Raw genomic sequence first — 72089 nt, 5'->3', positions numbered from 1 at the left:
CCTTCGCCAATAATCCGGATCCTGTGCCCTAGGCACCACTTGGTCTCCATCTTCTTGAATCGGGACCCCTTGCATATAATCCGGATCCTGCCGACTACGCCACATGTAACAGGGTGCCAGGGGTGCCTCGGGGCTTGTAGTCGTGGCCCCCTTTTCTCTCAGGCCAACCCCCGGCTCCGCCGTCACTACTGGGACAGGGGATTGTTCTGTGGGGCAGAGTGTGGTGGAAAAGAGCATACTTTCAGCCGCAGGAAGACTCTTCAGGCAGGGATCAGATAAACCAGACAACATCTTTATTGCACAGAGTTTCACAGACAGCTCAATGCACGGATTTTGTAGCGCACGGTCACAATTCCTGTCCGGGGAAATCTTTCCTTGTTGTCTCCTCTAGTGGGGATGTGCCCGGCTACTCCACTTCACCTAGGCTCCCACTCCGGCTAACACAGACTGGACCCACACCAATTCTGCTTCACCCTTGAGGACACTTCTTCTCTTCTTCCCTTCTTTCTTTCTTTCTTTCTTTCTGCCCACTCAGCTCCACACTCTGCCCCTGGCTGTTCCTTCTCCCCCGTCCCGGAATCAACTGCCTTTCCACACACACACTCTCTCTTCCCCTAAGCTGCCGGCTCCTCCTCCCTCCTGCACAGTTTCTATGGGGACAGCCGTCCCACCCGGGCTCTAGGGGAAACCCACTAAAACAGTGCAATTGCAATAAAACATCAACATAAAACATCAACAGCTTTGTCTACCCCAGCGGGGGTATCTTCAGGGGGAAACACTGCACCTCTTTGTAAGGGGTCTGCCCACCCCTTACACTGTCCCTGGCACTAGTGTCTCTGGTGCTGCTGCTTCCAGGTCCTCTGTGCAGTGCATATTCATTGAGTATAATGAGCGGGGATCAAAAGCAAGTGACAGCAGGGCTGGAGACAAGTGAGTATAAGAAATCATTTTATATCAGAGACATGTATTTTCTCCAGTACGTGTCATACGGATCACATCAGTGTGACACCCATGCTGACGGAGAAAAAATGGACATGTCTGCGTGCAGGGAAACATGGGGCCACATGGTCCATGTGAAAACACGCATGTGTGAGGAACACCATAGAATAACATGAGTACGTGTGGCATCCATGTTAAAAACGGATGTCACACATACCTGAAACATGTATAAAAATTCCCCGTTTTCCCAATCAGTGCAGGTCCCAGTGATCGGACACTGATGAGCAGGTTATCACCTGTCATATGGATAGGTGATAACTTGTTTTCACTAAACAAACCCTTTAAGGCCCGTAAACAATCCCTACAATCATTTGATCGACAGCTCTCTCTTGACTATCACATACAGGAGTGCTCGGCCAAATGTTCTGTGTTCTCTATCTGAGAACAGATGTTGCCTTCTCTGGTGGTGGATTATCTTTTAAGAGAACAAAAGGATCAACAAGTGAAATTCCAATAAGCCGGTTCCTTCCCTCCCTTGATATCCATTCTCGAGGTAAGTCGGGAAGCCCCCATACACATCAGATTGTTGTCTGATCCTGGCGACTTTAGCCCGGTGTATGGGAGCCTTCATGTAATCTGTATAAGGGCTTATTCAAACATCTATGCACTTCTGTACAATCTCGGAACACAATGCATGGACTGGCTGAGGCCGTCCTTATAGACAGTACTGTGAGCTCAGAAATCATTAGCCTTAGTGCAGCAACTCTGCTCTAGTCACCTCTATAGTGAGACAGCTAGAAAGGAGCTGCTGCAGGGAGGACGTCCTTATAGACATTACCCAGAAATCATGGACCTAGGTGCAACAACTCCGATCTAGTCATCTCTGTACTGAAACATCTATAATGGAGTTGATGTACATGTGACGCCCCCACGCCCGTAGCAGCCGGACTGCTCGGATCCAGACCCGCTGAGAGGCTCGAGGGATCCTTCGGACCCGGGGGTCACGCGGACACGCCGAATGAAAAAGGGGGGAACGTAGTGGTACGGGCTTGGCCGTACTCGGTTCGTGACGCCACCTACAGTGTGTGGTGACGAGGGACACTACCGCTGCTGTTGTGGGGGCACCTGGGAGAGATGCGGTGGCAGCTCGATGTTAACCCCTCCGTGGATAGGGATGATTGTGTGGCGCCCTGGACAAGCCAGGACGTCACAGGTACTACAACAACACACCCCACACCCCGGCTAGGCACATCAAAGTCAAACACAAATCCTTGTTGCCTCCCTCCAGGGGCTGATGTCCACACCAGGGGGTGGGCCAGGCAGTTGGCCCCGCCCAACGAGGAGTTCACAGTCCTGGAGGCGGGAAAAGGAGTCAGATTAGTTTGGAGTTTTGGAAAGTGAAGTGGAGTAGAGGAGACTGACCGTGTACGGGTGCGTGGCCCGGGCACATACAGCAAGGTTGGCAGACGGTGGTGACTGTCTGCAGGAGAGGCTGATTGGAGTGAACCGTAAGGACCGGGGACGGGCGGTGGCCCGACGGTACCGGATCGAGGAACAAAGAGAAGCCAGCACCATTTGGCAGGGCTTACGGACCCCGACCAGGCTAGGAGTCACCGTAAAACCGGTCAAATCCGTTAGCGAAGGGAACCTCCGGGGTTTCCCAGCAGTCAAGACCCGATTGAAGGCAACAGCTCACACCGTGAAGGGGAAACACAGTCACCACCAAGGCTACAGTTCCTAGGGCCAGAGCCTGCGGGCAAAAGAGGCTCCCTCAGCATCCATCCAAGCTGGGGAGCGGGTTACCAGTGGGAAGCCATTGGAACCGTGAACACAACACAGGTGCAGGGAAAGGCAGTCACCACCAACCTACCGGGAGAGCTACCGCAGCTGTCTGTGGGACCCGTCCATCCAGCCATTTGTTTTACCGGAGACTTTGCATTCATTATTGGCTGAGTGAGTACCACCGTGCCGTGCGGCACAGCGCTGCCCCCGCAACCCTGCACCTCACCAGGCCCCGTAACCCGCCTGCCATCCCAAACCCTCACCGGGCCCCGGGACAACCAACCCCCCTACCCACGGAGGGGAGAAACAACATCCAAGCTGCTCCCTGTCATCGCTCCTGGGATCCCCGTCCAGAGCAGCGGTGGTGTCACAACCTCACCACAACCGTGGGTGGCGTCACGGACAATATCCCTAAACCAAACCACCCCCTTTCACTCACGGGCGAGGAGCGCCGCTCGAGTCCCCGGGATCCGGCCCACCGCTCGAGCCACCACCGAGCAGCAGCAGCCGACAACTTCACGTCACGAACAGGATCTTACCGCTCTGCCATCTGGTAGAGGTGCGCCTTGTGACCGCCGGAGGTGTCCGGCCGAAAATTTTGAGAAACCGCCATTTTGGGCGCAAAAAGTCCCCACTCGAGCGTCTCCTCGAGCAGTGGAGGCGCGAAACCCGAAACCCCGCCCCTGTAGAGGAGGAGCCGGAAAAAGACTAAGGGGGCTTTATGTGTTGGGACCACCAGTTTGAAAGTTGTGAATGATAAAAGTAATTAACCGAAGATGTCACCTGATTGGAACTTTGATTGAACCGGCCGTTGCCGGCAACCAGTCCCCGTAGGGACTTCCTGCAACCGTTGCGTAAGGGACTTCTTATGGACAAGCCCGAGAACTGGCAGGGCAACCACAAACTAGTGGGATGTAAATAAAAATGTTTGGCTTGATACCGTTACTGCCTCCGGAGAGGCTGATTTGGGAGGATGGGCCTGGAGGAAAGGGGTGGCCCAGGCCCGCCACTACCGTAACCGGTAGCTGTTCCCCCCAATTTTCATACCAGCCAGGGTAAAGCCATACGGCATGAGGCTGGTATTCTCAGGATGGGGAGCCCCACGTTACGGGGAGTCGCCCCCACCGTAACAATATCAGCCAGCAGCCGCCCGGAATTGCCGTATTCATTAGATGCGACAGACCCAGCTCATCCCGAATTGCCCTGGTGCGGTGGCAATCGAGGTAATAAGGAGTTAATGGCAGCAGCCCATAGCTGCCACTAAGTCCTAGGTTAATCATGACAGACGTCATCCCGAGATACCTTCCATGATTAACCTGTAAGATAAAGAAAATAAAGACATACACCAAAAAAATCCTTTATTTGATATAAATGACAAAAAAACACCCTCTTTCATCACTTTATTAATCCCCCAAATACCCATCCAGGTCCGACGAAATCCACAGAGGTCCCACGATGCTTTCAGCTCTGCTACATCAGAAGCTGACAGAGAGCGGTCACAGACCACGACCGCTCTCTGTGAGCTCCCCGCAGCGACTGAAGTGAGTCGCGCTATCAGCTGTGCTGTCACTCAGGTTACCCGCGGCCACAGATCTCAGCGGGTGGACTGCTGCTGTGGCCGCGGGTAATCTCACTGACGGTGTTGCGGGCGGAGGGGACGACGCTGCGCTCGCTAATACTTGGGTCCGGTGCTGCTGCTGCTCGGTGGCTCGAGCGGTGGGCCGGATCCGGGGACTCGAGCGGCGCTCCTCGCCCATGAGTGAAAAGGGTGGTCGGTTTAGAGGATTTAGTCCGTGACGCCACCCACGGGTTGTGGTGAAGATAGGCACCACCGCTGCTGGTAACGGGGATCCCGGGAGCAATGGTAGGGAGCAGCTGGGATGTTGTTTTCCCCCTCCGTAGGTAGGGGGTCGGTGGTCCCGGGGCCCGGTGGTGTGACGGGGAGGCAGGGTTGCAGGGACAGCGCGGCGCGGTGCCGGATGGCACGGGTGTACTCACTCAGCAAGAGATGCACAAAGTCCTCGGTAAACCAATCGGCTGGATGGACGGGTCCCACAGCCGGCTGCAGTGTCTCTCCCCGGACAGGTGATGGCGGCTGTCTTTCCCTGCACCTTTGTGTACTTGTTTGACTACAGTGGATCCCCAACGGTAGTCCGCTCCCCGGTGTATAGATGCCGGAGGAGCCTGTTTGCCCGCAGGCGCTGGCCCTTGGGTCTTGTAATACTACTGTATGTTCTGAGGATTTCGATTGCGTTAGGGCAATGACAACAGAGACGAGTTCTTGGTACAAGATGTTATATAATATGTCACCACGGTAGATACACAACGGGAATAAACACAGTAAAACAACACACAAAACGGAGCGAAGGGGATTCCCGGGGCCACGCACCGGACTCCCCCAGGGAGACCACCAGAGCGAACCCCTGTACAGGGACTGTCCGGCAATCAACCCTGGAAGGCCTAAATGTGCGGCAGCCGGTACACAAGGGGCAAGTGGTATAGTCCAGGAGTGTCCGTACGGGATGATTGTCCAGAGTGGTTACGAACCGGGCAGAGTGCTGATCAAAGACGGCAGACGGAGTCCGGGCACAGCTTGAAGAAAACCGGGTATGGTCCAGAGTCGGTCGGTAGAGTTTCAGGAGAATCCAAGGCAATCAGGAAGTAGAAACAGCAAAGCAGGAGCACACAGCAAGCAGTATACTCAGGCACTGGACTGGGCTGAGAGGCGGCCTTTTAAGCAGCTGGACAGGAAGTAGGGCAACAGAACCTTAAACTCCATGTTAACTGAGGGCAAGCTCATTCAAAAGAGAACTGGAAAACCTGGAAACCTGACATTACTCCCCCCCCCCAGAGACGGCCTCAGGACGGATCAGGGCCCGGCTTGTCCGGGAACCGTCGATGAAACTGAGCGATCTTCCGGGGTGCCCGAATGTTACCCACCGGTTCCCAGGAATCGTCCTCGGGGGCGTACCCCTGCCAACGTACCAGATATTGAAGCCGACGACGATGGAGCCGGGAGTCAATAATGTCCTCAACCACGAACTGCTCCTCGCCGTCGACCATCACAGGCGGAGGAGGAGGCACAACACGACCACGAAACGTATTAGGGGAGACAGGTTTGAGGAGAGACACATGAAAGACCGGGTGTACCTTTAGATGGTGCGGCAACCGTAGCCGACAGGCCACAGGGCTCACGATCCCGGTGATCTTAAACGGACCGATGAATTTTTGTCCCAGCTTCTGCGAAGGAACACCCAATCTCAGGTTTTTGGTGGATAACCATACAGAGTCCCCTACCTTGTACATGGGTGCCGGTTTCCGGTGAGTGTCTGCCGACCTCTTGTAACGCTCCTGGGCCGTAGCCACAGTGTCCTTTAGAACCTCCAGATTCTGTCGAAGCTCTGTCAATCTGTCCTCCACCGCCGGCACCGAAACCGCAACCGGTGACCTAGGCAAAACATTCGGATGATAACCCAAGTTAGCAAAAAAGGGCGTTACCTTAGTGGAGCTGCTCTGAGTGTTGTTATAGGAGAACTCCGCCAACGGAAGCATCTTCAACCAATCATCTTGGAGATGGCTGACATAACATCGAAGGTATTGTTCCAGGGTTTGATTCGTCCGTTCGGTTTGCCCATTTGTCTGAGGATGGTATGCAGAAGACAAACAGACATCAATCTGGAGTGCCGTACAAAAGCCCTTCCAGAACCTAGACGTGAACTGCACGCCCCGGTCAGAGATGATCTCGTCTGGTACCCCATGCAATCGGAATACGTTCTGGATAACCAAATCCACTGTCTCTGCGGCTGAGGGAAGACCGGTACACGGAATGAAGTGAGCAGCTTTAGTCAATCGATCCACCACCACTAAGATGGTATTGTGCCCGCCTGAGACTGGCAACTCCACAATAAAATCCATGGAGATAGACCCCCAAGGGCGAGATGGCACGGGTAACGGTTGGAGGAGTCCCGTAGGAGCCACACGAGGGACCTTGCACCGGGCACAAACCATGCATGAGTGGACATAGTCCTTTACATCCTTTAGACAGGTAGGCCACCAGAAAAAACGGCTCAGAAATTCCTGCGTCTTCTGTACCCCCCTATGACCAGCCAACACGGAGTCATGGACCAACTTGAGAACCCGAAGTCTTACGGCCTCCGGGACATAAATGCGTCGCTCTCTCAACCACACACCATTCCGAAGAACAAGAGTTACATCATTCGGGGGGGCAGCAAGAAATACGTCACCATCATAGGCCAGCTTGATGTCCTTCCACAAGTCCTGGTCCTGGATTACTCCAACGAAATTGGCATCCGATAACACGGTCTGAGACGGGGTTCCAGGCACGGAGTCCACGGCGTGGATTCGGGACAAGGCATCGGCTTTCCCATTACGTGAACCTGGACGGTATGTAACGACAAAATTGAATTGGTTAAGAAATAGGCTCCAACGGGCTTGCCGTGGAGACAGGCACCTGGCAGACTTAAGAAATTCCAGATTACGATGATCTGTGAGTACTATCACTTGCTGCGCGGCTCCCTGTAAGTGGTGTCTCCATTCCTTGAAAGCGGAAATAATCGCTAACAATTCCTTGTCCGCAATGTCATAGTTCCTTTCTGCAGGGGACAACCGGCGGGAAAAGAAAGCACACGGATGTAAGAGACTCTTGTCCCCAGTCCTTTGAGAAAGGATGGCCCCTAATGCGTAGTCGGAAGCGTCGACTTCCACGATAAAGGGAAGTGCGGGATTCGGATGTACCAATATAGGCGCTGAGGTAAAACAAACCTTGAGACGATGGAAGGCTTCCTGGGCCTGGGCGGACCACACAAACTTCTGTCCTTTCTTGGTTAACAGAGTGATGGGACGAACGATCTCTGAAAAATTACGGATAAAACGTCGGTAAAAGTTGGCAAAACCGACAAAGCGTTGTACCTCTTTGACGTTACCCGGTTCCGGCCAGTCCAGAATTGCTTGTATCTTGCCAGACTCCATGTTCAGTCCCTGAGGAGAGATGACATACCCTAAGAATTGTATCTGTGAGCAATGGAATTCGCATTTCTCCAGTTTAATGTACAGGTGATTTTCCCTCAGCCGGGTAAGTACGGTCTTGACGTGCTCCTGATGTTCCTGTAAGGAATCAGAAAAGATTAGGATATCGTCCAGATAAATCACCATGAATTGGTCCATGATATCCCTAAAAATATCGTTAACTAGATGTTGGAAAGCCGCGGGAGCGTTACAAAGTCCAAAAGGCATCACTAGGTACTCAAAATGTCCATACCGACATCGGAACGCGGTCTTCCACTCGTCTCCGGGACGTATGCGAAGTAGATTATATGCCCCACGGAGATCCAATTTGGTGAATATTTTTGCCTGTTGGACCCTCTCCAATAGCTCAGGAATCAACGGTAACGGATACCGGTTCCGGATGGTTATTTTATTCAGTTCCCGGTAGTCAATACAGGGTCTCAGAGTCCCCTCTTTCTTTTTCACGAAAAAGATGGGTGCCCCTGCTGGTGAGGTAGACGGGCGAATAAATCCCTTGGCTAGGCTCTCATCAATGTATTCTTTTAGTGCTTCTAGCTCAGGTGCCGCCAACGGGTAGACATGGCCAAACGGAATCTCCGCCCCTGGAAGTAAGTCTATGGGGCAATCATACGGTCTATGCGGGGGAAGCCGATCGGCTTTTCTTTTGTCGCATATGTCAGCAAAGTCATCATAAACCGGGGGTAGAACAGGTACCTGTACAGTGCCCTCCACATTCGGTGTTACTGGAACCGGAACAGTTGGACTAATGGTCGGACCACTCTGCGGTGGGAAGGTTATTTCCTTAGTTTCCCAATCGATGACCGGATTCGTAGACCGTAGCCACGGAATACCTAAAATAATCGGAAAATGAGGAGAAGAAATTATCATGAAAACAAGGGTCTCCTGCTGACCTGGCTTCATCACGCATTCTAGCGGTACTGTTTCCTGATCCACTGGTCCAGAGCTTAACGGAGATCCGTCTACCGTCTCCATGGTAACCGGTGAGGATCTTTGCTGAGTCCGGATACCGTGTTTCCTGGCAAAAGAGGAGTCCATGAAATTTCCCCCTGCCCCAGAATCTATCATTGCAGAGGTAGGTATTAGATGCCCCTCCCACCGGATCTGAATGGGGAGCGAGCAATGGGTATATTTCCCTTCTGAGTCCTTCGGTGAGGTTGACATTACAGTCAAGGGAAATACCGCATCCAAGTGCCCACTTGCCTCAGAGATATCGGACTCTGTGTCCGTGTTGTCACACTCTGCCATGGCTGCCAATACCTTATTTGGGCGATTCGGACGTTTCGGGCAGTCGATCAAGAAATGATCCGATTGACCGCAATAGAAACACAAACGCTCACGGAGCCGGTGTTCGCGACGTTCGTTGGTCTCTCGCTTTTGCAGAGAGTCCACTTGCATAGGAACGTCCTCGGCCTCCCGTGGTGTCCTGAGAGCGGGTTCTCTAGAAGGAAACGCAAAGTTGTTTACACGGTTTACAGCTGCCCATTTTTCCTGTCTACGCTCCGTCAAGCGGGTATCAATACGCACACAGTGCTGGAGAAACAGTTCAAAATCCCCTGGAGATTCGGAACGAGCTAACTCGTCCTTGATGGTACTGGACAAACCTTTTCTGAATACAGACAATAATGCATTGTTTCCCCAGTCGGTGTCTACCACTAACCTCTTGAACTCAGTGGCGTATTCAACGACAGAACGCTTTCCCTGACGTAAGGAAAGGAGAGCCGATTCAGCGGTAGCACGGCGATTCGGATCATCAAACATTTGCGCCATTGCGTTCAGAAAGTCATCCAGGTGATTTAAACGGATGTCCCGATTCTCTATCATAGGATTAGCCCAAGCCAGTGCTCGTGAGGTTAATAACATGATTATACATAACACTTTGGACCGGTCAGAACGGTAATAATCAGCATGTACATCAAAAAACAGTATACATTGGTTCACAAATCCACGAAACTGACTACGATCACCATTGAAACGGAATGGGGGTAACCTAGGCATACCGGCAGCTGATACGGACGTAGTGGGGACGGCTTCCTGAGCCTCCACTCTGACTTGCAAATCCTGAATAGCCGGACCCAGTACCTGGTGATCATGGCCCAGCTGTGCCTCCACATCTCTGAGTTTAGTTTGCACCGCCTCCATCTCCTGCTGCAAGGAGTTGATCATGGAAAAGAGCTGATCTACTCGTGTCTCAGTCATTGCCCCAGCGAAATCCTCTTATGGCCTGAGTATAATGTAATACTACTGTATGTTCTGAGGATTTCGATTGCGTTAGGGCAATGACAACAGAGACGAGTTCTTGGTACAAGATGTTATATAATATGTCACCACGGTAGATACACAACGGGAATAAACACAGTAAAACAACACACAAAACGGAGCGAAGGGGATTCCCGGGGCCACGCACCGGACTCCCCCAGGGAGACCACCAGAGCGAACCCCTGTACAGGGACTGTCCGGCAATCAACCCTGGAAGGCCTAAATGTGCGGCAGCCGGTACACAAGGGGCAAGTGGTATAGTCCAGGAGTGTCCGTACGGGATGATTGTCCAGAGTGGTTACGAACCGGGCAGAGTGCTGATCAAAGACGGCAGACGGAGTCCGGGCACAGCTTGAAGAAAACCGGGTATGGTCCAGAGTCGGTCGGTAGAGTTTCAGGAGAATCCAAGGCAATCAGGAAGTAGAAACAGCAAAGCAGGAGCACACAGCAAGCAGTATACTCAGGCACTGGACTGGGCTGAGAGGCGGCCTTTTAAGCAGCTGGACAGGAAGTAGGGCAACAGAACCTTAAACTCCATGTTAACTGAGGGCAAGCTCATTCAAAAGAGAACTGGAAAACCTGGAAACCTGACAGGTCTCTAGCCTTAGGCGGTAGCTGTATACCCTCACGGTGTAAGCGGTTGCCTTCTAACGGGTCTTTGGCTGTTAGGAAACCCCTGGGGCCACAAACCCAGACACTCTTCACTTCACTCCTCTCACTTCAACCTCCTCCACTGTTGTGTCACTTTTTCCCGCCTCCAGGCCTGTGAACTCCTCGGTGGGTGGGGCCAATCGCTTGGCTCCGCCCCACCTGGTGTAGACATCAGACCCTGGAGGGAGGCAACAAGGATTTTATGTTTGGCTAATGTTACTGTCTAGTGGGGGTGGGGGTGTATGTATGTTACCTGTGACGACCTGGCTAGTCCAGGGCGCCACAACGGCACCGCTGATAGCGCAGATCACTTAAGTCACTCAGGGGATTTGCCATGATCAGGCCATGAAAATCAGGCCATGACACACAGACAGAGCCGTGGGATGACAATGAAGTCGGGTGAAGTTCATCCGACTTCATTCTGATCCCGCGGCTCTGTGTCTGCTGTCAGCGACCATTCAGCTTTGCTACATAGCTCTGTCTGGGTCTGCTGTCAGCGGTCACCCTGTTGTCAAACAGTATGTTTTGTCCCAAATGAGTATCGCAGCGAGGAAAAGCCACAATATTGGGGATGTTTTAATATCCAGTCATTATGTTCCAACACCCATCAGACCCTTTTCATCGCTACCAGGACCAAGATGGGGCTGTAAACCCTGTGGCAAATGTGTGGCTTGTCCTAATGTGGAAACTGCCACAGACTTTACTAACTCTACAGGCACAAAGAGGTATAAAATTACCCATAATATTACCTGTACAACTAGAGCCGTAACCTATTATGCCACATGTCCATGCCCTCTTATCTACGGTGGTCTTACAACTAGGGAGCTGAAAGTCAGAGTACGAGAGCATGTTCGTGACATCAGTGCAGCCAAGACAGCCTCGGATCCCAGTGTATTGAAGACAATACCTCGACATTTTTTGGAATTCCACCATGGAGACTCCTCATTACTTAAAGTAAGGGGTATCGACCACATTATTATTGGAATACTAGGTGGCAATGTTATGAGGAGACTTGCTCAGCAAGAATGCCGATGGATATGGCTATTCGATACTTTATACCCCAAGGGTCTCAATGAGACAATTAGTTTTGGACCATTTTTGCATTCCAACCAATAGGAGGTTTTAATATCATGATTCTGTTCTGTGGTGTTAGACTTATTATCCTGATCACTATTTTAATGTGTTTTCATATGTGTTTTTATATCATCTTTTTATCATGCTTTTAACATTTTTTATCATTTTTTCATTAAACATGTACTTTAGGACAATCTTGGTATGTTGGTAATCATGATTAAGGGTGAGTGCTTTCACCTGAAACGCGTTGTGCTGGTCATGTCATTCTTTGTGTCTGCATGATAAAATAAAGACGTGATTTTTTTGCCTGAAGAGCTGGACATCCTCATCTTTTGCACTATTTGTGCACTTTATTTCTATTCTATAGCTGGTTTATGCACTTTATATCTGTATTTTTGCACATTTATTTATGGCGATGTTCTTTGCATGCATCCATGTGTTTTGGTCCTTTACTGCCATCTGCTGGCCTTGAAATAGAATTACTATTTATTTACGGTATTTATTGTTAGGATTGATATTTATTGTACTGTCATTTGGCCCCCTCCTGTCACTATTCCCTTGATTGTCTTTCATCATGTTATTAATAAAGAATTATATATTTTACCGTTTTTTGGCTGTTTTTCTATGTATGGGTTCTATATTTATATAACAGCCTATTTATTGATTACTGGGGAGTATTTGTGACTCCCTGGCAAAGCCAGGTTGTCACAGAAAGAGTTTATCCTCCTTGGTAACCTGATCCCACACCGATGCAGCAGGACAAACCACATCCGCCAGGGTAAGAGAAAAGCAGAGCAGAGGGGAGGGGCTGGAGCAGAGTGTTTGGAGAGACAGACAGAAGAGGAGTCTGGAGTTGTAGCTCCCAGGCTGATAGTGAAGCGTGCTCCGAAAGGGCCGGGACAGGCTGCAGTGAGGAAGGGGCCAGACGTAGCCAGGCAGGGTAGTGGCCCCCCGGTACCTGGGTGACCCGGATCACTGCAGGGGAGTGGACTCCCCGTTCCCGGCTGAGGAGAAGGAGGAAGAGAGTGGAGAGAAAGGCACCTGGCTGCAGGGAAAGAACAGGAGCTGCTGCACCGTGTGTAGGACACTAACACCCCCGTACCGAAGGCTGCGGACACCGGCAATTCCTAGTTTACCAGTGACTCTGTGTGAAATACTTGTGAGTACGCCCGTGCCCTCGGGCACCGCACCGCAGCACTGCGCCCTGCTCCCTGCTTACCCCATCACCGGGCCCCGGGACAACCAACCCCCTACCCACGGAGGGGAGAAATAACAACCAAGCTGCTCCCTGTCACCGCTCCCGGGATCCCCATAAAGAGCAGCGGTGGTGTCCACACAATCACCACAACCGTGGGTGGCGTCACGGACAATCTCCCTTACCAAATCCCCTTTTACTGTGGAGCCTGGGATCACAGACCGGGTCACGCCACCGTGATACCCACAGAAGTGACCCTGTGGCCCGGATCTGAGTACCCCCTGGTCGCCGGGCGACACATATTTACTATATTTATATATGGTGATAGTTTCATAACACACTATATTATTTATACTCCTTTAGTTTGGCTTTAATCGGTTTTGCTTGTCAGCGGTCATGTAGCAGAGCTGAATGGCAGATGACATAGCTACTGAGAATAAAAACGGATCCCATAAGGATCACACACGGATTGCACATGGACTACAATCATGAGAAAAATCACAGAATCGCATTGCACACTGATCAACACTTGAACAGAGCTCATGCTACTTTCTAGCATGAGAATCGGTCCGATTTTACACTCGCAAGTGGGATTCCAGCCTAAAAGGTACATTTTTAGTGCATTTCTGCAGCAGAAACACATGTAATTGTGAAGCCCCACAGGTGTTGTGTCGGTGCATTACCTTCAGGGACTCCACTCGGCTGGATCTGGTCACAGGTAGGAGATCTTCTTCTTGTCGTGACGCCACTCTCAGTATTGCGGCCAGTAGGGACCGCCACTGCAGGTTGAGGGACGCCTGGGGCTGATGGTGAGTGCAGTTAGTTGGAATAGCCTCCTGAGAGTGAGGCAAGCCCCAGGGCCCTGTGTAGGTGCGTAGAACCACAAGGCGCAGAATAACTCCACACACGCAGAATGTCTTTCAGGGTTTTTACTCACTTCAGGTGGCAGGGTGAGTAACCCGGGCGTAGCTGGGATGGACCAAGTGGGAACCAGGTATCCTTCAGGCTGACTTGTGAGGGTGACTACTAACTCGCCTTCCTTAGCCCTTGGTGGTTTGGGGTAACCCCGACTTTGAGTCCCTATGGGGGTCACCCAGGGAAGATGCTGAAGCCTCTCTCCCCTTCGTTTGCCGTGTGCTTGTCGCCTGGGCCAGGCCACTCCAGCTGCTTGCCTCCTGTGACCTATGGGCCCTAACTGTGGCTACGTGGCTGCGGCTTTTGTGGTGTTGTGGCGTGGGCTTTGAGAGCCCCACACCGGCAGGTTTAGCAAGGAAAGTTGGATCTATCCCCGCTTCGGGATCTGCCGCCCGTTTGGGCCTGGTACTCTCCAGCAGTCTCCTTACTTCCCACTCCGTGCTCTTCTCTCTAGCTGAGATGGGTTTCGGGTAGCACTCCTAGTTGACCGTTCTCCCCCGTCGGTAGCCACTGCGCGGGCGCTGTCAGACTACAGCAGCCCAGGGGAAGGGGTCAGCTCCTCGGAGCTCCCTGGACTCTGCTCTGAACCGGCTCACATCTGGGACCTTCACTGCTGCTCCTGTCAGAGCTTCACTTTCCTGCTCCTCACTCCTCCACACTCTGCTGCAGACTCTAGACTGTTTTCTCCTCCTTCTCTTTTCCCTTTTTGTGCCTGCCTACGCCACCTAGCAACCAGATTCTCTTACCACACCCCTTGAGAGGAGATGGAGGCTTTTGGCTCCCTCCACTATTCCAGTGAAGGTGAAGGCTTTTCCCCCTCCTGGGATCCCCAGGGGTCCTCTCATGGGTACATGTGTGAGACCTGATCACTATGCGCCTGTGTTCCACACCCCAGTCAGCCTTCTGGATTACCTGTATTGTACTGTCCCCAGCATGGGTGCAGTACTCAGTGGTGCCTGACCAGGTCAGGGGCGCCACATTCCCCCTTAGTTATCACCAGCACGTCCTCGGGCTGCAAGACAACATTTTAAAATGCATAAAACATTAAAACATATAAAACATTTTTAAAAGCACCAGGTACCATACATCACCACCCTCCACCCACAAGTCCGTTAACCCACCCAAAACCCTCTCACGTTGGCCGCGGCTTCAGCCACTTCTGGCAGGATGTAGAGGCGGCTTACATGGGCTGGTGGTTTCAGGGTATACCTGGCCTGATGGATCCACGCCTTCAGCCTCTTCTGGCAGGATGTAGAGGCGGCCTCCACAGTTGGTGCTGACCAGGTACCCTCTTTGTGGTGGAGAGCCAGGCCCCATAAACAGGCATGCTCTCTGGTCGCAGGTGAGCCAAGGCCCTATATACGGACGGGCTCCTCCTGGTTGCAGACGAGCCAAGCCCCTAAACAGGCTGACTCTGGTGGCGGTGGTGCCCTCTGGTGTAACTATTTACACTGCGAGAGTTTGTGGCTATAGCCAGTTCATAGCCTTAAGGTTTATTTCTCACAATAGTTTTTGTGGGCACATTCTTGAACTTTAAAACGTTGCAAAACAAACTTTCCAACTGGTCAAAACTTGCTGTACTTTACTTGAACTTATGCAGATTCCTCTTCACCAGGGCTTGGGCCTGTAGGGCTGCGGCACCTGTTGCTTTCTTGACCTTTTTCTTCATCTGTGGTTATCTCTTCATTAGGTCTTTGGTCTTTTCTTTCTTTATTACTGTCTTTCCTTTCTTCTTTGGGACATGGCACTACATCTAGCGCGTACCAGCCTCTTTCGCCTTGATGCAGGGTAAACTGTACGGAATCTCCCATTATTAAGTGTCTGCCAGGGTGTCCTCTGGGCAGATGAGCTCTCACATCTCTTCTATTGACGAAGATACCTTCTTTGATACCAGGTGCAACAATGAACCCGTATCCTGACTTTAGGCTGAAGTCCTCCACTACTCCTCTACAAAGGGGTCCTCTGACCTGGGCTTTGGACCTTCTCAGGAACCGTTTTTCTTGTAGGTCTCTGGCCGTGACTTCTCTCTGCTCTGGGGATGGCGGTGCAGGGAAAGACTGGGTTCTACTGCGGCGCTGTATCTTGCGGGTTGGATTCTGCGAGGTGCAGCTTACAAGCTCCCAGGTGAGGCTTTGGGGCAGGTCTTCTTCGTCAGCAGGAGGTGTCAGGTCTTCCTCGTCCCAACGGGAATATGGCAGCATCTCCGGCTCTGGGACTAGCACTGCTGCTGGCTCCGGGGGCAACTCCTCAGCTTCTTGCCCTCCTCTCCCCCTTAGTTCTTCGCTGCACTCTGGTCGTGGCAGCGCTGGGGATGAGTGTTCCTCAGCTGGCCCAGGCGGTGGACTCTTCAGCGTGGTTGCTGCAGGGGTTGCCTTAGGGGTGTTCGGAGGGAGCATGTATCGGTCCACCATCTCCTGTGGGAACTTGGCCTCCAGGTCAGCCTTCAGCTGCCAGTATGCGGAGTCTTCACCTATCAGGGATTTCCTAGTAGGGACTTCCTTAGGCTGGGGAGCGGTGTCCGCTCTGGCCTTGCAGGCCGGGGAAAATGGTGATGCAATCTCTTGGCGGGCCGCGCCCTGTATGGCGGCGGCCTGGTCTTGGCGGGCCGCGCCTGGCATGGCGGCGGCCTGGTCTGTGCGGGCCGAGCCTGGCGTGGCGGCGGCCTGGATCTGCGTCGCTGTTGCGGCCAGTTCTTGGCGGGCCGGACTGGGCGTTGCTGCAGGGACCGGGTCTTGGTGGGCCGAGCAGGGCATCGCTGCGGCGGCCGGGGCTTGGCGGGCCGAGCAGGGCATCGCTGCGGCGGCCGGGGCTTGGCGGGCCGAGCAGGGCATCGCTGCGGCGGCCGGGGCTTGGCGGGCCGCACCTGGCATGGCTGCGGCCTGGCTTAGCGTCGCCGCGCCGGGCGCCTCTTCTGGGACCGCGGTCGTAGCAGCAGGGGTCGGAGCACTTGCGCTGGCCGGGGCAACTCTGGACTCACCCATCAGTGGCACCATCGGGATCTGAGTCGTCGCCGCTCGATCTGGCAGGCGTCGCGCGGCTCCCTCCTCGTAGGTCCGAACCGCCGCAGCCATCTCCAGAAGCTCCGTGCGTCCCTCACTGAGCTGTCGCATAATCCTGGCCTCCAGCTGATCGCAGAAGATAGCAAGCTCCCGGCACCACCAGGCAGCAGAGCCTGGTTCTGGGTATCCACGTCCGGACTCCATCTCTTCTCTCTGCAGCAGCAGGCTTGTGGTTCTCTGTCCTTCCCGCCGTCTCTGGACGCTTCCGCTTTCTTCACCAGCGAGGTCAGAACTCTGCAGGGGATCTCTGGGTAGCCACACCTCTTCGTGGGCGGTAACTTCTTCCAGCGCGGGCTGCTGTTGTTTTTCAGCGCGCTTTTCATGGTGGCAATATGGCGGCGCTTCCAATTTTTCAAGCGGACCGCCCAGGCACATGGTCACCTGTCTGAACAGGTCTAGTCCTTATCCTGTTCGTGACGCCAGATGTGAAGCCCCACAGGTGTTGTGTCGGTGCATTACCTTCAGGGACTCCACTCGGCTGGATCTGGTCACAGGTAGGAGATCTTCTTCTTGTCGTGACGCCACTCTCAGTATTGCGGCCAGTAGGGACCGCCACTGCAGGTTGAGGGACGCCTGGGGCTGATGGTGAGTGCAGTTAGTTGGAATAGCCTCCTGAGAGTGAGGCAAGCCCCAGGGCCCTGTGTAGGTGCGTAGAACCACAAGGCGCAGAATAACTCCACACACGCAGAATGTCTTTCAGGGTTTTTACTCACTTCAGGTGGCAGGGTGAGTAACCCGGGCGTAGCTGGGATGGACCAAGTGGGAACCAGGTATCCTTCAGGCTGACTTGTGAGGGTGACTACTAACTCGCCTTCCTTAGCCCTTGGTGGTTTGGGGTAACCCCGACTTTGAGTCCCTATGGGGGTCACCCAGGGAAGATGCTGAAGCCTCTCTCCCCTTCGTTTGCCGTGTGCTTGTCGCCTGGGCCAGGCCACTCCAGCTGCTTGCCTCCTGTGACCTATGGGCCCTAACTGTGGCTACGTGGCTGCGGCTTTTGTGGTGTTGTGGCGTGGGCTTTGAGAGCCCCACACCGGCAGGTTTAGCAAGGAAAGTTGGATCTATCCCCACTTCGGGATCTGCCGCCCGTTTGGGCCTGGTACTCTCCAGCAGTCTCCTTACTTCCCACTCCGTGCTCTTCTCTCTAGCTGAGATGGGTTTCGGGTAGCACTCCTAGTTGACCGTTCTCCCCCGTCGGTAGCCACTGCGCGGGCGCTGTCAGACTACAGCAGCCCAGGGGAAGGGGTCAGCTCCTCGGAGCTCCCTGGACTCTGCTCTGAACCGGCTCACATCTGGGACCTTCACTGCTGCTCCTGTCAGAGCTTCACTTTCCTGCTCCTCACTCCTCCACACTCTGCTGCAGACTCTAGACTGTTTTCTCCTCCTTCTCTTTTCCCTTTTTGTGCCTGCCTACGCCACCTAGCAACCAGATTCTCTTACCACACCCCTTGAGAGGAGATGGAGGCTTTTGGCTCCCTCCACTATTCCAGTGAAGGTGAAGGCTTTTCCCCCTCCTGGGATCCCCAGGGGTCCTCTCATGGGTACATGTGTGAGACCTGATCACTATGCGCCTGTGTTCCACACCCCAGTCAGCCTTCTGGATTACCTGTATTGTACTGTCCCCAGCATGGGTGCAGTACTCAGTGGTGCCTGACCAGGTCAGGGGCGCCACATAATCAGCACATGACTTTATCAATAAAATGTTTATCATAGTTGGGTAACTCCGCAAACATTACTTTCCAAGATAGTCATTTTAAAACATGAAATATCAAAAAGAGACAAAAACCAAAATGAAAAGATGTGATAAAAACGAAAAAAAAAAAAAAAAAAAAGACCTAATAAAACAAACAAGTAGCCTAAATTAGCTGGTATGTGCAGAAAATCGTCATCATCAAAAACAGCAAATACTCTCCATGTGAACTGAGCCTAAGATATAAGGCAATGGAATCAGCTGAAGATTGGTGTTGAAGGGTACATGGCGTCAGGGATCGCCGGCGGCCATTTCCCTGAGCCGGTTTTGATATCGCCTTTGCCGCCATTCTAATAATTAAACAGACATGTCACTTCCTAACCAGTTCAGGGTTTCTGAAGCGGCTTTAGAACATGTGTACAGCAACGTTGTTTTGACATTGCTGTGCAGTGTTCATTTTTTGGGGGGGCTTTTTCATTCAGATTCAGGCACCCTAAAACACAAAGCCATGGAATCATCTGGAGAGAACTGGAATTTGTAATTCAGATTGTGCTTCACAAAAAATACATTAATGTATAAAGAACAAAATAATTATGTTATATATTCAAAGCCTCATGGTGACATAACTATTGTTGTACGCTATCAGCAATAGTAGTAAATAAATTAAATATATTTAACTTGTTTTATGGTATCATCACAAAAAAGTTCACCACCATGCAGCTGTACGGAGTCATTCAGAGACCAGGAGGCGCCTTGCAGATCGTGGGTGGGATTGACAAGGGAATTAAGGAGTTGAGCTGATTCTGAGGTTGGGGAGATCTTCGTTCTGGTATTATTTTTAAACTGTGAGATGTGAATACAGGAGTAATGGTGGAGACGTCTAGAGGTGTCTAATATAGAGGATCATTTTGGTGGGTGCAGTCACAGGAACACAATGCTCAGACGTGGTCAATAAGAAACTTCTAAATAGATCAGTTTCTATAGAACAGAGGTAAGTACAAAGTAATCATGTGTAAAACAAGTAACCGCTTTCATTAATTTAATTGTATGATCTAAAGTATACATGTACAAGGATGGGTTCTGGGCTGCAGACATGGCACCGTGTAGCTTACATTTTGTACTGATTTATGTTGAATTAAGCATGGAAATATCTAAGCACATTACACCCTGAAGGTATCATCTAGTTCTGAGGCCGGCAAAATAAGTGTACTTTTGTTACATACATATACAGTCCTAATATTATATATATGTAATGTCATATCCTCAAATTTGATGGTTCCAGTGCCACTACATATGGTAGTAAGGTGTGGCCTACTCAAAACCTGCTAATATTGCTCTCATTTGTTCATAGCTTCGGGCTATGTTCACATATTTGTGGTCAGTGTGCACAATGAACTGCACCCCAACCCATGTGCTACACCTGAAATGGTCTGGAAAGAAAAGGAGTGCAGTATGTATGAGGTGAGTGGATGGGACTGCTAGCTTCAATGGCACATAGCCACTGGTGGACACAGACAGAAAAGGACCCCAGGGTGGGGGGGAGAACAATATATGGGCCCTTTGGAACCCAAGAGTTCATCAAAATGCACAATTCCACCTGTTTTGGAGGTAGAAATGGGCCCTCTAAAACCTCTTGGGCCCCTGTTGTTGAGTGCACTAATGATCTGTCCACCCCTGCACTGAGGACAGGTGCATGGACAAACTGCAGGTGTGACTGCTTCCTGAATTCTCATGTTCAACTAAACCTATAAGGTATGTTCACAGAGAGTGATGTTTATAAACCACCGGTTTCTCCAGCACAAACTTTCTTATCTTGAAGTGGTTTGGATCAGTTTTGGGAACTTTTTGATTGGACTTGTGCCTAGTTAGAGGTTTCTTCAGGATCTGCTTTAAACCTGTGACCTGCGTGCTTTTTTTTTTTTTTTTTCTTTTCTTTTCTTTTTTTTTCTCAATTTCCGATGAGGATTTTTTTCCAAAACCTCTTTAGGCCCTGTGCGCACGCTGCAGATTTACTACGGATTTTCCCGCGGATTTGCTGCAGAAAATGTCTAACATTGCTGCAGTCATTCCCCAGCAAATCCTATGGGTATTAAAAAATGCTGTGCGCACACTGCATTTTTTTTTTATTTTTTTTTTTTTATACCCGTGGATTTTCTGCTGCGGAATTAATGAGCATGTCCCTTCTTTTTTGCAGGTACCTGCAGTTTTTGCCATAGATAAGGAAAATCCAAATCGGCGGCAAACTGCGGCAAAAACATGGGTACGATTTTTACCGTGGTTTTTACCGCAGGTGCGGGATTCTTTCAGAGGGTTTGTTTTTTTTCTTAAGAAAATGGCACTTTCTAGTGCGCACATAGCCTTAGGATGGAAATAAAATCCTCATAAAACTCTTCATATTAACTGCAAAATGGGTTTCCCATAGAAATAAATTGAAAGCTTTCCATAAGTTTTGTAAATGGTTGAGGAGAATTTGGGAGAGGATCTGCTCCAATAACTCAATGTGAACATACCTTTTTGACCATCTGAAATAATGCATGACATGTCAACCTATGTAATAACTGGCTAGTTCAAGCAAGTTCTCACTTTTTACAAGGACCAGCATCCATTAGACTGTTCTGTTCTTGGATGAAAATCTTGCATTAAACTCAATGGGTGGGTAAAATGATGGATACCATACAGACACTACCTCCTATAGCATCATTTTATAGAGGATCCATTGCTATAATTACAAATTAAACTCTACTTGGCCTTATATAATTTAATTGATGTGCAAAATGAATGCCATACAGATGAAAAATTGTTTGTTTTTTTTTCTAGAAGATGAAAGCACAATTTTTCACCTAGTCGTCTGAACCTGGCCTTTGGATACATTCACACATACAGACGTACTGTAACTGTTCTGTAGTGAATGTTGTCCCCATCGGTGTGAACGGTGCTCAAAATAAAACAACTCAATATGACATTAAAGAAAATCAGGCCAAATTCCAGTGCACGCCACATGCAGTATTGCAAGTAAAAAAAAGTTCTTTCAGTAACTTTGATTTTTAGGGTGTATTCACAGTCACACATTCCTGTGACTGGAGAAGTGACAATCTATGGGATAAAAAAAAAAAAAAAACAAAACGCACCATTCGCAGACATTACACATGGATGTGCGAATGCACCAATAGAAGAATTTTTTGAAGGCGTTGTTCGGATGCCCACTTTTAGGTATGTCTTTTACTCGTGGATTTCATTGATGGAACACGTTTCCATTATCGTCAATGGGGATGTTGACATATCCCTTGTTTAGTCATAGACATATCCATGTGGAGTTCCTGTCTGCATTCTTCATGATATGACCAAGACTGTTTAGTGTCCGAAATGTTTAAATGATTCATATTTTTCTATAAATCCAGCAGAACTCTTTTCTGTTTATATAAAAGCCACTCCCTTCAAACATCCACTTGCATTTTTGCCCTTACCTGCAGCTCACATATCACCCTGTAAAGAGAGCTCACAAGTTGAAATATTTGTCAATAAAAGCCTTTTAATGTGATCTTTTATTATTTTATTTTTCTAGGTCAATATGGCACCTAATCGAAGCCATCAATCACATTTAATACAGGTTTTGATTAATTCGACGTCAGGAGCAATGGGTGAGTGATAAGGAGTCCTCATTATTCTACTGTTTTTTTTTTTTTTTGGTTTTTTTTTGGTTTTTTTTTTTTTAAATTTTGAGCTATCTCAACCTGGATCCCCAGCCAAGGTGAAGCTGACAGCTGGGGGTCTGCTATTCTCACGGTTGGAAGGCCCATGGTTATTTGGCACATCCTAACCTACAAATAGCAGACTGCAGCCGCCCCAGAAGTTGTTCATCCATTATATGTGCCAATCCTGGTGCTTTGCCTCTTCTCTATTCATTGCCCTGGTGTGAAGACAAATGGGGTAATATATGGGGTTCATGCCAGCTGTGAATTGACAGCTGGCAGCAAGCCCTGTTATCAGTAAAAGGTAGGCCTCCATAAGACACCCCCATTACTAACCCAGTAGATGTAAAAGAAACACACAACAAAACCTTTTTATTGCAAAAAGACAACTCACTGACTCTAGCCCTCATTGAGCAATTTACAAAAGAAAAGCCTTGAAATTCCGACCTAATCCATCAAATCAAACGTAGTCCATAAACGTGAACCTGAAAGACATACAAAGAGAATTATTAAAGAAATAAGGACCAGTGAAACCCTCATTCACCACTTTAATCACCATCAAAATCCAATGCAGGTCCACCGTAATCCACATGATGTTCCCCGAATCAGTGTCCCAGCCTATGAAGAATGTCTAAAGAATGAACCCCATAAGCTGGAACAGCAGCCACTGCTGGCTGTCAAGCTGTGCTGTGTGAGAACTGCTGCCGGCATTGACCACATGAGGTCACCGAAGTTCACAGCATGCCGGGTCACCTTGAACACAGTGTGAGAAGCACCAGTGGCTGTAACATGCGGTAATGTCATCAGGTCAACCCATTTCAGTGCTGGCGGCTCTCGCAATACTTTGTGTCAGAATCGTGGCACTTCCCGATTCCCCTGGTGTGGTGGCAATCTGGGTAATATTTGGGATTGATGTCCGCTATGATTTGTCAAAAATCACAGCTGCCATCAAGCCCTGGGTTGATAATAGAGAGGTGTCTGAGATACCCCTTGTGATGGTGGAATATTGTGGATTGTATACCATTTTGTGTGGGTTAATGTTTGGGCGTGGTTCACTGACCATTCTGTATTCCTTATGTGTACATTGTCCCATTTGCAGGTTTAATTCCTCCCCTGCCAGCCTTTTGTTCCTAAGTCGGGGGAGGGGGCATGAGATCCACCTACTGTAAACTCCCTGCTTACCTGGGAGATTCAGTCAGTCTGTTGGAGAACTTCAAGAATGAAGCAGGAACATTGATCCTCTGGCAGAAGCTGAGACTTCTCAGAGAGAGACCCGAACATTTATTGCTTACCAGACTATATTTGTGTTACTGGATTTATTTTACCCTCTGTTTTGTGGCTTATCTTATGCACCGTTTTGAATTGCTTAGAATAAATGTTCTTTGGATTGTACCGCCATCTATCGCTCTGTTGATCGTGTGATTTGGGAGAAGAACCCCGTGACAACTGGTGGTATCAACAGAGCGCAGTCTAATGGAGATCCACCAACAGAGTGAGTACAGAAACTGGACTGCTTCCAGTCTAAAGGAGAGAGACAAAGATCTGGGCCTGAGCTACCAGGGACTGAGTAAAGAAGCCTTAATTGATCTACTTGTGGGTGAGAGCCAGTCCACCTCCTCCCAGATGTCTGACGGACAAACACTGGGGACGGGGATCCCTGCCCCAAAAAGCCAGTGGGTGGTGTGGTTCGAAGAAGAGATGGCAGCTCTTGGCCCCGGTGTATCTGTCGCGGGCGGGGAGGACGCCGCTGCGCTGGCTAACGCTCGGGTCCGGCGCTGCTGCCATGGTGGCTCGAGCGGTGGGCCGGATCCGGGGACTCGAGCGGCGCTCCTTGCCCGTGAGTGAAAGTGGTGGTCGGCTTGGGGGATTTAGTCTGTGACGCCACCCATGGGTCGTGGTGAAGATAGGCACCACCGCTGCTGATGACGGGGATCCCGGGAGCGATGGTAGGGAGCAGCTGGGATGTTGTTTTCTCCCTCAGTGGGTAGGGGTCGGTGGTCCCGGGGCCCGATGATGTGTGACGGGGAGGCAAGGTTGGCGAGGTGCAGTGTTGCAGGGACAGCGCGGCGCGGTGCCGGATGGCACGGGTGTACTCACTCAGTAAGAAAGGTACAAAGTCCTCGGTAAACCAAACGGCTGGATGGACGGGTCCTGCAGCCGGCTGCAGTCTCTCTCCCCGGACAGGTGATGGCGGCTGTCTTTCCCTGCACCTTGATGTTCTCCTTCTGACTACTATGGATTCCCAACGGTAGTCCGCTCCCAGGTGTATGGGTACCGGAGGAGCCCGTTTGCCCGCAGGCGCTGGCCCTTGGGTCTCTAGCCTTAGGCGCTAGCTGTATACCCTCACGGTGTGGGCGGTTGCCTTCAATCGTGACTTTTGCTGTTGTGAAACCCCTGGGGTTCCAGTCACATTCGGATCTGACTATTGTCGGCGGCTCCAAGCCTGGTCGGGGTCCGATAGCCCTGCCTGTGTGTGCTTGCTTCACTTTGCTCCCCGGTCGGTACCGGCGGGCCGTCACCCGACCCCGGTCTTACGGTTCCACGTTGCTCCACCACTCCTGCAGACGGCCACCTTTGCTGTCAGTGCCTGGGCCACAAACCCAGACACCCAAGTGCTCACTCCTCTCACTTCAAACTCCAAACTCTATCTCTGTCACTTTTCCCGCCTCCAGACCTGTGAACTCCTCGGTGGGTGGGGCCAACCGCTTGGCTCCACCCCATCTGGTGTGGACATCACACTGGAGGGAGGCAACAAGGATTTTTGTTTGGCTGGTGTCCCTGTCTAATGGGGGTGGGGGTGTTTGTGCGTTTGTGATGACCTGGCTAGGCCAGGGCGCCACATATCTCAGGAATATAAGTAGCAGGCTGCTCGCCAAGCACAGAGGAGGCAAGAAGCAATGGAGTCTGACAGAGGGAGTAATGTGAGTTGGAGTGTAAACCCAGCGATCCAGGAGCCTGTGCGAATCACCCGGGCGGACTTCAAGCCATTTGACGAGGCTTCCGGAGATGTGGATGGGTTCTTCAAGGTCTTTGAGCAACAGTGTGTCATGACGGAGTTTCCCCACTCTGGCTGGATGTGTTTGTTAGTGGGACTCCTGAGCAGAAGTCTGGCAGAGGCTTATCGCACCATTGACTCACAGCGGAACCGGGATTATAACATTGTAAAGCGGACTATCCTGGATTACCATGCCATCACCCCAGACTCACATAGGGCACAGTTCCGAGACTTTCCATGCACCACGGGGGGATCGTTTAGGATGTATGCCCATAAGATGTCCCAAGCATGTCGGAGATGGCTGGAAGCGGAAGACACCGTTACTGTGAAAGACGTTATACAGGTATTTCTTATAGAACAATTTCTGTAAAAGTGTCCCTCAGAAATACACGGGAATGGGTCAGAGAGCGCACGCCGTGCACCTTGGATGGAGCTGCAACCCTAGCTGATGAGGCCCTTACTATCCGACCAAAATGGAGGGGGCTTCTGGACAATAAGACACAGCCTGTTCCTTCTCCCCTGCCCTCTCCAGTTATATCTGCTCCTCCAACCAGCCACAGGCCGATGACTCCCACGGATCACAATCCTGGGCCCCAACAGTTCCGACCACGCCCTGGGGGAATCACAGAGAGATGTTATGGGTGCGGGCAAACTGGACACCTGCAATCCAGTTGTCCCGCAAGGACTCGGAGGGACCCCCACGCACCTCCATCTTGTCCGGTGCATTTTGTGCATTCCATCCCGCCTGAGGAAGAGTTGCCACCACTTCCACAGGAGTGTACCGCTGACCCCTGCACCATAGATGCCCCTGTTAGAGTGTATGGCCTCCGGCCTTTGTCACCAGGTTCTCCTACTGCCTTCTCCAGAATGCACATTAGGAGGAGTCTGACACAGAGATGTTATCGATGTGGGCAGCCTGGGCATTTGCAAAACACTTACCCTGCTATTCGATTGAGGAATGACTCAGACACTCGTGGTCGGCCACTAAGGGTTTATGGGATGCGAGCCACAGCCCCGAGTTCCTCTCACCATCAAAGTAAGCACTTACAGGAGGTTGTGCTGGATGGACAGAGTCATTGGATTTTGTGACTCTGGGGCATTTCTCACAATAGCTGATCCCCGGGTGGTTCGGCCAGAGGCGATACATCATGGACCAGGGATTGTTATTGAATTGGCTGGAGGACAGAGGAGGAATATCCCAAAGGCGACTGTAGATCTGGACTTTGGCTTTGGGATCAAGCCAAAGTGTGGTTGGTGTGATGAGCGGCCTGCCTGCAGATATTCTCCTTGGAATTTTAAGTGTGAGATCTACAATGTCGATTTGTTTGTGCAGGAAACACAGTTTGAGTGAAAGAGGACACAAAGGGAAGTTTGTCCTTCCAACCCTACTGCTGTACAAGGGACTATTTACAGCTTCTTCATACAATACATGCGTGGAAGCCAACACAAGCACGCTGATGGACTGTCCCAGCAAGAAGAACCATAGACTATTCACAGCTGAGCAACATGGACTTAAGTGAGATGGCCAGAGGTCTGTGTAGACCTCATGGAATACTCACTTATTCAGAAGGCGGGAGAGGTTGTGATGGTGGAATATTGTGGATTGTATACCATTTTGTGTGGGTTAATGTTTGGGTGTGGTTCACTGACCATTCTGTATTCCTTATGTGTACATTGTCCCATTTGCAGGTTTAATTCCTCCCCTGCCAGCCTTTTGTTCCTAAGTCGGGAGAGGGGGCATGAGATCCACCTACTGTAAACTTTCTGCTTACCTGGGAGATTCAGTCAGTCTGTTGGAGAACTTCAAGAATGAAGCAGGAAGATTGATCCTCTGGCAGAAGCTGAGACTTCTCAGAGAGAGACCTGGACATTTATTGCTATATTTGTGTTACTGGATTCATTTTACCCTCTGTTTTGTGGATTATCTTATGCACCGTTTTAATTTGCTTGGAATAAATGTTCTTTGGATTGTACCGCCATCTCTTGCTCTGTTGATCGTGTGATATGGGAGAAGAACCCCGTGACACCCCTATTACCAACCTTGTAAGTTTAAAAAAAAAAAACAAAACCCAAACACACACAAATCCGTTTTTATAAATAATAAGTTATACATAATTTTTTTTATAAAAAAAAAAAAAAAAGCATCCTCTTTCACCAATTTATTAACCCCAAAAATGCCCCTGCAGGTCTGACTTAATCCACACGGTGCCCCACGACTATCCTGGCTCTGCTAAATCCAGAATCTGTAGTGATGGAAAATGCAACCGATCACTGCAGCTCCTGGGACACCTTCAGATGTAGTAGCCAGAGACATCATGGGACATTGTGTGGATTAAGTTGGAGCTGTGGGGGTGTTTTGGGGGTTAATAAATTAAGGAAAGAAGGTGTGTTTTAGAAAAATAATCCTTATAAATTTTTTTTTTTTTTTCTTACAGGGTTTTATAATTGGGTCAGAGAAGGTCTCATATACACCTCTTCATTACCAAGCCAGTGCTTGATGGGAGCTGTGATTTTTGACAAATCACAGCTTGCATCAACCCCATATATATTACCCTGATTGCCAATGCACCTGGGCAATCGGCATGGGCCGGGTAAAGCACCACAATTGGCATATCTAATGGATGTGACAATTGTGGTGCTGCAGCGGGCTGCTATTTTTAGGCTGGGGAGGGCCCAATAACCATGGACCTACCCAGCCTGAGAAAGCGGACAGCTGGGGACCGGTATTATCTGAACTGGTTATCAAAAATTGGCAGGAGTCTACTTTTTACTTTTTTAATTTTTTTTTTTTTTTTTTTTAATAAAAAAAAAAAAAGGGAGAGCCTCTATTTTTTGATAACCAGCCAAGGTAAAGCACACAGCTGAGGGCTGCAGCCCCTTGCTGTCTAATTTACCTGTGTTGGATATCACAAATAGGTGGGGGAAGGCAGGTCAAAGTGGCGTAATACTCTAACAACATTGTTCCCAGAAGTAACCTGTGTTTCAGAGATGCAGCCAAGCATCTTTCCCATGCTGTTCCCATTCAATTTCAAAATTTTTCCATCCATATCTGTATTTTTACAGCCCTGACAACCATCCTGGGAGGGTCCGCCAGAAAATTATTCAATTTTCCTATTGACTTGTATTAGACTTGTTGTTTTTGCCAAATATACGAATAGTAGAAAATATTCAAGTTTATTTATCCGAACCAGAATATCTTCGTATTTACCTATCATTAATCTTGATGTTCCTTTTTGTCCTGGGTGCTCAAGATACTAAAGATGTTTACAACCCATGGCTCTGTAACTAATGTCCCTGGGTGTGGACGACAGAGAAAAATTGATGAAAGGTTGCAACACAGGATAGTCCAGCTAGTGGATAAACAGCCCCAATCAAGTTTTAAAGAAATTCAAGATGTCCTGCAGGCTCAATGTGTATCCGTGTCAACTTAAACTATCTGTCCAAATTTGAATAAAATCAAACGCTATGGGAGGCGACCCAGGAGGACCCCACTCCTGACAGTCATAAAAAAATAGAATATTAACCTATGAACAGAAGCAAATAGCAAGGGATCTTAATAAACTAGTAAATCAGTCCTGGAAGAAAAAAAAAACTATAGAGAACCAAACAATGTGATCTACTGTAGGACCACAAAGCATTAAAATATATCACATGTAAAATAGTATATATTTCATTTTTGATGCACCTACAAAAGCAAAAAACGTTAAAAACATGGACCTTTTTTTGATACTTTGAGTATGGAGTGGCTTCCCTTTACCACTAGAAGTACCAGAGAGGGGTCATTTAACATTTCTACCATTGAAACCCTATGGAGCTCGAAATTTCTGGGACTTCTGGTGTTAAGGGTATTTTCTATATACTAAGTCATTAGGGTACAATGTACAATATGAAAATCTTGATATACTAATGGACATAGTTTGATTGCTCTCCTACTCTGCTGCCACACTCCTAGTGTTAATTTCATTATATTGATAGGTGCAGTGGCATAGCAAAGGGGGGGGCAGAGGTGGTGGTCCACCCCGGGCGGCACGTGTCAGGGGGACAGCATTTTGGGGGTAAGAAATGCCACCCCCATCATCACCGCACACACCCAGGCACTACCACCCCCATCATCTCCGCACACACTGACACTACCTTAGGGACGTCCCCGCTGACAGCGCGATTCACTTCAGTTTCTGCGTGGAGCTCACAGGAGCGGCGGTGTTCTACTGCCGCTCCTGTCAGCTTCCGATGTAGCAGAGCTGAAAGCGTTGTGGGACCTCGTGTGGATTACGCCAGACCTGGAGGGATATTCGGGGGTTAATAAAGTGGGGGAAAAGGGTGGGTTTTTTGTCTTTTATTGCAAATAAAGGATTTGTCGTTTGTTTGTTTATTTACTTTTACTACAGATTAATCATGGGGGTGTCTCATAGATAGCTGCCATGATTAACCTAGGACTTAGTGGCAGATATGGGCTGCCATTAACTCCTGATTGCCACCGCACCAGGGCATTTTGGGATGAGCCGGGTAGAGTCCCGGGACTGTTGCATCTAATGGATGCGGCAATTCTGGGAGGCGGCTGGCTTTTTTTTTTTTTTTTAAATTTATTTGGCTGGAAACACATCTATGCGAGTAAAATAGGTCCGACTGGGCTGATTTTAGTTCACGTTGGGTCTGAGTGCAATGCAAGTGCGATGCTTTTTCTGAATAAATTAATGATTTTACTAGCGTGTGTAATGTGTGTGTAATGCGTATTTTTTACTATGTCATCTGCCATTCAGCTCTGCTACATGGTCGCTGACAGCAGACACAGCCATGTAGCAGAGCTGAATGGCAGATGACAGCAGACACAGAAAGAGCCGCACAATCAGAATGAACTCGGGTGAACTTCACGTCATGCTGCGGCTCTGTCTGTGCCGCGTCCTGATTTAGCGGTCACCTGTGAAGGGCTCACCGGTGACCGCTAATCCCCTGAGTGACTGAAGTTAGCAGCCCTCTCTCATACTCACCGATCCCCGGCGCGGCGCTGCACGGCGTTCACACTGCTCCGGCGGCTTTTACTATTTTGAAAAAGCCGGCCGCTCATTAAACAATCTCGTATTCCCTGCTTTCCCCGCCCACCGGCGCCTATGATTGGTTGCAGTGAGACACGCCCCCACGCTGAGTGACAGGTGTCTCACTGCACCCAATCACAGCAGCCGGTGGGCGTGTCTATACTGTGCAGTGAAATAATTAAAAAAAACGGCGTGCGGTCCCCCCAATTTTTTAATACCAGCCAGATAAAGCCATACGGCTGAAGGCTGTTATTCTCAGGATGGGGAGCTCCACATTATGGGGAGCCCCCCAGCCTAACAATATCAGTCAGCAGCCGCCCAGAATTGCCGCATACATTATATGCGACAGTTCTGGAACTGTACCCGGCTCTTCCCGATTTGCCCTGGTGCGTTGGCAAATCGGGGTAATGAGTTAATGGCAGCCCATATATGCCACTAAATCCTAGATTAATCATGTCAGGCGTCTCCCCGAGATACCTTCCATGATTAATCTGTAATAAACACTAACAAATTCCCTGGTTCACCAATTTAATAAGCCCCAAAAAAGCCCTCCATGTCCGGCGTAATCCAGGATGGTCCAGCGTCGCTTCCAGCTCTGCTGCATGAAGGTGACCGGAGCTGCAGAAGACACCGCCGCTCCTGACCACTCCAGGCAGCAAATGTGTGTAGCGCGATCAGCTGAGCTGTCACTGAGGTTACCCGCTGTCACTGGATACAGCAGTGGCCGCGGGTAACCTCAGTGACAGCTCAGCTGATCGCGCTACTCACCTCAGTTGCTGCATGGAGCTGTCAGGAGCGGCGGTGTCTTCTGCAGCTCCGGTCACCTTCATGCAGCAGAGCTGGAAGCGATGCTGGACCATCCTGGATTACGCCGGACATTGAGGGCTTTTTTGGGGCTTATTAAATTGGTGAACCAGGGAATTTGTTAGTGTTTTTTATTTCTAATAAATTATTTTTTTCAGGTGTGTGTGTTTATTTACTGTCACTTACAGATTAATCATGGAAAGTATCTCGGGGAGACGCCTGACATGATTAATCTAGGAGTTAATGGCAGCTATGGGCTGCCATTAACTCCATTACCCCGATTTGCCAACGCACCAGGGCAAATCGGGAAGAGCCGGGTACAGTTCCAGAACTGTCGCATCTAATGTATGTGGCACATCTGGGCGGCTGCTGACTGAAATTGTTAGGCTGGGGGGCTCCCCATAACGTGGAGCTCCCCATCCTGAGAATACCAGCCTTCAGCCGTATGGCTTTATCTGGCTGGTATTAAAATTGGGGGGGGGGGGGGGGGGGGACGGGACCACATGCCGGGTTTTTTAAATTTATTTATTTCACTGCACAGTATAGACACGCCCACCGGCTGCTGTGATTGGGTGCAGTGAGACACCTGTCATTCAGCGTGGGGGCGTGTCTCACCGCAACCAGTCAGGCGCCTGTGGGTGGGGAAAGCAGGGAATACGAGATTGTTTAATGAGCGGCCGGCTTTTTCAAAATGGTAAAAGCCGCCGGAGCAGTGTGAATGCCGTGCAGCGCCGGGGAACGGTGAGTATGAAAGAGGAGGGGAAAATGACCGACAGGCTGTGAGAGAGGGACAGAGATAGTGATGGACCGAGAGGGAGAGACCGACAGACAGAGAATAGTGATTGACAGACATTGTGAGACATCACTCATTTCCAGTGTTTTAGGAAACATGCGCGAAATGTATTTAGAAAATTGCATGTCACTAGGATGGTGTGAGTGCCGTCCCGTGACATCCGATTTTATTTACACGCTTCCATAGACTTGCAATGGAGAGACTCTCAGTAGAAACTCGCAAAAAAGCAGCATGCTGCGTTTTTTTTTTTGTTTTTTTTTTATTTTTCAGCCCGATTTTGGATTGAGAAAAATAACAAATGCGAGCTGAATTATTGACTAACGTGTCCGATTCCAATGCGAGTTTTTCTCGCATTGCTCTACTGCGAGAAACTCGCAAGTGAGAAGCAGCCCTTTATTGTACTGCACGATATAGACCCGCCCACCGGCGGCTGTGATGGGTTGCAGTGAGACAGCTGTCACTCAGCGTGGGAGCGTGTCTGACTGCAATTAATCATAGGTGGCGGGGGAAGCAGGGAATAAGAGATGGAATAATGAGCGGCCGGCATTTTCAAAAGAGGAAAAGCCACTGAAGCTTTGTGACAGCCGTGCAGCACCACGCCGGTGATCGGTGAGCATGAGAGAGGGGGTGAGATGGAGAGACCAAGAGAGAGAGACCGACCGACAAAACCACTGACAGAGAGACTGACCGACTGCAAAAATGCTGCAAAACGATTCGTTGTGTTTTTTTGTCTTACTGTTTTACCGGCGGTAGGCTATTGTGAACGATCAGCTGATCACCCGGTGGCCGGCCACCGGGCGATAAGCTGATTGTTCACAAAAGCCGACCGGTCAGCTGATCGCACTCAAAAGCCGGACGATCAGCTAATTGCACTCGAGCCGGCCGCTGAGAGAGCGAAACATTGATTTCAATTACTAAACATAAGAGCTGAGCATGCGCAGTGGAAAAAAAAGGGATTCTGCCGCTCAAAACGCTACATGCTGCGTTGCTGCCGCCCGACGGTCAGTCGTTCTACGAATAATCCGTCACGCGGCGGATGCAACGCAGACACATTAGTCGCAATCCATCGTTCATACAAGTCTATGGGAAACAGTGCAAGCCATTAACAGATTGCGCGGTTTTCCAAAGTAGCGGATTGCGACTAACTAAAGTGTGAAAGTACCCTTATCGACGGCCAATGGAGGGGGGGCGGCGAACTTGACGACCACCCCGGGCGGCAAAAGCAGTTGCTACGCCACTGGAGAGGGGCTAAGGGTGAGTAATGTGAGGTGGTGTGTGGTATTTTGGGGGTACAGGATAACTGGATGTTCCTACATGGGGCTGCATATTGGGGAATTGTACACAAAAGGTGCTGAAAATTGGGGGATTGTATAGGGGAAGGTGTGATTTTTACATACATAGTGCATACCTCCCAACCGTCCCAGATACAGCGGGACGATCACGCTTTGCAGAGTTTGTCCCGTTGCCCCGGGCGGGAGGTCTTTATCCCGTGGCTCCGCCCACCCACTCTCTCCCCGCCTCGCTGCTTTTCCCTCCTACCATCCTAACACGTGTCTTGAGCATTACAGAGCAGAGCGCACTAGTCTCTGTGCTGCTGCTGCTAAGGTAATGAATGTCCCCAGCGCTGATTCCCTACCCCCCCCCCCTCCTCCCACCCCTCCGGTCCGGAGCCTGCGCTCCTCCAGCTGTTTCTCTGATCTATCGTGTGTGCAGTGTTTGCAGCTCAATGCTGCAGGCACACGATAGATCAGGACATTGGGGAGAAGACAGTGTGTACTTACCACTTGTGTCCTCTCCTCACCCTTCAGTTGCTGCGTGGAGCTGATAGAGAGAGGCGGTGTTCTACTGCCGTTCCTGTCAGCTTCATGTAGTCGAGCTGAGAACGTCGCGGGACCTCTGTGGATTACGTCTGACCTGGAGGGGTATTTGGGGATTTTAATAAAATGGTGAAAGAGGGTGTTTTTTTTGTCTTCCAAATAAAGGATTTTTTTTGGGTGTATGTGTTTATTTACTTTCACTTACAGGTTAATCATTGGGGGTGTCTCATAGATGCCTGCCATGATTAACCCCTTATTACCCCGATTGCCACTGCACCAGGGCATTTCGGGAAGAGTCGGGTAAAGTCCCTGGACTGTCGCATCTAATGGATGCGGCAATTCCGGGCAGCTGCTGGCTGATATTTTTAGGCTGGGGGGCTCCCCATAACGTAGAGCTCCCCATCCTGAGAATACCAGCCTTCAGCCGTGTGGCTTTATCTTGGCTGGTATCAAAATTGGGGGGAACCGCACGCCGTTTTTCTTTTTATTATTTTACTGCACAATATAGACCCGCCCACCGGCTGCTGTGATTGGTTGCAGTGAGGCAGTTGTCACTCAGCGTGGGGGCGTGTCTGCCTGCAGCTAATCATAGGCGCCGGTGTGCGGGGAAAGCAGGGAATACGAGATTGAATAATGAGCGGCCGGCATTTTCAAATCAGGAGAAGCTGCCGGAGCAGTGTGACAGCCATGCAGCCCTGCGCCGGTGATCGGTGAGTGAGTGAATGAGTCAGTGAGTCAGTCAGTGAGTGAGAGGGTTTGAGAGTGAGTGAGTGATTTTCTGACAAGCAATGAATTTATATTACTTCTGGGCATGCTCAGAAGTAAAAACCGGATATGGTACATGCTTCCGGCATTTGAAGCATGACACCGAATCCGGCTCGCATAGACTTTTATTATGCACCATGCCGCACCCGGAGCTATGCATTTTTTTGCCGCTGGCAAAAAACGTTCCTCTCTGCGTCCCGTGCAGCCGCCGGAGTGAAGATTTTTGCCGCATCAGGCAAAAACCGGATCAAACGCAAGTACATGCGGCACAATCCGGCGCTAACAAAAGTCTATGAGGAAAAACCACACCCGGCGACAAAAAAAAAAAACAGATGCGTTTTTCCCGCAAGGCGCCAGATTGTGCCGCACAGCAAAAACCTGATGTGTGAACATACCCTTAGCTGCACACCCTGTTCAGCTCTCCTAGGTCCTAGCTGCCTGCACACCCTGTTCAGCCCTCCTCCTGGGTCCTAGCTGCCTGCACACACTGTTCAGCCCTCCTCCTGGGTCCTAGCTGCCTACACACCCTGTTCAGCTCTCCTCCTGGGTCCTAGCTGCCTGTGTCACGGGCGGAGGAGGGGATGCTGCGCTCTCCCACTGCTCCAGTCCGGCTGCTGCTGCGGCCGCTGCTGCTCGGTGGTGGCTCGAGCGGTGGGCCGGATCCCGGGGACTCGAGCGGCGCTCCTCGCCCGTAAGTGAAAAGGGGGATGGATTTTGATGATTGTCCGTGACTCCACCCACGGTTGTGGTGATTTTGGTGACACCACCGCTGCTCTAGACGGGGATCCCGGGAGCGGTGACTGGGAGCAGCTTGGTTGGTAGTTTTCCCCTCCGTGGGTAGGGGGTTGGTTGTCCCGGGGCCCGGTGATGGGGTAGGGATGAACTGCAGGCAGGTTACAGGGCGGAGAGGTGCAGGGTCGCGGGGGCAGCGCTGTACCGCACGGCACGGTGGTCCTCACTCAGCCCAATGATGCACACAGAGTCTCTGCTGAAACAAACGGCTGGATGGACGGGTCCCACAGGCGGCTGCGGTGTTTTTCCCCTGACCCCAGGTTGTTAATGTAAGTCCTTTCCTGCACCTTCCGTACGCTCCTCCTGCACTCCAGTTTTCAGCTGGCTCCCCGATTCAGTACCGGTGGGCCACCGCCCAGCCCCGGCTACCTGCGATTCCACCAACTGTCTGCCCGGCTCCCTGCAGACGTCCACTACAGTCTGCCTGACTCTCTACTCGAGGGCCCTAGGCTCCAACCTAGGCCCCAGTCTGCGTCTGCCTCTCTACAGACCTCCTCTTTCCTTCTCCGCCTAGACTTGTCTGGACATGCTTCCTGCCTCAGGCCACCCAAACTCCTCGGTGGGCGTCTCCATCTCCTGACTCCGCCCACCTGGTGTGTCTGTCTGAGCCCGAGGAAGAAACCAGGTCTCAATGGGGATGTCTGCTGTGAACTGCTGGGGGTGGGGGTGTGTGTGTGTGTGTGTGTGTGTGTGTGTGTGTGTGTGTTGTTACCTGTGGCCCCTGGCTTGTCCAGGGCGACACACCTGCACACCCTGTTCAGCTCTCCTCCTGGGTCCTAGCTGCCTGCACACCCTGTTCAGCTCTTCTCCTGGGTCCTAGCTGCCTGCACACCCTGTTCAGCTCTCCTCCTGGGTCCTAGCCGCCTGCACACCCTGTAGTTAACTCCCTGCCTGTTCTGCCCATTGCTGATCTGTGGTGGCTCAGAGCGATCACGGACAGCTTCTGCAGTTTCAGTTTGCTGGATGGGTGTAGATGGGGAGTGGATATGGGTGTGGCCGTTTGTAAAATGGGTGTGGTTAGGGTGTGGCCTAAAATTGCCGCGGCGTGCATTGCGCGCCGCAAACTTTGTCCCTCTTTCTCTTCTTTAAAAGTTGGGAGGTATGCATAGTGCTTGATGGGGAAAGGCGTGATCTCTAATGTATGGGGCTACGTACTGAGAGGCTGTGCAGGAAAGGGGGGATGTTACAGGTTCTGGGAGGCTTCATATGTGGAGCTGCATGATGAAGGGGGTGATTTTGTGTGCAGGAGGGCTGCCTGTGTGGCGATGGGGATGATGTTACATGCATAGGGATTATGTTATATGCTGGGGCTACGTTCTGGGGGGCTGCATGGGGAAGGGTTACAGTTACTTGTGTTGGGCTGCTTGAGGAAGTGGGTAATGTTATGTATGTGGGGAAAGTTGTAATGCTATGTATGTGGGGAAATCCACCCCACAATTCATTACATAGACTGTCAGGCGATTGTGATCCAATCTTGCAATTGGATCACAGTTGCGGAGGAGAGGGAGCACTTTCTCCATCTCCTCCGCTGCCTGTCTCTGCATACATCGCATTGCACTCTGATGACATTCGCGTGCAGTGCGATATTTCACACACTCCCATAGACTTGTATGGGTGCACGTAAGCTGAGAATCGCTGCCAATCCCAGCATGCCTGCGATTCTTTTCTCATGCTGATATGGCATGAGAAATCAATAGCAGATGGACACTATAGTTTTGCACTGGTGCGAGGGCAGTCCAAGCCTTACTGACTGTGGATCCTGTATGGTCCGCAATCTGATCATGACCGATAACTCCCAAGTATCTCCTTACCATTGTTAAATGGAATCTGTCACCAGGTTTCCCCCCCCCCCCCATCTGAAAGCAGCATAACATGGGGGCAGAGACCCTGATTCCAGCGATGTCACTTACTGAACTGTCTGCTGTCTCCTCTGCTGCAGACCTACCATAGCAGTTACACAGAGCTCATGAATATGCTGAACTACCTGGCAGCACGCAAAATCATCCTCTAATGATAATCTACTGCTGATTAATTGTTTATTTTATCAAAACTACATTAAACAGCCCAGTAAGTGACACATCGCTGGAATCGGGGGTCTCTGCCCCTACGTTATGCTGCTCTCAGATTAGGTGGCAAACACCTGGTGAAAGATTCCCTTTTAAGGACGTTCTGGAAGTTGTGGCTTCATGTAATACAAATGTACAGTATATGTGTCTGAACTGACATTCCAATTGATGTCCCATGTACTGCTTGTGGTTTTGCTGATGTATTTCTGTATTGATGCTATTTATGAACTGATGGGGATATATGGATGTATTTCTGTACTGCTGGTGGTGTGGTTCTGATGATGAATCTCTTTACTGCTTGTGGGTCTGTGATGAATTTCTGTTGGTTCTGATGATGAATTTCTGTATTTCTAGTGGTTGTGATGCTGGGTTTCTGTACTGATGGGGGTTCTAATTATGTACCTCTGGTGGTTCTGGTGCTGTTAATTCTGATCCTGTACACAAGTAACAATTCATAAATTACAATATATTACATTAACATTTACGACTTATATTTAGAATAGGTCATCAATGTCTGATCTGCCTGGGTCTGGGACCCCCGCTGATCAGCTGCTGTCGGTGCAGGTGGTCGCAAATGCTTATTTCCGGATCTGATTCGTCTTCTGATAGTGACCTTGGCCAGGTACTGCACATTTTTCCTCATTGATTTGAATAGTAGACTGCAGCCGCTATGAGAAGACAGACCAGATCCGGAACTGAGCACTTCCAGTCACCTGCCGGCATCTAGAACAGGTGATTGACTAGGGTGCCAGGTGCACCTGGCCGATCAGACATTGGTGACCTATCCTAAGGATACACAATCAATGTTGAAGTAGTGGACAACCTCTATAATAAACTATTGTGCCGCCTGACAAGTTAAGGGTTACTATATTTTCATTTATGTTAGGAGCATTAAAGGTGTTGTCCAAGTTTGTGATGAGCCTGCAGTCACTCCATGTGACACTATGTGCCTGCAGACTTCTGAGTTCTCACAGTCTGCACGCTGTCAGGATTCTCTGGTGCTGGCAGTGAGAGTGGGAGGTCACAAAACCACAAGTATGCGATTTACAAACACGTGGTCCCGTGCTGACTAGACATGGATGGCCTTGTTCAATGAAAATGAATTGAGGCTGGACACGTCTAGTCAGAATGTGGCCAGAGGTATACAAAGCGCATAATTGTGCTCATATGACATCCACTCCCACCACTGGCACGGGAGAACCCTAGAAGTGTGAAATGCAAGTGCTGTGAGAATTCAGAACCCTGCAGTCACATAGAGTGACACAGAGTGACTGTAGACTTTCATTTCAAACCTGGACAAGTCCTTTAATTATAAAATAAGGCCCTGTAACCCAATCCTGTCAGCGTGTAATATACTCACTGTCAGGATTCAGCCCTGCTCGATGGTTCCAATTCCAGCAGTTATCACATGGTCACTCCACTTATATGTGATTTTAATACTTGCATGTGACAACTGGCTTTTCTTCCTATGTTTTTCATTAAACATTGAGAGAATTATTAGGAGCAGCTCGTCATCACGTAACTAACTGTGTAAATCACATATGAGTGACTGGTCACATGACTACCCAAACCGCTTGGTGGGGGATGGGGGGAGGAGGGGGGCGCCAAACTGAATTCTTGCCCCGGGTGCTGGAAAGCATAGATACACCTCTGGCTAGGTGGTAATGTGTTTTCACTAGACAACCCTTTGAAGCTATTTCCCACTAAACATAATTTGATATAGGCAATTGCTCCATCTTGTAGTATAGCATGTTTTATGTATTTTTTTTATTTCACATATCTTATCTTTTTTTTATTTCTTAGGTGGTGCTGCATGTGTTTTCAGTGGCCAGCCCTTTGACACAGTCAAGGTTAAGCTGCAGGCTTTCCCATCTATGTATCGCGGTTTTATGGACTGTGCAGTGAGAACGTACCACATGGAGGGATTGCGCGGCTTGTATCATGGCACGGTCCCTGCTTTGTTGGCAAATGTGTCAGAAAATGCAGTGCTATTTGCATGCTATGGCTTCTGTCAGAATCTCGTGTGTCATCTCCTGGGGATGCAAGAGCCGTCACAGCTTAGGTGTGTGCTTCACTACCTTTTTATTTATTTTATCTTGAAGTTACATTACCATATACGACCAATGATGGGTCACCAATAAAAAGAACTGAAAAACACCTTCAACTCCTTTCCAATATACTGTATAATGTAAATGTACATCCTGACCAGGATAGTTTTCCCGCAAAATGACAGTTACATCATGACAAAAAAAAAAAGTTACAATGTGTTAAGACGCTTAACAAATGGTTGCAGCAGAAACGCGATAAAAGCGTATATGATTTTTTTTTTTTTTTTTTATTTGTGGATTTTTCACATGCAAATCTATGGGGAAAATCTGCACATAAAACTCAGGGTACTCGTATTCAGAACCCACTCGCACTGAGAATACAAGGTAATTGTGACAGTGTGCACACCGCACACTCACAAGTCGGCCGTCTGAGCTCTGTCCCAAGCCGGGGCAACCCCTTCATCCACTTTTGAACATACGGTGTGATGAAACACATTTGAGAAACTATGACGACTGATATTTTAATATTCCCATTAAACACATGCTGCAGTTTTTTCAAACTCCTATAGCCTAACAATTTAATAAGGGTATTGTATAAGTCAGTATATAATGTGTATACCATTTCTATGCTTTATTCTAATATTATTTCCTCTAGAGACTACCACAAGGCTACTGCAGGGTCGTTAGCTTCTGTTGTCTCCTCACTGGTCCTTTGTCCAACAGAGCTGTTGAAGTGTCGTTTGCAAACACAGCAAGAAATGCGGATATCGGGACACAAAGGCATACCAAACAAAAGGTCATTACAACAATGTCTGTCAAGTGGGCAAAAAAAAAATTAAGCACTGCTGATTTTTATCATGCAATTTTCAAAATTATCTGTGTATTGAACACATTACCAATTTTCTATGTAAATAATTTATTTGCTATTCACATGCATTTCTCATCAGATGTCAGTAACAACCCATCCTATCCTCATGCACGTAGAAACCAAACCATTGATGTCCATAAATTTAGTGATATGTATACTGAGCCTGAAGAAGAGACCTGAAAGTCTCGAAAGCTTGCTATTATTACCATATTTTCAGTTAGCCATTAAAAGGTATCAACCACTGAGGACTCTCAGTTCTTTTAAACAATTTTTTATGTGATATTGTAGCACCCCGTGCTTGGCGGCAACCGAGCCGCTCTGATACGGGCTCGCTGGTGGGTGGCTCGAGCGTCCCCGGACCCGGGGGCCCCGTGGTCCACTTCGATCTGAAAGGGGGGCTGGCGCTTTTAGGGGGACGTAGGTGTACGGCCAGAGCCGTGTTTGAGTTTGTGACGCCACCCACAGGATGTGGTGAAGATCTTCTCAAAAGCTCCCTCAAAAAAAAAACAAACTCTGCTGCACGGACTAGCAGGTGCTGTGCCTGAGGCTAATAGACAAAGAGTAAAAATGATGTCCAACGCCAGAGAGTAATCAGATTCAGATTCAGCCAGATAAATTCCAAATTTTTATTGGAATTTTAAAGAGGAATATTTATATTGTATGAGGAACATTTATGCATAATATTACTGTATTCTTAGCAAGGTATACCTTTCCATCTTTTTTCTTTGGTGGACATGTTATTGCAAATTGTGAAAGTATACAGTCATATGAAAAAGTTTGGGCACCCCTATTAATGTTAACCTTTTTTCTTTATAACAATTTTGGGTTTTTGCAACAGCTATTTCAGTTTCATATATCTAATAACTGATGGACTGAGTAATATTTCTAGATTGAAATGAGGTTTATTGTGCGAACAGAAAATGTGCAATCTGCATTTAAACAAAATTTGTCCGGTGCAAAAGTATGGGCACCTCAACATATAAAAGTGACATTAATATTTTGTAGATCCTCCTTTTTAAAAAAAAATAACAGCCTCTAGTCGCTTCCTGTAGCTTTTAATGAGTTCCTGGATGAAGGTATATTTGACCATTCCTGTTTACAAAACAATTCCAGTTCAGTTATGTTTGATGGTCGCTGAGCATGGACAGCATGCTTCAAATCATCCCACAGATGTTCAATGATATTCAGGTCTGGGGACTGGGATGGCCATTCCAGAACATTGTAATTGTTCCACTGCATGAATGCCTGAGTAGATTTGGAGCGGTGTTTTGGATCATTGTCTTGCTGAAATATCCATCCCCTGCGTAACTTCAACTTCGTCACTGATTCTTGCACATTATTGTCAAGAATCTGCTGATACTGAGTTGAATCCATGCGACCCTCAACTTTAACAAGATTCCCGGTGCCGGCATTGGCCACACAGCCCCAAAGCATGATGGAACCTCCACCAAATTTTACTGTGGGTAGCAAGTGCTTTTCTTGGAATGCCGTGGTTTTTTTGCCTCCATGCATAATGCCTTTTTGTATGACCAAACAACTCAATCTTTGTTTCATCAGTCCACAGGACCTTCTTCCAAAATGTAACTGGCTTGTCCAAATGTGCTTATGCATACCTCAGGTGACTGTGTTCTGCGTGCTTGCAGAAACTGCTTCTTTTGCATCACTCTCCCATACAGCTTCTCCTTGTGCAAAGTGCGCTGTATTGTTGACCGATGCACAGTGACACCATCTGCAGCAAAATGATGCTGCAGGTCTTTGGAGGTGGTCTGTGGATTGTCCTCGACTGTTCTCACCATTCTTCTTCTCTGCCTTTCTGATATTTTTCTTGGCCTGCCACTTCTGGGCTTAACAAGAACTGTACCTGTGTTCTTCCATTTCCTTACTATGTTCCTCACAGTGGAAACTGACAGTTTAAATCTCTGAGACAACTTTTTGTATCCTTCCCCTGAACAACTATGTTGAATAATTGTTGTTTTCAGATCATTTGAGAGTTGTTTTGAGGAGCCCATGATACCACTCTTCATAGGAGATTCAAATAGGAGAACAACTTGCAAGTGGCCACCTTAAATACCTTTTCTCATGATTGGATACACCTGCCTATGAAGTTCAAAGCTCAATGAGGTTACAAAACCAATTTAGTGCTTCAGTAAGTCAGTAAAACGTGGTTAGGAGTGTTCAAATCAAGAAATTGATAAGGGTGCCCATACTTTTGCACCGGTCAAATTTTGTTTAAAATGCGGATTGCACATTTTCTGTTCGCACAATAAACCTCATTTCAATCTAGAAATATTACTCAGTCCATCAGTTATTAGATATATGAAACGGAAATAGCTGTTGCAAAAACCCAAAATTGTTATAAAGAAAAAAGGTTAACATTAATAGGGGTGCCCAAACTTTTTCATATGACTGTATACTTTCACAATTTGCAATAACATGTCCACCAAAGAAAAAAGATGGAAAGGTATAACTTGCTAAGAATACAGTAATATTATGCATAAATGTTCTTCATACAATATAAACATTCCTCTTTAAAATTCCATCCATATTGTAAATTAAATATTAAATTATGGGTTTCCATCAGGAAATAAACAGATATTCTAAAAAAGAAAAAAGGAATTTGATTTAATGCTCATTCAATTGAAGAAAAAATGCACAAAATTTGCACTATAACTTAAATGTATTAATACTCAAGAGAAGAAAATAAGATCATACATATTCCTATTTATATAATGTATCCAAGAAGGAGTTTAGTAACAATGCACCAAACTCATTAATGTATTGTAAACCGTAACACTTCCTATTAAGCTATGCACAACTGAGGATATTATAGACTGATCATATCTTAATCACCTTTTTTCCATATTATGTTCATAACATATGAAAAAGTTCCTAATACATTTATTTTCCTCACCACTTATGTGCTGTGATGTCTTTACATCTCATGAATTGCTTGATGCCAAACCAACAAACTACCCTAATTAAAAACTGTTCTGTGAAAATTGATCTAATCCAAAGGGAATGTCTTCCAAAACTGCAAAAAAAAAAAAAAAAAGTGATCTGTCTCAAAACCTTATTGTTGCCAAATCTACTGATACCATGGGTTACACAAGAATTTCCAAACTACTGAAGATTCAAGTGAGCAATGTTGTGGCCATAATCCGACACAACCAGATGCTCCTTGCAATATTTCAGACAGAGGAGTGAAAAGAATTAACAGAAGAATTGTCCAAGAGCCAAGGACACCTGTGGAGAACTACAGAAAGACCTGGAATCCACAGATACAACTGTTTAAAACAAAACAATAAGTAATGCACTCAACCTCTATAGCCTGTATGCATGCTTACCATGCAAGACTCCATTGTAGAATATAAAGCATGTTCAAGCACATTTAACCGCTTCACCCTCAGCCGATTTTTCTGTTTTTCGTGTTTTGTTTTTTTTTGGCTCTCCTTCCAAGAGCCATAACAAATTTATTTTTCTGTCAATCTTGCCATATGAGGGCTTGTTTTCTTGTGGGATGAGTTGTACTTTTAAATGAAACCACTTTTACCATATATTGTACTGGAAAACGGCAAAAAAAATTCCAAGTGCGGAAAAATTGCAAAAAAAGTGTGATCGTACAATAGTTTTTGAGATATTTTATTCACTGTGTTCACTATATGGTAAAACTGAGGTATCTATGTGATGCCTCAGGTCGGTGCGAGTTTGTAGACACCAAACATGTATAGGTTTACTTGTATCTAAGGGGTTAAAAAAAATTCACAAGTTTGTCCAATAAAAGTGGCGCACGTTTTGCGCCATTTTCCGAAACACGTAGCGTTCTTATTTTTAAGGATCTATGGCTCAGTGATGGCTTATTTTTTGCGTCTCGAGCTGACGTTTATAATGGTACCATTTTTGCGCAGATGCTACGTTTTGATCGCCTGTTATTGCATTTTGCGTAAAACTTGCGGCAACCAAAAAACGTAATTTTGGCGTTTGGAATTTTTTTGCGACTACGCCGTTTACCAATCAGATTAATTGATTTTATATTTTGATAGATCGGGCATTTCTGAACGCGGCGATACCAAATATGTGTATATTTATTTATTTTTTAACCCTTTAATTTTCAATGGGGGGAAAGGGGGGTGATTTGAACTTTTAGGTTTTTTGTTTTTTTTTAATTTTTTTAAAACTTTTTTTTTTACTTTTTTTTTTTATTTTACTAGTCCCCCTAGGGGGCTATAGCGATCAGCAATCCGATTGCTGATCGCTATCTGCTGATCACAGCTATACCGCTGTAATCAGCAGATTCAGTCACTTTGGTTTTCCCTCTGCTCTCGGCCGAGGGAAAATGAAAGTGAAACATCGTAGCAGCAGGCGTCATCACATGACCCTGTGCTACGATGGCAACCACCGATAGTCACGTGATAACACACGTGACTTCCGGTGGGGGCGGCGGTGAGTAACAAACATGGCCGCGCGCATTTAAATCTTGCTGCCAGACTTTGGCAGCAAGATTTAAGGGGTTAATGGCCGCGGGTGGAAGCGATTCCACCCGCGGCTAGCAGGCACACATGTCAGCTGTTGAAAACAGCTGATATGTGTGCCGATCCACGCCGCCTGCCTGAGGCAGAGGGCGGGGCTTAACGGGACACGATCCTGGACGGATAGATCCGTCCAAGGTCGTGAAGGGGTTAATTGCCTGGTATTATATTTTGCGCAAAATTTGCGGCAACCCAAAAAAAAGTAATTTTTGTATTTATTTATTTTTATATTTTTTTGCCACTACAACATTTACCAAACAGATTTAATTGATTTTATATTTTGATCGGGCATTTCTGAATGTGGCGATACCAAATGTGTGTATAGATTTTATTTTTTTAACCCTTTTTAAATTTTCAAGGGGGTGATTTGAATTTTTTTTTTAGTTTTTCGAGTTTTTTTTTATATTTTTTTAAAAAAATGTATAACTTTTTTTTATTTTTTATTTTTTTTTTACTAGTCCCCCTAGGGGGCTAGAAGGATCAGCAGTCTGATCGCTCATTCATTTCTCCCAATCAGAGCAGCACCGCTCAGATCGGGAGAAATGGCAAAACGCAATGACACCAGAGTTCGGGTGGGGGAAGGCTAAAACAATTTTATCCTCAGTGGGCCGCTCTTTCGGCCTCTGGGTGGGTATTAAGGACTGTATCCCTATGTCATAAATTAACCTTTTCTTCCCTCCCTACATAGCTGGTAATAAATTCCCAAGTAGCTCCCAAAAATCAGAGGGCTCTAGAGCGGTAAATTTTTCTTATTTTTAAAACACAGGTATTGATCAGTGCCAGAATCGTATGTAGGAACCAATTACTACAGAAACCTATTCCTAGTAACAAAAAGAAAAACCTAAAACTGTTTCTTCAGACCATCTTCAATCTAAGATCTCTGAATCGCTACATAAAAGTAGAAAGATGAAGACCCGGAGGTCAGCGGACATTACATCCTACATAAGGAAAAAGGACATTTTAATAATCCCATCTCTGGATGAAATGTTGATAGTGGGAAAGTCGGAAAAGGATTGTTCAACAATTGTCAGCCAGGTCACGTCTGTACTGTCAGTGCTAGGGTGATTGATAAATGAGGCAAAATCAAGAAAAAAAACTGCTTCGGTTCAGATACTTTTAGGACTCAATCTGGACTTGATACAGTAATGTTTTCTCCCACCAGAAAAAATGTCCAAAATAATAAAGTGGAAAATCCTATTCGCTCAGACGTGGCCAAAAATCACCGAGAGACAAGCTATGTCCTTGTTAGTAGTAGTCATAGAGCCCATTTCTGCTATTCAGTGGGCAAAATTCCACACAAGAAGTCTTCAGGGATTTTATCCTTTCAGGCGGCAGAACGGGGTTTGGAACACACATTCAAATTGTCAGCAAAAATCCTAAGGTCACTAGATTGGTGGCTGGACGGGTAGAATCTGAGGAAAGGAGTCCCCAGTGGTTAATGAAAAAACCCATAGTTATCACCAGCCTAGTGGGTTAGGGAGCCCGTCTTTTGGGCCAGTACTTTTTTTTTAAAGGACAGCTCCTCAAATTTGAAGGAACTAGCTGCAGTGACTGGAGAGATACAGGTAGTCTTGGGAAAGATCATTGGGTGAAAATGTGGTAATTTTCTGTAAAATAGCATTGTTGTGGCCTACCTAAACAACCAAGGAGGCACCAGGTCAAGATCCCTGATGCAGGAGACAGAGAAAATTTTCAGAATGGCAGAGAGGAACCTGCTGTCACTCACGACATGACACCTAAAAGGTTCAGACAATATCGTTGCCCACTACCTAAGCCATCATACACTGTGACAGGGCAAATGGACCTTGAACTGAGAGGTTTTCAGGCAGATCTGCCTGAATTTGGGAAGCTCAGAAATTACTTTTTCACAACCCAGGAGAATTATCAGCTAGAAAGGTTATTTCCCTAGACCCAAGAAGAGGGCCGGAGGGAGTGGATACGCTCCTGCAGAGATGGGACTTCCAACTAGCATACGCATTCCCACTAGTGTTGAGGAAAATTGGAAGGGAGAATGCCGGGGTCATCATGATTGCCTCCTTCTGGCCAAGAAGGACCTGGTTCACATGGCTGAGAACATTGTCAGTATTGAACCCCTGGATACTGTCAGAGACACACACAATCTATTTTTTTCAGGGGCCGATCCTTCATCCTTGAGTACAATGGTTACACTTGACAGCATGGAACTTGAGATAGACCTTCTAGCAGCCAGGGGATTCTCACCGAACTTTTTCTATTACGTTTCTCCGCAGTAGGAAAAAAGTGACTTCTACCAAATACACAACAATATGGAACAAATTCCTAGAGTTCTCAGGGTGCAGATTATCCAATTAACAGCAGCAGGTCCTGCTAGCTGAGGTATTACAATTTCTGCAGAAAGGGTTAGAAAGAGGCATCTCTACCACCACCCTAAAAGTACAGGTTATAGGCCTAAGCGTACTTTTCGATAAGAAAATTGCTGACCATCCATGGGTGTGCATATTTATCAGGGCTCTCTTTGCTTCTAGGCCACTAGCAGCCCTAAGCTGCCCAACAAGGATCTTAATTTAGTACTGAATGCCCTCGCAGGAGCTCCTTTTTGAACCCATCTTGTCTGTTGGTGACATTAACATCAGCCAGGTGTATTTGTGAGCTACAAGCCATATCTATTAACCCTCCCTTCACCATAGATTTGGATGATAGGAAAGTTCTAAAACCAGACCCGCCCTTTTTACCTAAGGTTAACTCCAAATTTCATAGAAGCCAAGAAATAATATTGCCATCCTTCTGTGACATACCTAAATCTCAGGGGGAGTGGGTCTTCCATTCCCTGGATGTCAGGGGAAGTGTCCTGAGATACTTATGGATAACAGAACTCTGGTGAAAATCATCCGCAATGTTTGGCGGGCCGAATAGAGGGAAAGTGGCAACTAGGTCCACTATCGCTAGGTGGGTGAGGGAGGCCATTAGTTTGGCTTATTCTGCTTCAGAACAGCCCCCCACCCAAATGGTTAGGGCTATATCCACTTCCTGGGCAGAAAGGGCCAACGCTTCGGTAGAGCAGATCTGTAAGGCCGTGATGTGGTCATCAAATCACCCTCCCCTTTTTCATGCACTATCGTTTGGATCTGGGGCTTTCTGATCTCTCATTTTGGGAGAAGGTGCTCTCTGCGGTGGTTCCACCCTGAAGTTCCTCAATTTTACTTTCTCATGTACGGTGCTATCATAGGAAGGGAAAAAATAATTGCTTACTGGTAATTGGATTTTTCAGAGCCATGACAGCCGAATGCTAGTTCCCTTCCTGGGTTGGTGGTGGATGTTATCCATAATGGGTTTTTTTCCTTGTATTGTGATGGATATGTCTATTAATGAGGCAGTTTCCTCTAACAACACACTGGGGCTTTGAAGAGGTGCTGCACCTTTTTATTTTCAGATAAGTTTCCTGTTCTGGGGTGCAGTTACACTCTCTCATGCACAGTGCTGTCATGGCTCTGGAAAATCCAATTACTGGTAATTAATTATAATCTTTGTTTTGGAGAAAGACAATAAAGCTGCTAGAATGGCTCAGCCAGTGCTGGAGCAAAGTATTTTGGTGCACAGGGCAAAAAATACTAGCAAAAGTAAACATATTGATGTACTTTAGATGTGAAGAAGATCAACAGGGAGTACATTTTTCCAAGTTATATATAGAATCTTTGATTGTTTAGGAACCATTTACACAATGCAAGGGACAAATTGCAATATCCATCCCTGACATCTTATATTATAATGTCAGACCCAAGGTCAGTCATGGAAACTAATATCATCTGTAACAGGGGCTAATTAGATTCAATTAAAGTGTCCAGCATTTGGCAGATACCCTAATAGAAACTAAACAGATCCCATTATTGATACAAAATACATATGACGTAATAACGTCCGTCTGTCACGAACAGCCGGAGGGGCCACTCAGAAATCCCCCGTGCTGGCCACCTATGTCGCGATCGGGGGGTAACAAGCAGGGATCACGCCCCTCCTTTATACCTCCCGACAGAGCATGTGACACGCTCTCTAGCGCCCCTCTTATAGTCAGGCCAATTATGGAATTGCCAGACAATAAGCAAGGAGGCCGCTATTCTACTTATGCCGATTTATTGAAGGGTCCCCGGTGAGAGTAGGGTATATATTCCCCCGATCTCCGCGGACGGAATATATAAAAACCTCCCCGAATCTCACTGGCACAATGATCCTTGGCACAAACTCGCTGCCACCAACCGATTTACGGTAACTATTAGCCAAACACACAGACGTGGGATTCACGATCGAGTTAACAGAACTGCCCAAGAATAATTATATAATTTAATCGGCCTAAGCCACACTAGAAACTACAATATATTCAATAGGGGATCTACAGAATATACAGTTAGGTCAGAGTACAGTTACAGATAAAGCATGGTTTACAAACAGGCATACAGTTCAAGCAGTTACCTTGTGCGTCTGGCCACAGGGGGGCGCCGTAGACCAGGTTTCCAGGAACTCCCTCACAGGTCTTTCCAGACTCAGACCCCCGAGCAAAGAACAAGCTAAAATGTCCGAACTGGGGATATCAATCCTGGCTTAATTCCTGTCCCCTCCTACCTTAGTGACCTCAGAGGGAGCACTGCTCCACCCCTGGCTGGAGTCAGGATAATATCCAAAAAATGGATATTGGCCATAACTTTGCCTGGGAATGTCGTAGGCGGACGCCAATGCTCTCATTGTGACAGTTATGAATTTAGTTGCAAAACGAGAGGACTCATGGCTTGTCTGCTAGTTGCCCACTGGCCGATATCGCGCCTGGGGTACTTCCCAAGGTCCCACTCCCATAAAAAAGGTGTGCCAGCATCGTCCGCATGCAGAGACACCATTTTTATGGTTGCCGTATTTATCGGAAATATGTCTCGCGAGATATTAACCATATTTTACCGGAGTCTTTCTGTCTGGTGGCTTCCAAAGCCTGGTAATGAGATGCAAACTCCTGTTACAGGGTCACAGCAGGGGATCATCCTGTGTCCATTGCTCACAGCTCATCTAATCTCCATTTCACAGGAGATTGCCTTCTGCTGGGTGAGTGGAACACAGACCAGTTCCTCTGACACCTATCTGCTAAACAAACCAGTTATCCCTGTGGTAACTTTTCTGATTGAAGGAGCTGTGGGAAGGAAAGGGGGTGACACCAGGAGAGGGCTTACTGACATGACTTGAATATCATGATTTATCGTCATATCTCCGGATTTACCTCACACCTCCCCCCCTTCCTTTTGAGGGCGCTAGGGGGCAGCACACTCCGATGTGCGCCCGTCCGCGACCTCTCCTTATCAGGACAGCCCGTCTGCGTTACCGTGGTCACGGCCCCTTTTGTGGCGAATGGTGAAGTTGTATTGCTGGAGCACAAGGCTCAATCGCAACAACCTCCCATTCGTCCCGGAGACGGTGTGTAACCAGCTAAGGGGATTGTGGTCCGTCTCCACGATGAAGTGGCGCCCGTATAGATAGGGTTGCAGATGCTGCAGAGCCCACACTATGGCTAGGCATTCCTTTTCCATTGTGGAGTAGGCCACTTCCCTTGATAACAGCTTCCTACTCAGGTACAAGACTGAGTGCTCTTGGCTTGCAGAGTCCACCTGGCTGAGCACCGCATCGAGGCCGAAGTCACTGGCGTCGGTCTGTACTACAGCTTCCTCCTGGTGAGGTCCGTCAGGGGCTTCGCCAGGCTACTATAGCGTGGAACAAACCTCCTATAGTACCCGGCGGTCCCCAAGAAGGACATCACCTGCTTCTTGGTCCTGGGGGTGGGCCAGGATGCGATGGCCTCCACTTTCTTAGGCTCGGGCTTCAGAGCTCCCCCGCCTACCCGGTGTCCCAGGTAGTGGACCTCGCTCATGGCCAGCTGACACTTTCCCGGCTTGATGGTCAAACCTGCCTGGTGGATCCACCTGAGCACCTGTGCTAGATGCTCTAGGTGGTCCTCCCAGGTGGGACTGAAGACGGCAATGTCATCCAGGTACGCGGCCGCGTACCCTTAAAGTCCCTTGAGCAGGGTGTTGACCATCCGCTGGAAAGTGGAAGGGGCATTCCTCATCCCGAATGGCATCACCGTGGACTCGTACAGTTCAAATGGGGTAATAAAGGCAGAGCGTTCCCTGGCCCTGCGAGTCGGGGGGGATCTGCCAATTTCCCCGGCTCAGATCCATGATGGTCAGGTATTGAGCCCCGGCCAACTGATCGAGCAGGTCATCGATGTGTGGCATTGGGTACGCATCGGCGACCGTGACAGCATTGAGCCCCCTGTGGTCCACACAGAACCGAGTGGTTCGGTCCTTCTTAGGGACGAGCACTACAGGCGAGGCCCAAGCGCTGTTGGATGCCTGGATCACCCCCAGCTTCAGCATCTCGTCAATCTCCTGGCGCATGTGTTGCTGCACCTCCAGGGAGACCTGATATGCTGAATGCCGGATTCGGGGATGATCCCCAGTGTCCACATGGTGGACGGCCAAGTCAGTCCTTCCAGGCTGGTTGGTAAACAACCCCCGGAAGGGGTGTAGGGTGGCCCACAGCTGGGACCGTTGGTCCTCCGAGAGCTGGTGGCCAACCTCCACATCCTCAATGGATCCACCTGCCCTAACCTGGGCTAGCATATCCAAGAGGGTTTCCGCCTCTCCCTCCTCGGACAGGTTGCACACTGGGAGCACACATGCCTCCCGCTCATGATGTGCCTTCATCATGTTCACATGGAAGGGCTTCCGCCTTCCACGGGCAGGGTCCAGGGTGACCAGGTACGTTACAGGGTTGAGCTGCTGGTACACGAGGTATGGGCCTTCCCAGGCTGCCTGAAGCTTGTCCTATGATACGGGGACCAGTACCCACACCTTTTTGACCCACTTGGTAGATCATCTCACAAGCGTTCTGGTCATACCAACGCTTCTGATCGGCCTGGGCTTGAGCCATATTGTCGTGTACCAGCTGCGTCAAGGCCTGCATTTTGTCCCGGAAGCGCATGACCTACTCGATAACCGACACTCCAGGGGTGGCCAAATCCCCTTCCCATACCTCTTTCACCAGAGCGAGGGGGCCCCGCACACGTCGCCCGTACAGGAGCTCAAAAGGTGAGAATCCCGTTGAGGCCTGTGGAACCTCCCGGTAAGAAAAAAACAGGTGTGGGAGATACCGCTCCCAGTCTTGCCCATGGGAGTCGACCAACATCTTAAGCATCTGCTTTAAGGTGCCGTTGAACCGCACGCACAGGCCATTAGTCTGTGGATGGTATGGGCTGGCCACCAGATGTCGCACCTGGACTTGCTTACAGAGGGCCTCCATAAGCTGTGACATGAATTGGGTCCCCCAGGCAGTGACCATTTCCTGGGGAAAACCCACTCGGCAGAAAATCTCCAGCAATACGGTGGCCACCTTATCAACCCGAATGGATGACAAGGCCGCTGCTTCAGGGTACCGGGTGGCATAGTCCACTACCGTCAGTATGAAGCGTTTCCCGGAGCTGCTGGGGATGGCCAGCGGGCCGACCAGATCCACAGCCACCCTCCTGAAAGGCTCATCGATGATGGGCAGAGATACCAGTGGGGCTTTGGGGCGTGGCCCCGCCTTCCCCACTCTCTGACAGATGTCACACGAACGGCAGTAGGCAACCACATCGGCCCCCATTTTTGGCCAGTAGAAATGTTGGTTTAACCTGGCCTTGGTCTTAGCGATCCCTAGGTGTCCGGCCATCGGAATCTCATGTGCGATCCACAACAACTCCGTCTGGAATGGATAGGGTACCACCAACTGTCGGTCCCTGGGCCACGCCTCCGGTGAACCCTGCTGGACCGTGACCCGGTACAGCCGTCCTTGGTCTCAGACCACTCGCTCCGGGTCAGAGTCCGAGGGAGGTTGTGCCGGCTGCTCCTTAAGAGCTTTCAGGCTATCATCAGCTTCTAACGCTGCCTGAAACCCCTGACTAGATGTGGCCAGAATCGACGAAACTGTCACATCTTCGGTCAGTACCCTGGGACCTGTGTCCTGGCCTTCGCCTGACTCTGCTGCCACTTGGTCAGAAGGGGAAGAGCTATCGGACCTCCGGGAGGCCCCTTGGCTTCTAGCACTCCGACTGCGGGTGACCGTGGGTCATGCCTGCTCCTCCTCCATTCCTGACCAAGTCGCAGGTTCAGGCAGACCTACCTGGCTTCCTGACACCCCGGTTGTGGGGGAACCCTGCACCGAGATCTTACCTGGGAGCACTTCCGCTCCTGGACCGGCCCCAATCTCACCTGCCAGTTCCCCCCCCCTGCAGCAACAGAACCCCACTGTGAAATCCCTGGGGACCCCACATTTGCTGTGGTAGCACCCACCCCACACACTGATTCTCCCCCTGCAGCACCCTGCTCTCTGCTTATCCCTGCAGAGGGCAACAGATCCCAGCTCACTGGCTGATCACTTGTAGAGGCATTGTCACACCCCTCTCCAACCCCCTCCTCCCTTACATCATTCATAGATAACACATTAAAATTATCAGGAGGCATGTCAGTACTGGCTGAAGGTTCAGCCCTTGGGGGGGGCTCAAACTGGGACGTTATCTGCCCCAAATCTGTCCCAAGTAACACATTTTCGGGGATACGATCAGTTACCCCCACCTCCCTCACCCCTCGTCCTGCGCCCCAGTCCAAATAAAGGCCGGCGCCGGGCAGCACCGGGTCAATGCCTCCAATCCCGGAGACAGCGAGGGTTTTTCCAGGTACCAAGTCTTGGGGGACACCATCTCAGGCCGTACCAGAGTCACCTCAGTGGCGCCGTTTCGCAGTCCCATGGTGACAGGTTGGAAGTTGTCCAGGGACCTACCACCACCCCCACCCACACAATACACCTTGGGCGGCCCTTGGGACAAGGACGGGGCCGGGGCCTTGGGACGCTGAGGGCACATGGCCTTGAAGTGTCCAGGTTGGTTGCACTGGTGGCAGCGCCTTGGTTCTGCCATGGGCCTGGAGAGGGGAGTTGAGGGGGACACCCCTGCAGTCTAGGGGCAGGTGGGGCAGTCGCAGCATTCATCTTACCCCCCTCTCCAGGTGCTGCTGGCGGCCGCTCTCCTGGCCTCAGGGGCCCGATTATTGGTGTAGTCATCTGCCAGGGCAGCTGTAGCCGTGGACCCCTTTGGCTTCTGGTCTCGGATGAACTGGCGGAGATCCTCAGGGCAGTTCCACAAGAGTTGCTCCGTGATGAACAAGTCCAGGATCTCCGGTCCGGTGGTAAGCTGCAGGCCTTGGGTCCAGTGGTCGGCAGCTCGGGCAAGTGCCCGCCGGTGGTCAGCCCAGGAGTCCTTTGGTCCCTTCTGTAGGCTCCGGAACTTCTTGCGGTAGGACTCCGGAGTGAGGTTGTACTGTTGGATCAGGGCCCGCTTGATGGTGTCGTAGCCCTGATCTGTCTCAGCAGGCAAGTCCCCAAGGATATCCAGGGCCTTACCCCTTAAATGGGGGGTCAGGTATTTGGCCCACTGGTCCTTGTCCAGATGGTGCTGCAGGTAAGTCCGTTAAAAAGCAGTCAGGAAGGAGTCCAAGTCTCCATCCTTCTCCAGCACTGGGAAGTCCTCAACACGGACCTTTGGAAGTTTGGCGTCTCGAAGGTCACGGGTGGATGATGAGGGCTGGAGCTGAGCTAGCCGCAGCTGGTGGTCACGCTCTGCCTGTTGCTGTCGCTCTTCACGCACTGCCTGCCGCTCCGCAGCCTCAGCCTCACATACTGCAAGACGCCCATGCTCTGCCATGAGTGTATCCCGGTCTCCAGCTATAAGCCTGGCCAGGGCAGCTTGAAGGAGGGCCTCTGCACCTCTCAGGCCAGAGGGATTGGCAAATGGGGATCTGCGACACGCTGCAGAGCCAGGTGATTCACTGTCCCTTTCAGAGCAGAGGGCTAGCATCTGGCTCCCTGAGGGCATATGGGTGAGCTGCTCTTAAGCTTGTCCGGAAGTGCCAGGTTGTGCGATGTCCTCTGCAGAGCTGTTCTCTGGCGTCAGGCTCTTGGAGGGCTCGTGGACAACCTCCTCATCGTCTCTGGTCTGAGCATTGGCCATTCCTTTGGCTTTGCTCCTGGTGCTCTCAACCATTGTTGCAGACTTTGGTCACTGACACAGAACTGACACCTGATGCACCCACACACCCCACTGTATCTGCACTCTGACACTCTAGTGTTGGTCTGGTCTGAAGACCCCAGCAGCCACAGCTGCTGCTGGCAGTCTTTAGTGTCTGGGAGTATGGGTCTCACACTCACACACACTATTATCTCGATCCCACTGCTGCCACCAATATGTCACGAACAGCCGGGGGGGTCACTCAGAAAACCCCCGTGCTGGCCACCAATGTCACAATCTGGGGGTAACAAGTGGGAATCATGCCCCTCCTTTATACCTCCCGACCAACAGACAGAGCACATGACGCGCTCTCTAGCGCCCCTCTTATAGTCAGGCCAATTATGGAATTGCCAGACAATAAGCAAGGGGACCGCTATTCTACTTATGCTGATTATTGAAGGGTCCCCAGTGAGAGTAGGGTATATATTCCCCCGACCTCCGCGGACGGAATATATAAAAACCTCCCCGAATTTCACTGGCTGCCCCACAATGATCCTTAGCACAAACTCGCTGCCACCAACCGATTTACGGTAACTATTAGTCGAACACACAGACGTGGGATTCACGATCGAGATAACAGAACAACCCAAGAATAATTATATAATTTAATCGGCCTAAGCCACACTAGAAACTACAATATATTCAATAGGGGAACTACAGAATATACAGTTAGGTCAAAGTACAGTTACAGATAAAGCATGGTTTACAAACAGGCATACAGTTCAAGCAGTTACCTTGTGCGTCTGGCCACAGGGGGTGCCATAGACCAGGTTTCCAGGAACTCCCTCACAGGTCTTCCCAGACTCCGATCCCCGAGCAAAGAACAAGCTAAAATGTCCGAACTGGGGATATGAATCCTGGCTTAATTCCTGTCCCTGCCTACCTTAGTGACCTCAGAGGGAGCACTGCTCCACCCCTGGCTGGAGTCAGGATAATATCCAAAAAGGGGATATTGGCCATAACTTTGCCTGGGAACGTCGTAGGCGGATGCCAATGCTCTCATTGTGACAGTTATGAATTTAGCTGCAAAACGAGAGGACTCCTGGCTTGACTGCTAGTTCCCCACTGGCCGATAGCATGCCTGGGGTACTTCCCAAGGTCCCACTCCCATAAAAAAGGTGTGCCAGCATCGTTCGCATGCGGATACATCATTTTTATGGTTGCCGTATTTATCGGAAAGATGGCTTACGAGATATTAACCATATTTTACCGGAGTCTTTCTGTCTGGTGGCTTCCAAAGCCTGGTAATGAGATACAAACTCCTGTTACAGGGTCACAGCAGGGGATCATCCTGTGTCCATTGTTCACAGCTCATCTAATCTCCATTTCAAAGCAGATTGCCTTCTGCTGGGTGAGTGGAACACAGACCAGTTCCTCTGACACCTATCTGCTAAACAAACCAGTTATCCCTGTGGTAACTTTTGATTGAAGGAGCTGTGGGAAGGAAAGGGGGGGGGGGTGACACCAGGAGAGGGCTTACTGACATGACTTGAATATCATGATTTATTGTCATATCTCTGGATTTACCTCACACCATCATGCAATAAATACAGTTTGCAACCAACCTGATGGGGGTTCTGGTGCCATATTCCTGTCCTTATGGTGGTTTTTGTGTTGTACTCATGTACTGATGGTTGTTTTGGTGCAGTATTCATATACTGCTGACGGCTCTGGTGGTCTATTCATGTACTAATGATGTTTCTGGTGCTGTATTCAACATGAATACGAAACAAAAGAATCATTAGTACATAAATAGAATTCCAGAGACATCAATGGTACATATCTACAGCACCAGAACCATAATCAGCAAATGGGTCACTAGAAACCCAATCACCACATGAATACATCACTGAAACCATCGTCCGTAAAAAAAAAAAAAAACCCCATCTTCAGTACATGTAAAGGTCACCCAAAACACCATCATTTACATGAATACATCACCAAGCTTAGTATAGCATTCAATTGTTATTTCAAGTCAGTCCTATATACATTTGTATCCCATGAACGTACAACTCCCAGTATGTCATTATCCATGGAAAAGAGCTGCTGGGAGTTATCAGTAATTATCAAACTCTAGACTATACAGGAACCACAGTATTGATGAAACCTTTATATCCAGATACCTTATAAAGGACATCTTCTCCTGGTTGAGTTGTTTCTTTTCTCCTCCATTTTGTCCAGATGCCAAATTGACGTTTCACATCCACCGCTTTCTCGACCGATTCCCTCTTCTCCAGTCTTCTGCAGCACATCCCGACATAGTGCCCTTTAACCCCTTCAGCCCCCGGGCACTTTCCGTTTTTGCGTTTGTTTTTTGCTCCCCTTCTTCCGAGAGGTGTAACTTTTTTATTTTTCCATCAATCTTTCCATATGAGGGCTTGTTTTTTGCGGGACGAGTTGTATTTTTAAATGGAACCATAAGTTTTACCATATAGTGTATTGGAAAACGGCAAAAAAATTCCAAGTGCGGAAAAATTGCAAAAAAAGTGTGATCGTACAATAGTTTTTGGGATATTTTATTCACTGTGTTCACTATATGGTAAAACTGAGGTATCTACGTGATGCCTCAGGTCGGTGCGAGTTTGCAGACACCAAACATGTATAGGTTTACTTGTATCTAAGGGGTTAAAAAAAATTCACAAGCTTGTCCAAAAAAAGTGGCGCACGTTTTGCGCCATTTTCGAAAACCCGTAACTGTCTCATTTTTCAGGATCTGAGGCTCATTGATGGCTTATTTTTTGCGTCTCGACCTGACGTTTTTAACGGTACCATTTTTGCACAGATGCTATGTTTTGATCGCCTGTTATTGTATTTTGCGCAAAATTTGCGGTGACCAAAAAAACGTAATTTTGGCGTTTGGAATTTTTTTGCCGCTACGCTGTTTACTGATCAGATTCATTGATTTTATATTTTGATAGATCGTGCATTTCTGAACACGGCAATACCAAATATGTGTATATTTTTTTATTTTTTTAATCCTTTAATTTTCAATGGGGTGAAAGGGGGGTGATTTGAACTTTTAGGTTTTTTATTTTTTTTTAATTTTTTAAAACTTTTTTTCTTTTTATTTTACTAGTCCCCCTAGGGGGCTATAGCAATCTGATCGCTCTGCACTATCTGCAGATCTCAGCTACAGAGCTGAGAACTGCAGATTTGCTGCTTTACTTTCAATGCCGGCTGTATTCCGGCATTGAGAGGAAGTGAGTCATGTTAGCTACAGGCGTCATCACATGACCCTGTGCTACCATGGCAACCATCGAAAGTCACGTGACTTCTGGTGGGGGCGGGGTAAGTGACTGTCGTGGCGGCACCCATATACATATCGCTGCCAGATTTTGGCAGCAAAATGTAAGGGGTTAATGGCCGCAGGTGGAAGCGATTCCACCCGCGGCTAGCAGGCACACATGTCAGCTGTTGATAACAGCTGATATGTGCGCGGATCTCCGGCGGCGGCAGGGGGCGGGGCTTACCGGCACACGATCCATGACGTACCCAGTACGTCATGGGTCGTTAAGGGGTTAAAAATAAGTTTTATTAAAATACCTTCTCTGTAATATCTGTCCATATTATGCTCTAAATAAACCGACAATGGTGTATAGCCTCCACACTGTCCGCCTTAAGGATCATTTTACACTACACTGTCTGCCATTATGAGCTCTAACCGCCACATTGTCTACCTTTTTATGAACCATAGCCTACACCATGGCAGTCGCCTCTGCTCCTCTTTTTTTCCTTATACTCTCCAGAGCTCCTATTATGGGGTGTGACACGGTAGCTAAGAATAGCCTAGACTGGCCCTCAGGCCAGGGATCCTAAGCTGTCCTTTATTCCAGAAGTACTTCCGATGGCAAAGAAGTCTGGACCGCCAGCGTAGCCCTAACTCCTGAACAACACTGGTCTAATATTCCCCGGGGATGGCCGGGACATGAGTGATGAATCCCACAAAAACCGACAGACCTGAGAAAACCCCTGTGTGGACTGCAAGCACACACAGGGGTAAAGACAATATGTGCACAGGGAAAATTTAAAGTACAGGGAGGAAATAAACCAACAACAAGGATATTTCCATAGCACACCAAATGGCATTCTACAGTTCACTGGAGCAAAGCTAGAGCTATAATCTCCATGGAAGACCAGGTCCCACCATCTTTTAAAGGTTGGAGGTGCTGCCCTGCCTACCCCTCATTCCATCCCTGGCCCCAGCCAATCATCTGACGTGAATCCAATAGCAAATTTATGGAAGGAACTAAACCTTCAGGATTTGAAGTATGTTTGTGAGGAAGAATTGCCAAAATCATATCTGAGCAAGCATATTACTAGTTTATCCATACAGGAGGCATCCTGAAGCTGTCCTCACCAATAAACTTTTATACATAGTATTAAATAAATTTTCAGTGAGCATGTTCGATACTTCTTCCCTATGCCATTTCTCATTATTCCACCTAACTAAATCTATGGACATCTATGGTTTGATTTGTTGGCCTTTGTGGCTTGGATGTGTTGTTACCCACATCCGATGAGAAATTAATGTCAACACCTTTAGAAATATACTTACTTTGAAAATTGGTGATGTGTTCAATATTTATTTCTCTACGTGTGTGTGTGTGTGTGTGTGTGTGTGTGTGTATATATATATATATATATATATATATATATATATATATATATATATATATATATATATATATATATATATATATATATATATATATATATATATATATATATATATATATATATATATAGTCTACATATAATTGCAGTATTGATGGACACCGTTTTTCTGATTTTCTAAAATCCGCTGACTTAGATAAGGCGACCAATTAATTATTTATGCTGTACTTTGTCAGGTTAAGAAAACTATAGGGACCTAGTTAATTCTTTGCGGTTTTTAAAGTCAGATTTTTTTATTTATTTTTTTTTGACAAATCTATCAAAATTGTGTAAGCGCTTAAAGAATTTTGCACAAAACCCAAAAGTGCCTTTTTTTTTCTATCTTGAACTGGTTTTGCAACCTCCTACCAGTAAGGCTGGAAACACATCTATGCGAGTAAAATCTGTCCGACTGGGCTGAAAAAAACTCGGCTGATTTTAGTTCACGTTAGGTGCGAGTGCAACGCAAGTGCGATGCTATTTCTGAATAATTTAATGATTTTACTAGCGTGTGTAATGCGTGTGTAATGCGTATTTTTTACTATGTCATCTGCCATTCAGCGCTGCTACATGACCGCTGACAGCAGACACAGACAGCCATGTAGCAGAGCTGAATGGCAGATGACAGCAGACACAGACAGAGCCGCACAATCAGAATGAACTCGGGTGAACTTCACCCGACTTCATTGTCATGCTGCGGCTCTGTCTGTGCCGCGTCCTGATTAGCGGTCACCAGTGAAGGACTCACCGGTGACCACTAATCCCCCGAGTGACTGAAGTTAGCAGCCCTCTCTCATACTCCCCGATCCCCGGCGCCGCGCTGCACGGCGTTCACACTGCTCCGGCGGCTTTTACTATTTTGAAAAAGCCGGACGCTCCTTAAACAATCTCGTATTCCCTGCTTTCCCCGCCCACAGGCGCCTATGATTGGTTGCAGTGAGACACGCCCCCACGCTGAGTGACAGGTGTCTCACTGCACCCAATCACAGCAGCCGGTGGGCGGGTCTATTCTGTGCAGTGAAATAAATAAATAAATAAATAAATAAAAAAAATGGCGTGCGGTCCCCCCCAATTTTAATACCAGCCAGATAAAGCCATACGGCTGAAGGTTGGTATTCTCAGGATGGGGAGCTCCACGTTATGGGGAGCCTCCCAGCCTAACAATATCAGCCAGCAGCCGCCCAGAATTGCCGCATACATTATATGCGACAGTTCTGGGACTGTACCCGGCTCTTCCCGATTTGCCCTGGTGCGTTGGCAAATCGGGGTAATAAGGAGTTAATGGCAGCCCATAGCTGCCACTAAATCCTAGATTAATCATGTCAGGCGTCTATGAGACACCCTCCATGATTAATCTGTAAGTTACAGTAAATAAACACACACACACACATGAAAAAATCCTTTATTAGAAATAAAAAATACAAACACATTCCCTCATTACCAATTTAATAAGCCCCAAAAAGCCCTCCATATCCAGCGTAATCCACGGACCTCCAGCGTCGCTTCCAGCATGAAGGTGACAGGAGCTGCAGAAGACACCGCCGCTCCGGTCACCTCCAAGCAGCAACTGAGGTGAGTAGCGCGATCGGCTGAGCTGTCACTGAGGTTACCCGCTGTCACTGTTGGAGGATCCAGCGGTGGCCGCGATTAACCTCAGTGACAGCTCAGCTGATCGTGCTACTCACCTCATTTGCTGCTTGGAGGTGACCGGAGCGGCTGTGTCTTCTGCAGCTCCTGTCTCCTTCATGCTGGAAGCGACGCTGGAGGTCCGTGGATTACGCCGGATATGGAGGGCTTTTTGGGGCTTATTAAATTGGTAATGAGGGAATGTTTGTGTTTTTTTATTTCTAATAAAGGATTTTTTCGTGTGTGTGTGTGTGTGTGTGTTTATTTACTGTAACTTACAGATTAATCATGGAGGGTGTCTCATAGACGCCTGACATGATTAATCTAGGATTTAGTGGCAGTTATGGGCTGCCATTAACTCCTTATTACCTCGATTTGCCAATGCACCAGGCAAATCGGGAAGAGCCGGGTACAGTCCCAGAACTGTCGCATATAATGTATGCGGCAATTCTGGGCGGCTGCTGGCTGATATTGTTAGGCTGGGGGGCTCCCCATAACGTGGAGCTCCCCATGCTGAGAATACCAGCCTTCAGCCGTATGGCTTTATCTGGCTGGTATTAAAATTGGGGGGGACCGCACGCCATTTTTTTAAATTTAATTATTTATTTCACTGCACAGTATAGACCTGCCCACCGGCTGCTGTGATTGGGTGCAGTGAGACACCTGTCACTCAGCATGGGGGCGTGTCTCACTGCAACCAATCATAGGCGCCTGTGGGCGGGGAAAGCAGGGAATACGAGATTGTTTAATGAGCGCCCGGCTTTTTCAAAATAGTAAAAGCCGCCGCAGCAGTGAGAAAGCCGTGCAGCGCCGCGCCGGAGATCGGGGAACTGTGAGTATGAGAGAGGAGGGGAAAATGACCGACAGACTGTGAGAGAGGGACAGAGATAGTGACGGACCGACAGAGAGAGAATAGAGACCGAGAGGGAGAGATTGACTGACAGAGAATAGTAATTGACAGACATTGTGAGACATCGCTCGTTTCCAGTGTTTTAGGAAACATGCGAGAAATGTATTTAGAAAATCGGATGTCACTAGGATGGTGTGAGTGCCGTCCCGTGACATCCGATTATTTACACGCTCCCATAGACTTGCATTGGAGAGACTCGCAGTAGAAACTCGCAAAAAAGCAGCACGCTGCGATTTTTTTTCTCAGTCCGATTCGGACTGAGAAAAAAATCGCAGATGAGAGCTGAATCATTCACTAATATGTGTCCGATTCCAATGCAAGATTTTCTCGCATTGCTCTAATGCGAGAAACTCGCAAGTGAGAAGCAGCCCTAAAAGTCTGTTTTGCAAAATGATGCAGAAAATGTCGCTGAATAACTGGCATACTTAAAATCACTACAGGTGCACTGGTGTACATTTGTGCCAAATTGTGTCTTTTTAACCAAAAAACTGTCAGAAATGCAATAATGAATCGCTCTTTATGGTTGTGACAAGGCTTGGTGGCAACCAGTAAACTTAGTAGAGACATCTACACAGTTATGCAGCTTATTGAGGGAGGATGTCTTACTGTGGATACATATTTTCACTGAATGCTTTCTTCAGGGCCTTTGTAAAAAATGTTGGATTTCCAGCTCATCAGATTCAGATGAGCAAAGCTCCTCAGTGCAGGGAACCTGCTCTAACCTGGGGTTCTGAATATAGAAAAATTAAGAGAGCATTTCAGCCCCAGAGGATAAAACTTCAGATGCTTTATTTCTTCTTGTTTTGAAAAGTCCTAATTGTAGGCTTGGAAGAACTGGTTACAAAAAAAGGACCAATGAAAGCCAGGCACTGCAACACAGCATTCAATGAAAGAAAAATCGAAGTTTAATAAACGCACTAAGCGTTTTGGGGACAGCCGTTCCCATTCCTCAGTTGGATGAATGCACACCGACAGGCCCAACCTTTTATAGCTGTGGTGATGGAATTACAACACACTTGACATGTATTAAAATATTCTAAAACCATAAAATACATTGATTCTATATAAATTTATAATTGATTCCATTTATAAACCAATTGAACTCTATTATATAAAATATCAATATATCATTTAAGGTCATATACGGTATGTATTATTTTTTTTAATTATATGTTTAAACTACCACTATAATCCATGATGGGTTTGTGGGAGATTTATGAAAATGATGACCATAAATGACTCTATGAAGTAAATGTATATTCTAAAAAATGCAATTCATATTTAGATACAAAACAATCTGAACTCCCATAATGAACATATCCATGACAAAAATTACAAATTTCATATGTGTCCTATACTAAAATTAAGGCCATCAATGGCCAAAGTGGTCAATTAGAATATCCCAAAAAATTCACTTTTGATCAGCCTACGACAAAAACAAATTGGAGATTGTTCAGCAACTGTGGTGTCAAAGAGCCAGAAGTGGCTCCCACGGTCTGAAACTGATCCGTTCTTACATGTGAATTCCCAGCGTTGTGCCTGATCAGCACACAAACATTGAATTTTATTTAGTTTTATATTATTGAGACAGCGAGCATTTTTCTTTTAGGTATTCTTTTTATAATTGTAGAATTGTAGGCTTGACACGCAAAGAACACTGGTGTATCAACTATAGTATTAAAAGTCGTCTTTGTCCATTAAAACACAATTTATGTTTCTGTTGTGCCTCTACATGTTTTTTTTTTTTTTTTATTATTTTTTATTTTTTTTTTTTTTTTAATACAACTAGAAATAAAGCCTTTAAAATTTAGCATCCTGGAACTTGGACGTTTTCTTTATTCTGCTTTTAAGGCTGGACTCACACGAGCGTATGGCATCCGATGCGAGAGCATCGGATGCGATATGCTAATGTCCCCCGGCTCAGGCTCTGCTGCGAGCGTGAGCCGGGTGTCATGCGACTGTAACCCGATCTTGCGATCGGGTCACAGCTGTGAAGCTGAGTGCAGGCGCTGCGGAGGAGAGGGAGGGGTTAATCCTCCCATCTCCTCCACTGTCAGCATGTGCGTAGATCGCACTGCACTGGGATAACATCCTAGTGCAGTCCGATGTATCTCTCGCATCCATTCACTTGAATGGGTGCGAGAGATACGGCGGTAGCAGCAAAACGCAGCATGCTGCCGCTTTTCTCGCATCCAGAATCTGGATGCGAGAAAAGCTGACCAACAGCTCAACCTCATTGCCTAACATTGGTCAGAGTGCAATGCGAGAATTTCTCGCATTGCACTCGTCCGATTTTCACGCTCGTGTGAGCGTACCCTAATAAGTAGTGCAGCATACAGCAGTATTTTTTTTCCAATGCAGATATGCACCTTGCCTTAAGGCTATGTCCGCATGTTGCTTTTTACCTGCTTTTTTGCTGCTTTTTCAACTGCAGCGTTTAATGCCAAAATGGTTGTGTTCTGCTTTTCAAGCAAAGTCTATGGGAATTTGGGTTTCTTGTCCACACTATGCAGTTCAAACTGCAGCCTTTTTGTTGCAGAACTTTGGTCAAAAACTCAGACATGTCAATTGTTTTTGCCATTTGGGTTTTGCACTACAAAGTCTTTGCTTGAAAAGCAGAACACAACCATTTTGGCATAAACGCTGCAGTTGAAAAAGCAGCAAAAAAGGTAAAAAGCAACGTGCGGACATAGCCTTAGGCCGCTTTACACCCAACGACATATCTAACGATATGTCGTCGGGGTCACGGAATTCGCGACGCACATCCGGCGTTCTTAGTGACGTCGTTGCGTGTAACACCTACGAGCCACCGCTAACTATGAAAATTACTCACCTGATCATTGACATGTCGTTCATTTTCAAAATGTCGTTGCTCGTTTATGGATGCAGGTTGTTTGTCGTTCCTGAGGCAGCACACATTGCTACGTGTGACACCCCGGGAACGACTAACTACAGTATTCCTGCGTCCTCCGGCAACAAGTTGGGCGTGTTGTTAATGCGGCTGCTCTCCGCCCCTCTGCTTCTATTAGTCGCCAGCTGTGTGACGTCGCTGTGACGCCGCATGAACCTCCCCCTTAAAGAAGAGATTGTTCGCCGGTCACAGCGACATCGTTAGGAAGGTAAGTGCTTGTGACTCCTACTAGCGATATTGTACGCCACAGGCAGCGATTTGCTCATGATGCACAAACGACGGGGGCGGGTGCGATCGCTAGCGATGTCGCTGCATGTGAAACAGCCTTCACTCTTCTGGATTGCCAACCAAAGTACATATTGACCAGTGATTTTTCTTCAATTTGTCTCCTCACATCTTTCTTTTAATACTTTAGTACACCATATTCCATTGTTCGTGATATCTTAAAAACGGAAGGTATTTATGGCCTTTTCCGTGGACTCAGCAGCACATGGCTTCGGGAAATTCCAGGGTACTTCTTCTTTTTTGGTGGATATGAGCTGAGCAGTCGTATTCTAAATCGAAATTCCCAAGATCAACCAGGTAATGGGTAAGAAGTGAACTCTGTGATTTTGATTCCTTATGAGGTTGTATCTAAGACATGACTGTATGTATTTGCAGGTGCACTGGTGGTCACCGTAAGTGGAGGGGTAGGTGGGGCCTTTTTTTGGCTCTCTGTATATCCAGTGGATTCTGTGAAGTCAAGAATTCAGGTTTTATCTTTAGCATCTCCCACTGGAAGTTTCATTATGCTCTTCTTGCACATCTTGAAGACAGAAGGTGAGCAGCCAGATTTCTGTACATTTTTGTAAATACTTGCTTGTCTCTACATCGGTAGAACCTGTCAATTTTGTACAAACTCTGTCCATCTGATGAGTATTGGGGTCTCTGCAGTTTCTCCCAATAAATGTTAGGGAACATAAGAATTGGGCCATGAAACCAAACCCAATCTTTATGAAACCCTCTATACCCCTTTTAATCTTTACCTTTTTGTTTTATTGTTTTAGTCATAATATTATAATAGTTAAAGTTTATTCACACGTGGCGTTTTTGCAGTGTATTTGGTGCATAAAGTATGCATCATTTTACAGGACAAGAATAATCTGAGATTTCTGAAATCTCATGCACACGCTTTTTTTTTTTTTTTTTAGCCCTGCTGTGTTTTTACCAAGGCACCGAAGTTCTTTCAGCTCTTTTCATCCATTTAAATTAATCAATGAAAACTGCACATAAAACACTGAAAAGCTAATACATGTAAAACCACAAGAAAACAGCACATATTGTATCAAGTGTTTTTCCTGCTATCGGGTGCAAAAAATAAGTGCTGCAAAAAACACAACACACCCTATAAGACATTATATAAGACTCATAATTATGCTTTATTTCTGCATTATTGTACAACATAATAGTTTATTTACTGTGTAACATTTAAAACTAGCAGTAATTTTAAAAGAAACTCCAACACCTGACCCTCCTGTTTTCAGTAATAAGCTCCTGAAGGACGATCTTTTTTTAGCTTAAACCAGGAATAGATAAACAAAATAGTGAAACTTGAGATTATTCTATGATATTTTTGTTCATGTTTGAATCTACATAGGATTTTGCTAAAAAATCCACACAAAAAATGAACTAAAATGCCCTTTGTGAATTTAGTATTTAATACACAAAGTTCATTGGGGTGCGAGTAATGAAGAATTTGTCCAAATTCAGCCGATTTTATTCATTTATTTTTTATTTTTTTTTTCTCCCCCTGAATATTTTATTAACTTTTACATCCAGGGGTGTAACGGTTAGGATACATTCCCACAATGAGTGTTTGGTCAGTTTTTTGGTGTTGCAAAATTTCTGCACTCTCTCAGTACCTATTTTGTAAATTAGTTTACTTGCATTTTTTTTACATTAGTTTTTGTGTGCATTTTCCTACTTGCATTTTTTTGTTTTTGACGTTGCAGTTTTTGTCTCTTTTCGGTGTGGTCATGCTTGAAACAATGCTGGTTTGTTTTTATACTTCTTTATATTTGGCTTTGACAGAACTTTATCGATCTATTTATCTGTTGATTACATGGATTTTTGATATGCAAGTCTATTGGGAAAATCTGCACAGAAAACTCAATGTACCCATAAGAGAAATTTGCCATATTTCGGATTTGAAACCCGCACCGCAGGACAGTTTCCGCTAAGTTAAAAAAGAAGCGAAGTGGGCAGGAGATTTCTATAAATTCCATCCACTTTGCTGGAACTGTAAAACGCTGCATTTTTTGAAGACCAAACCAATAAGTTCCTTTGGCCAATAGGAGAAGACAATATCTATAAAAAAACTGTGATAATTTGAGGCCTTTTGGAACTTGTGCATTGGGGCCCACAAGCTTCAAGTTATGTCACTGGTTCCGATACTATGTTGTCATCTAAAACGTTTCCATATGTAAAACTGTCTAGTCAGTTTTTCTTGTGCAGAAAATAGTAAAAGTGAACCTGTCAGGTGCAATATGCACCCAGAGCCACGAGTAGTTCTAGGTGTATATTACTAATCCCTGCCTAACCGTCCCTGTATACACTAATATAGAGATCTTTAGAAAAAGTATTTCTAATGATCGTATATTATATGCTAATGAGGCCGGGGATTAGTCCTAAGGGCATTTGTTCCTTTAGCTAGTCGGCCCACGTAGCATGGTAGTACACCCTTGTGGGCGTACTAACATGCTGATGAATGCACAGAGACGCGCACATACCTCACTGTTCATGGTGGCCGGCGGAGGATGGATGTGCTTTATAAAGTAGCGGCTATGAAATACACAAAGCTTAGAGAACCCATCATTTTAGTTTTTATTTCATAAATCAATAGTACACATGAAAATATGCAACTTTGTAATACAGTATATGTATATGTGGAATAAACATGTAAAATGACAGTTACACTTTCTAACAGTCTACAATTTCCACATACAGGATTCCTCACTCTGTATAGTGGACTACTGCCCACGATCATCAGGTCATTCCCCTCCAATGCTGCTCTCTTCTTGGCCTATGAAATGACAAAGAGGACGTTTACAAAATGGTCACATAACCAGAACTGAATGAAGACAGTGTTACCACACATTCTTTTTCTACTGTGTCATCTCTATTTTTGTTTTTGTAAATTTGATAAATATCTTGCTAGCCTTTTTAAATGTAGATGGAATGTAAATGTAGAGTCTGTAAGGACCACTCCAGCATTTTGTTTTTATTGCAACTCTGGAGTGGTGCTACTAATGTCAGATCCCTGTATTCTACTCACTACCTGCCATCTTCAAATCTTCCTGTCATCACGCTGGTCCTGTGTCGCCATCTTGTGACCTCCACTTCTGACTGAATGGACGTCAGAGGTATTGGTCACAAGCTCCCAAAGTAAGTCTATGGGGGCCTTGTTCTGCCACTCATAGACTTTCATTGAGTTGTGACTCCTGCATCGCCCAGCAAACACTGGAGTGATTCGGTCGGTCGCAAACTACTGGAGACCAACTGGAGCAGCGCTTATAAAAGAAGGTGGTGGCGAAGAACTTGCATTATTAATACCACTCCAGTGGTAGAAAAAGAAAAACACAGTTGGATTGGAGCTCTAAATATTGTATTTTTTTTTTTTCTCTGATGACCTCCTGTTTTTGTTTCATCCATATGTACATTTATTATATAATAAACTCCGATACAAAATGCTAACTGACTAAATTAAAAATCGCGAGCCATAGTAAAGTCTGGAATGTCCGCCCCCCCCCTTCCCCCTCCCCCTTCCCCCTCTGTTATATACTACTTTGAAAAATTAAACCTTTTCCTTTTTTGTCGTCTTTTTTTTTTTTTTCTTTTCTGGATATGTATTTTGAAATATTTTGTAATAGGTTCCCTTTAATTAACCCTATCAGGTGCAATATGCACCCAGCACCACGAGCAGTTCTGTGTGTATATTGCTAATCTTTGCCTAACCATTCCTGTATCTAGTGGCATAGATAAAGAGATCTTTAGAAAAAGTATTTCTAAAGATCCTTTATAATAGGCTAATGAGGCCAGGGACTAGTCACAAGGGCGTTAGTTCCTGCACTTAGTCCGCCCTCTCAGAATGTTTAGTACGCCCACAGGGGTGTGCTAACATGCTATTCAACGCCCATTGCACAGCGTCATCATCAGCAGTGTCGTGTGTATCTGTGTCCATTGTCACCGCCTCAGAACGCTGTGCATAGGCTCAGTATGCATGATCAGAAGTCTCCGGCACTTCCGCTTATGCGCACTACTTCAGTTTGAAGCCAGGATACGTACATCTGACTTCACAGTGCGCATGACCAGAAGTCCGAGGACCATGCGCACTGAGCTGAAATCCCGTGTCGGGTGCGATGGCAGCAGAGGTGAGTGCAACCATGCCTCTGACTCTGTGCATTCATTAACATGTTATCACACCCATAGGGCACGTGCTTGCATGCTAAGGGGCCGACTAGCCAAGGGAACTAATGCCCTCGTGACTAGTCACTGGCCTCCATTAGAATATCATAAAGAATCTTTAGAAATACATTTTCTAAAGATCTCTTTATCTATGCTACTGTTGGACTGCTAGGCAGGGATTAGCAATATGCACCCAGAACTGCTTGTGGTTCTGGGTACATATCGCACCTGACAGGTTCCCTTTTAACACACACAGTGATTTCCCCCTACTTTAAAGGGAACCTGTCAGCAGAAATGTCCCCTAAAACCTAACAGATTCCCCCTCTGCAGCTCCTGGGCTGCATTCTATAAAGGTCCCTGTTATGATTGTGCCCACTTTCTGACCGAAAAAAAGTGTTTATAAAGTTGTACCTTTTTGGCTTCTGATTCTGTAAATCCGTCACGGGGGCGGGCTGCCTGATGGCCGTTATTCTGCCCCCTGGTCCTGTACGCCGCCCCCATCGCTGATTTCAATACTTCTGGACGCCGCCCACTGCTCCAGCCATCCCCGCGCATGCCCAGTGCCCATCTCTCGGGGATGAGCACTGTGCCCAGCGTCACCGCTGGTGACGTGCACGCAGGGTTAAGATTATGGGCGGTGCTGTGATGTTTATTCCTAAGCAACCGCCCATAATCGTGGGACCGCGCTTTCGGTGTAGTCACTGCTCCGCGCTCTTCCCATCTATTTCCTGCCTCGGGGCAAGATGGGAAGGAGGCGAAGTGAGGTCAGCAGCAGCGCGCTTGCGCAGAAAGAAGCAGGCCGAGGGGGAAAGCGCGGTCCCGCGATTATGGGCGGTTGCTTAGGAATAAACATCACAGCACCGCCCATAATCTTAACCCTGCGTGCACGTCACCAGCGGTGACGCTGGGCACAGTGCTCATCCCCGAGAGATGGGCACTGGGCATGCGCGGGGATGGCTGGAGCAGTGGGCGGCGTCCAGAAGTATTGAAATCAGCGATGGGGGCGGCATACAGGACCAGGGGGCAGAATAACGGCCATCAGGCAGCCCGCCCCCGTGACGGATTTACAGAATCAGAAGCCAAAAAGGTACAACTTTATAAACACTTTTTTTCGGTCAGAAAGTGGGCACAATCATAACAGGGACCTTTATAGAATGCAGCCCAGGAGCTGCAGAGGGGGAATCTGTTAGGTTTTAGGGGACATTTCTGCTGACAGGTTCCCTTTTAAGTTGGTACATCCTTATATGAGAAATGATGTTGCAGCTCAGCATCTGTTTCCTGCTGGAAAACATCAAAATTAGGTAAGTAACCTTATTACAATACTTTTTTGCAAATTACATATTTAGCATTAAAATGAAAATATAAAAAAAAGTATAAGCATATGCTAAAAATGTATGAACTGCATGAGATGTGATAGGATTGTATTGTTAGCTTTCTGCCTTTTATTGGTTGAATATTTCCGTTAATTACTTTATAGAGGAAGATTCACTTGAAAGAGGCCTTAAATATTATTCTCTTGTAACTGCTGTTAGGATGAAGCTGTCCGAAACAAAAAAAATGCCTCATTACATTTACTGCACAGCTGGAAGTGATTTCCATTTTTTGCCAGACACATTTTGTTGTGGCACTCCATGTTTGGGGGGAGGAAATAGCAGCAATTTCATGGTGGAGGCTTTCTCTGTAATCTTCCACAATGCGAGGCTTGAATATACCCCTAAAGAATTCTGGTGGTGTTGTGCCGCTCTGGTGATGACCTGGGTGCTAGGATCCGGGGTGGTCGTGGCTCGCGGAGTCCGGACCCGGGCTCGGCGGACACTCAAAACTTGAGAAGGGGTTATTTACAGGGGAAAAGTTCGTGACGCCACCTGTGGGTTGCGGTAATGGTAGTACCGCCGCTGCTGGAAGGAGTACCGGGGCAGATGGTGTGGAGCAGCAAGGTGTCAGTCCCTCCACAGGTAGGGAAGGCCCCGGGCTCTGGGGATTTGGTAGTAATATATACAAGGTACTCCTGAATTCAGTAAAATGATGATTTTTTTTTTTTTTTTATTATTTCATACTCAGTACAGTCAAGTCAGACGTTGCGGCCCAAACATGGCCTTCATCAGTAACTAGCACCTGAGATGAATAGAGATAATAGTTTCACTCTTTTCATTGGCAGTATTTGGAATGCTAGCAGATATGTGACTGTGATCTGCAGCCTGTAATTGCTGCCATGGGCAGTTGCAGTAAAGCTACTAAGAGAATTTCTGTGGTTTACAGCCTGTCATTAGCAGTATCCACTGCTGTGTGGAGGGATTTGGTAGCTTTGGGAGGACAGCTTTGGGGGGGACAGGGTGCAGGGGTCAGCGTACTCACTGTGGGTAGTCGTGGTGTTGGATGAGGTTTAGAAAGTAGACACACACACTGTAGGTAAACCAAAGTCTCTGAGTGCCGCTGTGGGGAGCCCGTCCAAGTACCCGGTCCCACTGGTGTCACTTAGTGATTCAAAACCTGCCTCAGTGCACTGTTTTGTGTCTGTGTGGGTCCCTATAGCTTGAAGCTGTAAGGTCCAGTTCTTCAGTTTTAAGTGAAGTCTTTCTCCTAAGGGCTAGCACTGGGGACTTCAGTGGGTTGCTTTGTTTGGAAAACCCTGTCCCCC

The 72089-nt window shown here is 47.7% G+C and overlaps 1 protein-coding gene across 1 annotated transcript; it reads left to right on the top strand.

Annotated features, from left to right (window-relative positions):
• The first annotated feature begins 11961 nt into the window (after positions 1-11961).
• LOC142251841 (mitochondrial ornithine transporter 1-like) lies at positions 11962-68121 on the top strand. The gene is made up of 9 exons (XM_075324889.1): positions 11962-11971; positions 19956-20065; positions 22167-22242; positions 31016-31051; positions 39162-39420; positions 40062-40202; positions 65424-65590; positions 65669-65827; positions 67994-68121. Exons 1-9 carry the CDS (start codon positions 11962-11964, stop codon positions 68119-68121), a joined length of 1086 nt encoding a protein of 361 aa, XP_075181004.1.
• Positions 68122-72089: the final 3968 nt, after the last annotated feature.

The sequence above is a fragment of the Anomaloglossus baeobatrachus genome, chromosome 9, assembly GCF_048569485.1.
Source record: "Anomaloglossus baeobatrachus isolate aAnoBae1 chromosome 9, aAnoBae1.hap1, whole genome shotgun sequence".
In the NCBI taxonomy this organism is placed as follows: Eukaryota; Metazoa; Chordata; class Amphibia; order Anura; family Aromobatidae; genus Anomaloglossus; species Anomaloglossus baeobatrachus.
This window is presented reverse-complemented; position numbering and strand designations above follow the sequence as displayed.

What these genes read in the sequence shown, in the direction of transcription:
- LOC142251841 (XM_075324889.1), top strand. An exon ending in TTCGACGTCAGGAGCAATGG is followed by an intron (nt 22,243 to 31,015) that starts GTGAGTGATAAG and finishes GCTGTCACTGAG; the next exon opens with GTTACCCGCTGTCACTGGAT. An exon ending in CAAGAGCCGTCACAGCTTAG is followed by an intron (nt 39,421 to 40,061) that starts GTGTGTGCTTCA and finishes TATTTCCTCTAG; the next exon opens with AGACTACCACAAGGCTACTG.